Source organism: Talpa europaea, assembly GCF_964194135.1.
Source record: "Talpa europaea genome assembly, chromosome: 11".
Taxonomy (NCBI): Eukaryota; Metazoa; Chordata; class Mammalia; order Eulipotyphla; family Talpidae; genus Talpa; species Talpa europaea.
Genome location: NC_140078.1, coordinates 81496252 through 81568340, shown reverse-complemented (window position 1 = coordinate 81568340; position 72089 = coordinate 81496252). Strand labels below are relative to the sequence as shown.

General features: G+C 40.5%; 2 protein-coding genes across 3 annotated transcripts in view; both read right to left on the bottom strand.

Moving 5' to 3' along the window:
* The window catches only part of CMTM6 (CKLF like MARVEL transmembrane domain containing 6), a gene marked incomplete at both ends in the record, with an annotated part of 13504 nt that extends 9974 nt beyond the window's left edge, over nt 1-3530 (bottom strand). Inside the window, one exon of the mRNA XM_084247808.1 lies at nt 3393-3530. Coding sequence (XP_084103934.1) covers nt 3393-3530 — 138 coding nt within the window. The remainder of the gene's footprint in view (nt 1-3392) is intronic.
* A 9305-nt stretch (nt 3531-12835) lies between these two features.
* On the bottom strand, nt 12836-41099 carry DYNC1LI1 (dynein cytoplasmic 1 light intermediate chain 1; the record flags this gene model as incomplete). 2 transcript variants are annotated; one of them, XM_084248288.1, is made up of 13 exons in its annotated part: nt 12836-12948; nt 14043-14198; nt 15022-15142; nt 15891-15935; nt 16054-16113; nt 17959-18070; nt 18590-18725; nt 19200-19293; nt 20803-20972; nt 23498-23728; nt 24410-24526; nt 40671-40744; nt 40954-41099. In XM_084248288.1, the coding sequence occupies 13 exons, from the start codon at nt 41097-41099 to the stop codon at nt 12836-12838; spliced, it is 1575 nt and encodes a 524-aa protein (XP_084104414.1). The 2 variants fall into 2 exon arrangements, with proteins under 2 accessions (XP_084104414.1, XP_084104415.1); XM_084248289.1 differs by lacking the exons at nt 23498-23728; nt 24410-24526.
* Between the last annotated feature and the right edge of the window lie 30990 nt (nt 41100-72089).

Genomic DNA, 72089 nt, shown 5'->3' with positions numbered 1-72089 from the left:
CTGAAGAACACCACATGCAGGAATAGGAGGGAAAAGAACAACCAGAAACCAGCACCAGACAAGCAAGCCTTAGGAAGTGAATACTTCTTGGGGAAACTCCTTAAAAAGCAAGTAAACGTATTCCAAATGGTTAATCAACCGATAATCATGAGGAGTATGAGGGGGGATAGCACACGGCTTATTTTAATCGTATTTTTCACATGACTTTCTTTGGTAAGCAGATACTTTTTGTTATTAATGAAAGAAAAAACATGAAAGTTAGTGGATGGAAGATTATCAAGAAATGAGTAGTCACCAGCGTTAAATAACAAAGTGATCAAGGAGAGGAAAGTAGAAGGTCACTGAACTGGGTAAGAAGATAAAATGGTGAATGTCACCATAAATGAAAAGATTTTATTATTAATTTCCAGTAAATAATTTTGCTTTCATGAAGTCATCACACTCAAATATTGCTTACTGATTTTTAAGTACCTAACTACTCTGCACCCAGTACAGCGCCTTCTAATGACATAAAATTTTACCCAAATATAACTAAGGGAATTACCCAGCTTTCACAGTTAGGAGGGCCCTTGGAGAGTGTATGGCCTCCCACCCTCATGTTCACAGACCATGCACTTCATCTCTGACCAGGGAAATCCCAAGTAAGCCAGATACTGACAAAACCCCACATCTCCTGCCTCTCCTATACATGTTTCCCCCCATAAAACACTGTTTATGAAGATTATTTTACAGCTCTGTTTGTGCAGGTTTTCCCTGTAAGAACCAGTTTTTGAGGTTACCACCCTAGTTTTGTGCATTTCCCTTTCTGCTGTTAAATCACACATTAAAACCAATTTGCTGGGGTTAACATATTTGGGAAATGCTAGGGACTAAAAGATGGTCTGTCTTACAGTTCTGGTGACTTGGTGATTTAAACATTCAGATAATGACTACCCTGTGTCTCTCCATTTCAGTTTCACTACCTTTTCTGAAACTTCAGTTTGCCTTAAAATTAACAGTCACTGTATTAAAACTATTTTGCCATAATTTGTCTTTAACAGTCTACTAAAAGAACCTTTATAAAAAGAACTTTCTTGTGTTTGTCATTAATTATAAGGCTACAGATACAAAACATAATGATTTATGAATTTATTAACTTGCTATTAAAAGCTATGGGTAAGGCTCAAGTAAACAAAGCTGTCAGCCTGAAAGTTAAGCTAGGTATCCCTTACCTTAGGCAAACATTTACTCTCACAAAGGTTCAGCAATATAATTTGCTGACAGTATGCAGCTTCCTCAAGGGAAAAACAGAACACTTCACTTAGCACACACATACAAATTTTCACATTTAAATAATGAAAAGAGCACCAATAAACATTGTTTCTAAGTGATTTGTTTCTTGGCACTTAAAAAAGCAACATTATTTATAATTTAATAAATTTAAATCACTGGTGAATTCTAAATCAAGCTGTCTTGAAGAGTCATTATAATCACAGTAATATGCAGCCATCAGGACATTCAACAGGGACCATAAATACAATGTGCGTTTGCTGGTGGGGTGAGAACATCATTTACCATTTCTGAGTAGGAAGGAAAAATAAAGGCAACTGAAAACAGGAGATTTAATGGGCAGCAGGCCAATCCTGACATCTTTTGAGCAGCAAGAACACTTTAGATGAGTATTAGTTCCTTTGTTATAAACTTTTCTATTCATTACTCTAAATACAGCTGATATCTAGAAGTCCTGAGCCCATAAAAGGAAACATTCTAGATAGAAGGAAGGGTTTATGCAAAGGAACAATGACAGGAGGGAGTCACTGATCCCTGGTGAAAACCTCAAGGTTGTGAATGTGGAATTACCCACAAGAAGGCTGGAGAGATGGACAGAGCCAGACCCTCATGAGCCACTCTGTCCTCTGCCTCCAAGTGATTTCTCATTTATTCCCTGATAGGATCACTTTGGTCACTAAAGGTAGTGCCAGTTTTCTGACTGCTATTTTTCTATTTAATAAAAGTAGGTCATCTGAATTCTAAGAATATAAATTCTGGTTTTCTGAGTTCTAAGAATATAAGTTCTTCTCAAGGAAACCAATTAGCTATTTTTACTTGGGATGGTGAAGGAAAAAAAATGAATCAATACATAAACATGATTGCTCCTTTTGCAGAAAATGTTCATCGTTGGTTAAGACGACATAGGAGCTCGATGTGTGTGTAAACTGAAGTAACATTTAAATTCAAGGATATTTCAATATTTTCATTGTCAGTTCACTTAACTGCCTAAGGTAAACTGAAACTCAATGAGATGGAAGAGATGCATGAGTTGGTTCTGCTACCTGCACATAAACCAAAAAGCTGTCCTTTTGATTTTTACTTCGTACAAATACATACTGCACATTCAGACACCATTTTCTTCCAGTCAATATAAAACTTTGGGGAGACAATGCATTGAACACACACACATCAGTGTCATGTGTGGCAGAAGACTGCCGATTAAAATTAAAGTGCTTCCAGGCATCATGCTCAGCGAAATAAGCCCGAAAGAAAAAGAAAAATACCAGATGGTCTCACTCATAGCAGCAATTTAGAAAACCTAAATAAGGGACCAGGAAAAAGGCTAATTATAATAAAGTAAAAATCAAAATCAACAAGCAACTATAAACCAGAGACACACAACAGGGCGGGGAGGAGGGAGTAGGATCAAAACAAGGGGGTTGGGGTGGGAATTGTATGGGGACTATAACCAAGATGAAAATGCATACATTGTGCAAAAATGAAAAATGATGTAAAAAATATATAAAATTGCTCAAAAAAAATAAATTGAATAATGGAGGCATTACAACTAGCATTAAAGATAAGAGTTATGCAATTATTAAATTGGGTTAATATAGTTCAGTTACTTTAAAAAAAAATTAAAGTGCTTCCATATGAGTTTGCACCAGGAAAACCGCAAGAACTAGAGAGATAAAAAGCATTTCATAGTCTAAATACAGGCACTTTGGGAGATAATGCGGAGAGACATCGGGGAGCAGAGGCCTGTGGCTGCAGAGGATGGGGAAAGAAAACTAAGCGGCACACTTGGGTTTGCTGCGACGCACTTCCTGAGCCCGCCTAAGGCGCCGGGTGCCTCGGGGTCGCCTTCTGGGGGCTCCCGGGGCGGCGAGGGGCATGTGGGTGAGGCATCCGCCCCACGGAAAGGGGGTGGGGTGGGGCGAGGAGAGGAACGCCCCCCTCTCCAGTCGCAAGAGAAGTAACCCGGGGTGTGGAAAGAGCAGCTTCCTCAACAACTAAGTGGAGGAGGAGCGTCCCGGCAGCCCCCAAGCCCGCAGGCAGGCCTCCCCATCAGCGCCCCCCATCAACACCCCCCATCTCCGACCCCCCATCACCGACCCCGCTTCCAACCCCAGCGGACTCACCAGCTGTAAGGGTTTGAACACTCGCTGAAACAGACTCAGCCGGCCCAGATAAAAGAACCTGGCGAGGCTCCTTCGGGGGCCCCTGTCGGGGTTCGGATCCGCCTCTGTGGTGTCACCGTACACCCGCCCGTTCTCCATCGCGCAGGGCCCGGGCAGGCGGCGGCTGATGAAGTGTCTGCGCCGATCTCACCGGCCCCGGAAGTCCCCCGCGCCCGGCACTTCCGGCCTCGCCCCCGCTTCCGCTGGACTCCGCCCCGCCTCCCGCTCGCCCCGCCTCCCGCTCGCCCCGCCTCCCGCTCGCCCCGCCTCCCGCTCGCCCCGCCTCCCGCTCGCCCCGCCTCCCGCTCGCCCCGCCCCCTCCTGCCCTAAGCCTTCCCCTACTGAAACCGCCCGAGAAAACCTGGGGAGAGGCTTTCGTCAAAGGTGAGCAATAAATTCAAATGTCATGAGAAGGATCGAAGCTCATTCTGAAACCAAGGGCTCAGCCTGAACAAATAAGGGAGGAGAAGAGATGAAGTTGGAGATGGAGACAGAGATTAAATAGTGTAGGGGTTTTGCAGGCCAAGGAAATAAATTGTATTTAGTTCTAAGTGTCATGGGCTGTCAAGAAAGACTCTCTTCTGCATCTCTCTAAATTCCTTTTCTGCTTGTTAAAATCATTTAATTCACTCGTCTCTTTCTTGCTCACCAGCTGCTGTAGTCCCATGTTAATTTTGTGGGGACTTAAGGAAACTCTTAGATGCGTGTAATTTTATTTTGGCAATTGAGTTACAAGTCGGGCACACATATTTTCACAGTATGCTGTAGGTGCTATCATTACATTTGTTAACTAAAATCCAGCCAAGTTAATTTTAAAGATCTAAGTGGCTTTATTAAATGAAATGATTCGTGAATTGGACAGCATTCTATCTAATAAGTAGAAAGAGACTGCAAAGAAGTTAATCAAAATGAAAGGTTTTAAAAGTCTGAAAGAGGGTGGCACAAGGTCATTAGCAAAAGAAAAGGATTCAGGCAAAGCTACCTTCTTTTAGGAAAAGGCAGAGGGGGTCTCGTGCAGATTCCTGCACAATTACTGACCTGGAAACTCATCCCAGATTGATTGATTTAAATTTTCACTTTTGGGAGAGGCCAAAACTGTCATGAGGTTAGGTTTTAAGTTTTGTTGGTCTCAGCAAAACCATTTCATTTTTGGACCTGTTGTTTTCTTTTTTATAATTCCATTTTGCAGATGAAGAAACTCAGGTCAAAAAATTGAATATCGGGCCTCCTGGTGCCTCAAGGGGTTACGCACAGCACTGTGAGGCTATCCGCAGCCTCTGCAGCATGAGTTCCATCACTGGCCAAGGAGCTACCCACATGGTGCAGCAGACCTCTCCTGACTCGCCCATTACTCCCCTCAGCAGTGTTTTTCAGTCTGCCTATTCTGTTCCCTACTCTGCCTCTGGTGAATTCTCTCACACATCCTCCCCCTACCTCTGGCTTGTACCCCAGTTCTTGTATGCATTAAAAAAAAAAAATCTTTAAAAAAAACAAACTGAATATCACATCCAAGGTCAAACAGTGAGGGGCAACAGAAACTCAGGGCTAGGCAATCTGATGCAACCTTGCAGCTAACCACTCACCCCACAAAATTTAGCATCAAAACCCATGGAGGTAGGGAGGGATCACTGCCGCCATCCTCTTGTACTCTTCTCTTCTTGTACACTAGCTTCTGGCTGCTGCATGGCCCCAGACCTCCCTTTCTTCTTCTAGTAACAAAACAATAGCTCCCCTTCAAATGAATAGAGACAAATAGATAACCACTGTGTAGGGGCTGTCTACCTCCAGTCAAAACTATCCTTCAGTCTTTGATTAAATGTATCTAAATGCCTTGCAGAGACCAAGCAACCACCAATGCCACACAGGAAAATGAAGTCACTTGTTTTCACCAGGACTACAAGGATTTATTGCCCTGTTATTCTTCAGTCACTGACATTGCAAAGCAGACACTATTGATGTTTGAAAGTCATCAAAAATATAAAATGGACTAATGAATACAGAGATAAAAGACTTGTGAATAAACAACTGCAGTAGCAAGTTAATGGTGTAGTATTTATATGTCTACTGTACAATTAGTTCAACTTTTCTGTATGTAATCTCCAGGTTATACTGGTGAGAAATCCATCCATATAGATGAACACTTTTTTATAATGTCATGGGCGTGAAAGTCATTAGTTAGGAGACAACATGACTTGTCTCCTAGGTGTGTCATAACTTCCTTTGTTTTCTGATTGGTTTGGGGTATCTTAGGATTTAAATACTAATATAACTCTTGGTTAAAGAAACGTGTGTGTTGCTTATGTTTCTTAATAAACTAAAAGACCAGGGGCCTCCCTGGTGGCACAAGGGGTTAAGACACAACCTATGAAGCTATCAGCAGCTACTGCAGCATGAGTTTGATCCCTGGCCGAGGAACAACCCATATGGCGCAGCAGACCTCTCCTATGTCGCTCACTGTTCCCCTCAGCGGTGTATTGCAGTAGATCCTCCTGTTCTGCTCCCCACTTTGTCTCTATCTGTCACCCACCCTCCACTTCTGGACTACACCCCAGCTTTTGTATGCATGAATAAAATAAATATTAAAAAAAATTCTTAGATTTGGATATGCAAAAGAGGACAGAGGGACACAAGAAAGGCAGAGGCGCCCAGGAAGGAAGGCAAATGGAATGGAGGAAAAGGAAACTTGGTCAAATTGTAGAGAACAGACTAAGGAAGGTGGGTTGGGAACAATGGGTAAAGGTGATCCAAAGATAACGTCTTCCGGGTATAAGATTAATAAATACTAGGGGGTAAATGTTTAGCATTTAATGTATAGACTGTATTTCGTACCACTGTTCTGCATATTTGAAAGTTGCTAAGAGAGTCCATCTTAAATTCATTGTGGTGATCATGTCACAATATATACATATGTCATATATTATGCTGTGCACCTAAATTAAACTGGAGGTGGGTGCGGAATGGCTAAAGAACTAGAACTTCCCCTTACTATTAAGCAATAAGGAACTGCCAGAGGGTTTTTAGCAGAGGCGTGAAATAACAAGAACTCTTCCTTGGGGATTTTTACTGCTGCCTCATAGACTAGACTGATTATAAAGAATCTCATAGGCGTTTTGTAAAAGTACAGAAAAGGGAATAGGGGCTTAAACTCTGGAATTCATCATGGGAAAAGAATACAGAATAAGGTTCTGAGAATTTCTGAAAGGTGAAACCATTGAGATTTGGAGACTGATTTGTTTGAAGAGTAAGGAAGGAATTGGGATAGGTGCTGGGGTTCAAACCCATGTAACAAGGAAATTGAAGGAGATTTATGACAGAGACAGGGAATATAAGAGGAATTTGCTTTTGTTGGTATCAAAATATACATTTCAAAAAATTAAAAAGATGACACTTAGACAAGTCATCAATCTTCCATTATTAACAGCCAATTTTACAGACTCTGGGCCCAACTTCATAATAAATAATAAGTCACCTTCCTGTGACAACTGATCACCCTCAGAAGGGTTTGGTGGAGGGTGTTCCATTCCAATGGTTGGCAAACTTTTTCTGTGAAGACCAGATAGTAAATATTTAGGCAATGAGGTCCCTACAATTTCTGTCATAACTACCCAGTTCACTTTTGTTGTTGTAGAGCGAAAGCAGTGATAAATGATAAGTAAATGAATGCCATAATGCAGCCATGTTCCAGTAAAACCTTGTAAAAATAGGCATTTGGACCTCCCTGGTGGCACAAAGGGTTAAGTCTCATCACTATGAAGGTATCTGCAGCCACTGCAGCAAAAGTTCAATCCCCTGCCAGGGAGTTACCCACATGGCACAGCAGACCTCTCTTCTCTTCCCCCGCTGCTCCCCTCGGCAGTATATTTTGGTCAATCTGCCTGTTCTGCTCCCCACTCTGTCTCTGGTGAATGCCTTCACCCTCCTGCACCGCTGGCCTACACCCCAGCTCTTGTACGCATAAATAAGATAAATCTTTAAAAAAATAAAAACAGGCATTTGACCGGAATTGACCTGTAGACCCTAGATTGCCCATCTCTAGTTCAGTAATTCTCAGATTTGAGTGATCATCAGAATCACCAGAAGGCTTGTTAAACCACAGATTTCTGGGTCTCACCCCCACAGTTCCTGACTTAGTAGATCTTGGATAGAACCAGAGGATTTGCATTTTGAACAAGTTCCCAGGCAATGCTGATGCTGCCTGGTCGGGGACCACATTTGAAGAACCAATGCTGTAGTGTGAGATATAGCAGAAAGGACATTCAGTGAATCTTTGGCCATATTTCCAAGTTTTTGGATTTGTCTTAACAAATGGAAAATGAAGAATACAGGTTAGGACATAATGAGTTTGCAGTGCCAGAAGAAATTGAGTGGAGTTCTTGGTAAATAATTTCAAATGTAGATCTGGAACACTGGAGATGAAGTATTTGGGAGATTCTCAATGCACTGATAAAAGCTATACAGATATTAAAGGGATAAACTTATAGAAAGAAGAAGGTTTAGGCTAGAACTTTGGAGGGCCTGGGAGAGAACCTGAAGAGCAGCCAGAGAAATAAAGGAGTATACAGAGCAAGAAGAGAACACAGCAAGTAGTCTAATGAAAACCAAAGAAAAAGTCTTTAGTTTTCCTTTCCAACATTTCCGGACACCTCCGTGTGGACAGAGGTGACAGATGAGCAAGGAAAGTTTGGATCAGAGATCTTTAGTGATGACAGCTTATCAAATTTCCTCTCCCAGCATAAACAGAGGATAAGCAAATAGCACAATCGCCATATTTCTTTTACACCAGCAGGGGGCTGCAATGGCAAAGAAATGCTAATAATGTCTTTTTTTTTTTTTTTTTTTTTTATCCATTGCTGTACTTGGAATGGAGCTAATAATGTCTTTTGTTCTAGGGTTTCTGTACTTGGAGACAGGAGTTCATTCCTCTGATAATTTGGGGAGAGCTGGGTTCCTTAACTTTCTTGCTCTCCTAGGTAATCCTTTTTTCATTTAGGACAGTTTGATTACTTGGTGAGAGAAGTGAGGGAAAAGGTGGAAACTTCTAGGTGCTTTGGGAAGAGAGGGTGGAGGTCAGTTTGGGATTTGGAATATAGGTAGTCACTGTCTCACCGGGCAAGCCTTAACACAAAGAGTTGGATCATATTGATTGACACTAAAGATTACAGAAAACAATCTTAAAGTTTTTTCCTCATTGTTGATTAAATATTATTTCTTGAAAATATGGAATATTAACATAGGTTCTAGAAGTAAAAATACATAAAAAGATACAGTTAGAAAAGTGTCACTTAGTCTTTAACCCTTCCATCTCATTACCACCCAGGCACCCTCTGTGGGTAGCAAATTTTGTTCCATGTATTTCTGATTCTCTTTCCTGTGTTTCTTCAGTGGAAAGAGTCAGATACCATCCTAGAAGTTGCTCCATAACAGTTCACAGTAATCAGCTGCCTCTGTTGTTTAAAAAAAATAATTGCATTGTGTGATTTTTATATAGTTGAATTTAAAATTTTCTTTTATTGCATATAGATCAAATTAAAGTTAGAAAGCCTTTCCCCATTCAGGGTCTCCCTAGAGATGCAGGGGTTTAAGTCTCAGTGTTATCAAGCTATTGCCAGCCACTGTGGCATGAGCTTAATCCCTGGCCAGGCAGCTAACCCACATTGCCTGGCAGACTGCTTCTCTCTTGCCTGCTGCTCCCCTCAGCATTGTATTTCAGTAGATTTGCCTATTCTGCTCCCCACTTTGTCTCTGGTGAATCTTCTCATCGCTGGCCTACACCCCAGTTCTTATATACCTAAATAAAAATAATTAAAAAAAAAAAAAAGCCTTTCCCCATTCAGATACAAAGGAATTTGACCCATGTAAATGGACACTCTTAGTACTTCTGTAGACTTTCATATTTAACATTTGGGTGAGATACATTTGGGATTTTCTTAGGACAGACATCAAATGTGGACCCAATTTTATCTTTACAGGTAAACAGCAATTGATTTAATACATGTATTTTTTCTCAATCAAATGTTTATAAATAAGTAAATGATAATTGGAGGACAAGAATAGAAAAACTGGAAATCCCCATCAATAATGAGCAGCACAATAGAATTCATTTTAATACTTGTAACTCATGGTTTGCTAGCTTTTGTGACAAATAATAAAATTCTTAATAGGAATATAACCTTTGAGAATGTAATATTTTTCAGTTATTTAAATTCTATATCCCTAAATCTTTTAGGAAAAAATTTTATTTGGACGTGTTCAGAAAATGCATGAGATTTGGAGACTATGACGAACTCATGATATCCTTTTAACCTTGCCAATCAGACTTCAGAATAGTGGCTATCACAAGAGACCTTTCAGTGTACACTTTGCTACATGTTTCCCGTCTTCAGGCTATCATGCTATGTACAGCGATGTGCTGCAGTTATTGCTATTGGTGTAACCAAACTTCAGGAACTGAAAAGGAGTATTTATATTTTCACAAATCATGAATCCTGGGTAAAAGTGCAACCTGAACTATGTGCTACTGAAAAGCGTGGCCAAAATTTTCCGGCTCTGGACTCAGGGTCAGTGATCTCCTTCAATGTGCCCGCTGAGAGGGACCATCCCTTAGGTATGTCCCAGAAGGGGCCCCAGGGCAGCCAACATGAAAGAATTACTGATCTACCCAGTGAGCGGACACTTTAAAATTTACTACTATTCATAGTAGTAGTAAAATGTACTGAAAAATCCTATCAATTTAAAATTTGCATTTCTCCTTCCCTTTTCTTCCATGTTCATGATGGTGATAGCCAGCGTCAGTGTCCAGAAAATAGTGTTTTTAGCATTTAACCAAAATTTACAATGTGAGGGTTGAGGGGGGAGGACTTAGCTAGTCAGATAAACAAGGCTGAAACGAGGGACAGGGCAGAATGGTAGGTGAGGACTTGATACACAGAGGGTGGTGAGAGGAGCTGGGTTGGAGCAGCAGGTAGGGATGGCACACGGAGGGTGGACAAGTTGGGGACTGACAGTTTGAAACAGAGCAGAAAGGGTGAGTAGCACTGGGGGATAGCACAAAGTGGGGGTGAGGGAGGTGCTACAGAGTGGAGAGAGTTGGATGAGGGGGATGGAGGTGATGAGGGGGATGGAGCTCATGGGATAAAAGAACTGGGTTCAGAGAATCAAGTTGGAGAGGGGCTGGATAAAGGCCAAAGACAAGCAGTTGGAGCACCTGGTGATTACCATTCTGGAGGATAGCAGGTATAAAGATATATGTGGGTCTGGAACCAGATGAGGATCATGGGGTACAGGATGGGGTCACACAATGAGGGACTGAGAGACATGGGATTTAATGAGGGTGAATGGTGTATGGGGAAAGGACTATGAAAAGGGTGAGAGATGGAAAAGGCCCCTTTTGAAGGGGGTGAGGGCAGAAAGGGAATAAAATCATGAGAATGCTAGAAAGTAGGAAAATAAAACTGAGAAAGGGGAGTCAGAGAGATTAGTAGGTATGTGTTCAGTGAGACGTTCAAATCAAAGGAGACTGGGAGAGAAGATGCAGATGTAAAGGTGCAGGGGAAAATTTCTTCACCCTTCTGGGTTCTTCTGAGGCTGTTAGACAAATTAACATCACACAGGTTAGTAGAAAAAGACCCAATTTAATAATGTGTATGGAGAATTTACATAGCTGTAAATCCTAAAGGAAATGGGGCAAACCAAGGGTTTAAACTCTGTGCCGAGGGGCCTTGGATGTTAGGGACAGAGGGTGTTTCTTACAAGGGAAATGACTTCATACGACAAAACCTTGCCTTTGGATGGTTGCCTTTTTTGTTTATTGTGGTAAGATTGGCTTACAACACAATGTTTTAGGGTATAGGTCCACACCTCCGCAAATGTATCATCATGCCATGCCCACCACCAAAATTTTAATAATCCTCTCCCACCATCCACTAGCACCCTCCTCGTTGCTCCCTCTCCCACTTTCTGATAGCCTTAGCTCTGCAGATTTCATGGGTTTGTTTGTTCTTTGTTTGCCCTGTCCTGAGAGTTTTCTGTGATAAAAAGTTTGTTTCTGGAGACATCCCTAAATCCAGGTAATCGGCATTCTTTAAATAATGCTGTTTCTCAACCTCAAAGGACCTTCGTTCCACATAACAAGGTTATATGTATTAGAAGAGGCCTCCTTTGCACACCTTGGAAAAAGCCTATCTGACCTTTATCGGGAGACCAATCCTACATAGACACAAAGAAAACGAGCGAGATGGGAGGACAGAAAGGGGCTGAAATAGATATCAGGACATTAGCCACTCCCAGAGGAAAACCAAGAAGTTGAACTTCAATAGAAAAGATCCAATTATTACAGTAGCTATGAGTTAGTGCATGTGCCAAGTTTTTAAATTTGCTTCTTTCCATTAAATTATGATAAATGGTTGTATTTTTATCTACTAGGAATGCTGACATAAATTCCACAATTTGAGACATGTTTTCCAATTTAAGGAAACTTGCAGTGAACCTACTGTTGTTGTCTCTAAGAACAGAATGCTTAATAATCCCAGTAAGTCAAAATACTAGTAAGTTATATTCACTATTTGATAAATACAAATTTAAAAATAGAATGCAACAAGTTATTTGAACCTGAATGCAGAGAATAAATACTTTATTAACTGATTACAGTTGAAAGTCACGAACAAAAAAGGGGTATATTAAGGCAGAGCCATATATATATATATATAGACATAGATATATATATATATAGACAAATCCAAAGACCGGTACCTTTTTACATTTTAATAACCTCTGCATTTTTCTTTTACACATTTAGGCAGTGTGCTTCCTTCTCATTTAAAGAAACAAATCTTGGTCAATATTCGAAATCATATTTTGATGACAATGGGATCATGGATTGAGACAGCTGACTAGTATATCAAATACTATCTGACAGTTTTCTCAGCATATTCAATGTACAGTGGTATATTTATGTTGGTATGGAAAAATCGGACGATCATTTTTTTCCTTTTCCAGCAAAACTAACATGCGATTTTTTAAATGATTGTATAATCTTAAGTCTGGACTTCAAGTCAATCAAATGCCCAAAGCACATTATTGTCTGCCCTTCCCCAAACCTTCCAACATGTTTTAAATTGCCTTTAGAATATGATCACATGGATGCATTTCAGATCTATAAATTACGTGATTTTCAAAATCCAAAATTACTCCTTATGCAAAGTGGCAATGCAAATAGCAACCCTACATGGTGTAGAATTCTCTTCTGTATTGCTCTCTTTTATAAAAATGGGCAACCACACACACAAGACATAAATTTAGTCCATCTGAAAAAAGCACTCCAGCTCCCTATTCCACTTTTGAAGGAAAAAGCAGAGGCAAGTTTACATTATCCCAGAAAACTGAATAAATGGCTTTATTTGGTATCTTCAAGAAGCTTCTCCTTCCGTAGGAGATGTAGGTGTGGTAGGAGAAACTGTAACTGGTTTTCGTGCAATTCTGTCTAGTTCTGCATGAACATCTGATAGGACAGGCTTCTGGCCTAGATTAAAGGAAAACAAACAAGATACAGATATAAGTCAAAGTGTTTTTTTCACCAATCATTCTCATTTAAAACTGCAAACAGTTTCATTAACTTTACATAGCATACTAAATTTTATAGCATACTAAGTTATATGACCATCATCATCGATTTTAAGTCTGTTGAAAAAGCAGTTATATAAGCAAGAAAAAAAAGACTATCAAGAAAGTGAAAAGACAACACAAAACAGAATATGTAAAGAAAACTTTAAAACTCAAGAATAAAAAGACAATTCAATTTAAAAATGGACAAGTGATTTGATAGACATTTCTCCAAAGAGATATACAAGTGGTCAAAAATCATGAAAAGATTCTCAACAACATCAGCTATTAGGGATATACCAAATCAAAACCACAACAAGGTAACACTTCACAGCCACTAGGATGGCTCTAATCAAAATGCTGGAAAGAATGTGAAGAAATTGGGACCCTTATACTCTGTTGTTGGGAATGTAAAATAGTGCAGCATTCTGAAAACACTAGCATTCTTCAAAAACTTAAATACAGAGTTAGCATATGACTTACCAATTCCTCTTCTAGTATGTACCCAAGAGAATTGAAAATGTATGTCCCCATAAAAACAAATGTTCATAGCAAATGTTCATAATAGCCAAAAAGATGAAATAATCTAAATGTCTATCTATAGAAAAATAAAGAAAATATGGCATATCCATGCAATGGCATTTTACTCAGCAACAAGGGAAAATGAAGTGTTGACAGATGCTACAATGTGAATAAACCTTGAAAACACTGTTAAAAAAAGATATACATTGTATGATTCCATTTATATGAACTCTGCAGAAAGGCAAATCGAGAGACAGAAGCAAGTCAATGGTTGCCTGGGATTAGGGGTTGTGGGAGAAGAAAGAAGTAGGTTCAAGGTTTTTTGGGAAGGAGACAAAAATGTCTTAAAATTAGATTACATGATGGTTTGCACAACTCTGTAAATATACTAAAACTATTGAATTGTACATTTTAAGTGCGTGAACTTCACGGTATGTAAATTATCTCTCAATAAAACTGTTTAAAAAAAAAAAAAGCTTCAAGTAACTATACCTGACTTTTTGGCGGACGGTGGTAAACCACTGCTTCCACTTGCAGCGCCAGCTCCAGGGCTGCCACTACCAACACCAGGGCCTCCTGGAGAGCCAGTCTTTTTACTCAGCAAACTATTGAAGAAATTTGCCAGGACACCTTCACTTGTAGCTCCAGCTATTCGACAAAAAACATAAAACTTTCACTCAAAACATTAATTTTTTCATAAATTATTACTGCAGTAATCACACAGGAAGAATGAACAATAGACTTAAAATTTAAGAGCTGTATGTTGCAAACTCAAGTCTAGTTTGTTCTTCTGAGATGGGGTAACATCTGTAATTTACTTATATATAAAACAAAATGAGTAACCTTTAAGGATGTAAGATAATTACTTATTTTTTTTAAAGATTTAGTTTATTTATTTATGCATTTAAAAAAAAAAAAAAAAAAGAACTAAGGTGTAGGCCAGAGGTGCAGAGGGTGAGAGAATTCACCAGAGAGAGTTGGGAGTAGAACAGGCAGATCTACTGAAATACACTGATGAGGAGAGCAGTGGGTGAAACAGGAGAGGTCCATGTGGGTCAGATCCCTGGCCAGGGATTGAACTCATTCCTCAGTGACTGGTGATAGCTTGACAGCAGTGAGACTTAACCCCTATGCCACCAGGAAGCCTTGCATAGTTATTTTTAAATAACTGCAGATAACCTGAAAAAATGTAAATATCTTCAATTACCTACATAGGAGAATTATTAAATATGACAAACTTTCATAAACCTTACATGAATTGTAATGATATATCAAGACGATACAGTAAAATGGTTGATAGTCTGATTATGAGACTGTATCTACAAAGAAGCTATTCTATAAAGAATAGCTATCTATAAGAAGCTATTCTATAAAAATGAAAATAACTATGGTAAAAGATGAAACTCTAGGGTATATTTCTTCTATCACAGTATGTACTGTGTTGCTTTTTCCAAGAAAGAGAGAAAAATACCTTTCATGTTTGGATCAATTTTTTTTGACCCAGCAGGGATGGGTGAGACACTGGCAACATTGGATGACACAGATCTGTTTGGTGTACGAGGGGAACCTCCTGGGACTCTTGGTGAGGCATCCTATGTAAAAATGGGAAAGGCATAATTACAAAAACCTGAAACCTTCACAAAAATTATAAAAAGAAAATTACTTTGTAACTATTCCCCATCTGTTCCACTGGTACTTTGATACTACAAGCCATTAATAACAAATATTTAGCAATCGTATCCCCATTATTATAAAATACCAGCGGTCCATCATGTTTCAGGGCACTAAATTTCCCTTCAATGGAAAAAGAACATGTTGAATAATGAAGCGTGGTTAAGAGTATAAGCCTACTAATGGGCTATGGTGGAGGACTATGGGGTGCTTCGATGGTTGGAATGTTACGGTGACCACACTTGAGGGGGTAAATCCTACACTGTCAAAATACTAACAAGAATGCAAAACAATGGTACTTCAATCAAAAGAGTATAAGCATGTATCCTACTAGCTGTACAATCTTAGGTAAAACTCATTACTCTCTAAGGTCTCCATGTCCCCACTTGCAAAATAAGGCCAATAAAAGTACCTGTTTCATGGGACTGTTGTAAGGATTTATAAAGTAAAATATAAAAAATGGTTCAGTTGTGTTTTGACAAACAACAAAACAGGTCTTTAGGATTTAAAATATTATATAAAGGGAGTATTTCCTATAAAATCTCACAAATTTCAGAAGAATTCTGAATTCAAGTTTTACCAAGGACACCCATATGAGACATGCATATGATTAAGAAAAAACAATATGCACAGCATTCTAATAATTTTGTCAAAACCTGTAATACTGACCACAGGCCTTCCAGCTGCAGTTGGTGGTTGCTTAGATAAAAGGGTCTAGAAAAATACAAAAGAATCCTAGGTTAGAGACTCATAGCATGTTTATATTTTTGAAGAATATGTATAAACAGTTTATCTATTAACCATACTAACTCAGCTTGATATAATGTCATACCTGTAGCTTCATAAGAAACACTTGGTCATCTTCTGCCACAATTTCCTTCTCATGTACAAACTGAAATGAGCAATGCATAAATGAGCAGGTTTAATATACTAAAACCATTAAAAACATATTCTCTGGACAAGGTTAATTTTTTTAACCATTCAGGAATCTGAACAATATCTATGCTATATTTACACAGGTGAGCTACCCAATAACTACTTTCATTAATATAAATGTTCTATCTCTGGGCTGTCCAATGTGGCAGTTACTATCCATCTGTGGGTACTGACCTCTTGAAATATGGCTAGTGTAACTGAGGAACTGAATTTTTAATTGATTTAGTTTTACTTAATTTACTTCTAAAAGTCTATGTAACCAGCAGCTACTACTTTAGACATCACAACCCTAGGGCCACAGGCACAATAATATGCTTATAAATCTGAGTTAAGGTGTTTCAAAAGGATAACATCCCAATTGAGTGCAAAGCAACTTGGCCCTGGTTTCCCTGAAATAAAAACACAATGGCTCTTTTATCAGTTAGTTAGGAAAAAGGAGGTGTAAACTCCTGCAAATTCCTGCTTCCTATATTTTTATACAAAGCATGCCCCTAGTCTGTTTTCCACCCAGGAACTATGTTTTTAAAAGATTAAGTCAGTCACGAAACTCCTCTGCTCAAACTCTCCCTCCAATCTTTCCCCAACTCACTCAGAATGAAATCCAAAGTTCTGACTACAGACCCGACTGATGAGGCCCCATAAGAGATCTTAACGCGGTGTTTCCTCTCTTCCCATTCCAGCCCTCCTCAGGACTCTTTTCCAGCCACGCTGGTAGCCTCACCCATTTCAGTCTCAGGGTATGCAAGTTTCTGTTCACTCTGCCTTCAATCTTCTCCCCTCTTAGCAGAGACATACCCTAGGCATTCCTAAAACAATACCCCTTCACAGGTCCAGTCCTCTCATCAACCCTCACCCTGCTTTATTTCCTTAGCACTTATCACCACATGTATTGATTTACTATTGCATCACACTATTTAACACCTAAACAATCCCTGATTCGGTGCTCACTAAATATTACTGAATGAGTAAAAGACAACTTAAAGCACAATTCTATTGGTATAAGAATGAATAGGGGAAAACTGTTGGTTTCTTTCTTTGATGTTTGCATTTTACAAATCCAAACCAAATACCACGCCAAATGATTTCTCATTGGACATTACTTTCTGTTTGTGGGAAATTTCCAATTACCCACAAACAGAAGACAGATGCTCAGTGTAAATTTTTGGATTCTTAAGTAGGAATGTTATTATATATTAAATCAAAATCATTTTTTCCTTGAACATGTCCTAATTAAAAGGTAATTGAGAAGTACCATGTGAAAACATTCATTATTACAAACCTGCAGAAACATCTATAATATCTAACTACAGAAGATAATATACTGCTTAAATCTGAAAGAAGACCACCTTCTAGAACATGATTTTATAGTCATGAGAATAACATGTTATAGTTAAGATTAAAACAATAAAGGAAACTGGACGCTCCTGTATAGCTGGGGACTAGAGGGGAAAACTACGGAGGAGATGCAAGATCTGCCTCAGGTCTTATGCTCTAGATCGAAAAGTTCACTTTACCTACTAAAACTATTCAAGATCCATATTCACTCATGCCAATCTACAATTTGCATTAGAGTAAGAGATCCGCACTAAAATTTGCTAATGTAAATATGCCAAAGGCTAAGTAATGATTCAGTAACTAAATAGCTACTTTATAATTGACAAAACAGCTCTTTATTTTGAACTTACAAACCCTTTGACAGAAAAGGACCTCCTTATCTTTTTGCCCACAAACTCAAAATTATGTACTCAACCCTCTCCTTTAAAAGCCTAACACTGAGATGACATACTAATAAAACTGTTACCTTTCGGACAGGTGGCTTAGTTATAATGTCTTCAAAATTATCGTCTGCTTTTAATGATTGAAAATTTTCATGTAATATTCCTATTTTCTTATCATTATCCCACCCTGCTGGACTGGAAAGAAACACACATAATAAATTCTGAAGCATTTATATAGTCATTCATTCAATCCATAATCACATTACAGGGAACATTTTTATGAGGAGTTAAATGTGACCAAATGTGGAAAACTAATCAGCTTTTTTACTATAATTTTCAAATTATGGCTTACTAATTTCTGCTTAAAATGATTATCAGTCTTCTTCTGATTTACAAAATGGGGGGGAAGGAGGATGGGTAATTCCCAATTTTATTAAGATAACTTTTGGAAAGCATATCTAGATTACACATTGGGTTCTTATTTATTGTAGATGAACTGATATATACATTGCACTGATAGGTTAGCTATAAAAGCAAGGCCACTTGGTCAATTTAAAAGGCAACGATAAATAGAACAAGATAGGTTATAAATTAAAAAAATCTAAGAACAGATTCCTACCTCCTCATCATGGAAAGATCACGTTAAAACCAAAAATGGCCATCAAACAACAGCAACAATACATCATAAAATAATATATTTAAGAGTATACTTACATAAATACTGCATCTTTTTCTACAACAACAGCAGGAATTTTATAGGGAAATCCATATAGTTTTTGAACGATGTATTTATATACCAAATCTATATTTTTGTTCTCTTTTACTGATGTGTAAATAAGTGCTGCACCATCTAAATAATACCATTAAAGAAATTTTTGGACAAATTCCAAGAACAGGTAGCATAAAATCCTCTACTCTGTTTAACATTTATATCAACTTGCATATTTTCAAATAATTTCTAAAGATATATCATACAGTAATCAAAAATTTCAAAAGTATAAAATGCTAAAAGGCTAAATGCAAATATAATTTTACATAATTTATTTAACAAAGGCAGACAAATCTCATCAAGCCAAGAAGGTAAATTTCATAATGCCAACACTATTACCACTTCTATATTGAAAGTACATAAAGAAGCAATTGTTGACTTTACCTTCTCAAACCCAAGATATAAATGATTTGGGAATGAAATGAAATTTCCAACCAGAGACAGGAGGAAAAAAGTTTTTGGAATTTCTAAAGTCCACCAATTTAATTCTTTTACTTTAAAAAGAAATATAAATACATAAGGTGTGTTGCACCAATCAATGTATTAAAAGGATACACTGTAAACAAAACTTGCGGATATGTGACTGAATAAAATCAAAATGTTCATCTCTGTAGTCATGTTCTTTCTCCAAAACACTAATCGCATCACACTGTTGAATTAAAATAAATTTAAAAACAATACAACATTAATAAACAATGAAATATAATGACCTAAACAGTTCAATTTTGGGTGGGGGAACAATGCAAAACTACCATTCTGAATAGTGACTGGACATCAGGATCAAGAACATCAATGACTCCTCTTTAGAGAGCTAATGTTAAGACTCCAGACTTTCAGTTGGAAGTCTTAAGACTAATGAATAATTTTATTTCTTTAAAGGCTCTGATTTCTGTCATATTGAATATAGTAAGAACACCACCACAGAGAAATTTTAGTAAATAAAGGGACATAGAATAACAGGTCAGTCTTACAATGAGTGGTTATAGAACAAAGCTTTTAAGACGTAAAATCTAGTCTACTTTAAACATTCTTTATATACAGGAGACTCCCTTCATTTCTGGTGTGGTACTATGAATCTATGGACTCATTTGATACTCATTTGGGTCCCACTAGTTTACAAGGGACAAATTACAAATTTAACTTTTTCCTTTGGAAAATAGCAGTTTTTAATGAAGAAAGTTGTGTAAAACAGAATTATCTGCCAATAAACAGTTTTTTGCTAGAAAAATCAAATCAAAATCAAATCAAATCAAAAACAAAGTACACATGAAAGGATTCTATCGTGGAGTTTACAAGGAGTTTTACAAAAAAGGTATAAGAACAACAAAACACAATCACCATCTGAGAAGCAAACAACTGACTAACTTAATCATTTAAATGCTATCCTTATTTTGTTAATAATTTTTGTTTAAAGTAAAACTTAAGCTAGATTTAAAATTTATCATTTTCATTCCAAAGATATATAAATTCCATACCTTCCTTCAACTATATATGCAAATTTTACATTACAAAAAAATATCAAAAGCATTATTACATATGTTCTCATTTTCTTAACTAGTCCATGACTTAACAATAGCGAAGACATAACTTCTTCATTCCAAATGGGGAGATGATTTCTTAATACTGTAAATTATTTTTAAAGGAAGTATGATTTTATTATAAAGTATATATAGTGAGAGAACTAAATTAACAGAATTTCCATAATTCTATCAGAACATCTTTGATAAATAAAAAGCCTTTGATAACTGCATATCAACTGTATACAAGGAGTACTGGTAGGTGTTTAAAAGTCTGTTTTATTTACATAATATTCTCATATTAGGCAATTAGGACATCAGATTTAAATGTGGAAAAATATTAAAATTATCATCTTACCTATAATTATTTCTACTAAACTGACTGAACAATGAAGTCTAACTAAAATTAGAAAAATGAAACCCAATCACGAATAGAATGTTTGAAATATTTTTTCAAAGAAACCATGACTTAGACGACAAAACCAATATGTGAATATCTTTCAGTATTTTAAACTATTATTTGTTTTTAAGAAAGATTATCTAAGGAAACTAATATGTCAACTCCAAAAGGAGCCTGGAAAACAAAACAATTGTTCATACTCATTAACATTAGTAGTGGACTCTCTAGGAAGCAAACTAACCTTTGTGCAAACTACTAGTACTGGAATGCCCAAGTTATGTGTAAGTGTATCCGCACCCAAAGGTAAAACCACACTGTCCTCTTTGTCTTCCTGAGACACTGTATTTCTTCTTTGAGGAGAAGCTGGGAAATCTTCTCCCGGTTCTACATATTCTTGGAAGTCTCTAATCACTGGAAATCAAAGGTAAATTAATACATAGCTTAGAAATTGCTTCATTTCATAGGTAGCCTTTTCTGCTATGATCTATTTTACTTAAGTTTCTATTTCGTCTTGTTTAAGAAACAAAAAGGGTTTGAGAAATCTCTGGAACCACGCTAGTTATTAGGAGGCAGAGTATAGCTATAAACTGTTCCAAAGTGGGGTTCATTATAGGCCTGGTTCAATTTTGTGCAAATTACTTTGGGCAAGACACAATACAGTAGTGTATCTCTATCTTCACTAATTCACAGAAAGCACTGAAATAATAACAGAAAAAAATACATGTATGTGGGAAGGGATTCCTCTATTTAAAAGACAGTAGGCAGTTCCTAGATGACTTTCTAATATTAACTTCCTTTTTAAAAAAAAGATTTATTTATTTATGCATGCAAGAAGCAGGGTATAGGCCAGAGGTGGGGGGAAGGGGAGAGGATTCATCAGAGACAGAGTGGGGAGCAGAACAGGCTGATCTACTGAAATACACTACTGAGGGGAACAGCAGGTGAGACAGAAGTGTGCTGCACTGCCTGGACCAGCTCCCTGGCCTGGGATCTGAACTCATGCTGCACTGTCTGGTTATAGCTTTAGAATGCTGAGACTTTAATCCCTGCGCCACCAGGGAGGCCCTAACTTTCTTTCTTTAAACTTTTTAATTAAGTCTTTTTCATCTAGGGGCAACACTGATAAATTTTCTTTAAAGATTTATTTTTTATTTATATAATAGCTGGGGTACAGGCCAGAGGTGCGGGAAGGTGAGAGGATTCACCAGAGACAGAGCGGGAAGCAGAACAGGCAGACAGATGCACTGCTGAGGGGAGCAGCGGGCGCGACAGGAGAGGTCTGCTGCGTCATGTGGGATTCTCCCTCTGGCCAGGAATCCAACCAGCACTGCAGAGGCTGCAGACAGCTTCACAGCGCTATGCTCAACCCATTGCACCACCGGGGAGGCCCAATACTGATAAATTTTTTAACTCATTTACAAGATTGTCAAATACTTAAAAAAAAAAGTTAAAGGGAATGTATCAAGAGCTTTAACTATGTATATACTGACTCTGGAATCACCCTTCCAGGAATGTTCCAGGTAACAATCAGGGATGCACACACAGTGACTTCCATATGAGCGTGCTTTTCATGTTTAAAAGCAAAACATATCTGGAAGCAAATTATCTACAGTATAGGATTAAAATATCATATGAGGGAATACTATACCGATCCATAAAATGTTGTTTTCAAAGAATGTTGTAGGAAAATAATAACATTAAAAGAAAAAAAGAGGAAAAGCCTAGAAATATAAAAGAATTGGGGAAAATAACATTAAGAAATCTTTTCAATTTTTAAAAATAAAGAATGTATACTATTCATAAAACTAGAAAATGTTAGTTTTTAAGCAAAGGAATTATAAGCTAGACCCTCTTTGGGATAGGACTCATTTGCCACAAAACTGTCCTAAAATTACATGGAGTCCAGAAAGAGGGAATCTTTAACAGATGAATGTGGTTCCTCCAGGAACACAGGGGCATGCAAATACCCTTAGCAGCTTGGTAGCTAAAACTCTTCAGATCTGAAGCTGAAATCTAACAGAGTTTTTGATTTTAGCATGCATCAGGTTTTCTGATTCAGTAGTCTGGGGTAGGGCCTAAGATGTGTATTTCTGGCAAACTGCCAACTGTATTGAGACTGATGTTGTGGTCCTGGGAACCACACATTGAGGACCACCTTTCTAGTATAAATTTAGAGGGGGCAGGGGAAGGCCCATAGGCAATGGCCAAAGGGGAAAGAAGGGTACATAATAAAAGCACTTAAATATCTCTTTATTTCAATGATTTAGGACATACTTTCTCTTAAATTTTATTATTTCCTTGTACATAAATGCAGTATGCTGTTCATTTCCCCCTAAAAGTTATTATCAGCCAACAATAACTAAGAAAAACAGCATTACATCACTATATTTCCTTAAGCAAGGTATAACACTGGCAGATGAAGAGTGCTCCGTGAAATCAAGAACTGTGGCAACTGGCTTACGACCTGTTGAAAATTACCCATATCGTTTTCATAATCTCCATGAAAATTTCCAATATACATGAGCATGTGAAAAAAATCATCAAATCAGTTTAACATCTTTATATTTGTATTATCTTTTTTGGACATAATTGATTTTGATGAGGTTAATAAGATCGCTCCACTTATCAAGAAATACAACTGCTGAAAATGAGCAGCTGAATAAAGATTCAGTTTTTTTTTTGCCCTGAAAAATTACTATCCACAAGGAACACATACACTCTTTTGGCAAAGAAAAAAAAAAAGTACCTCTAGTAAAGATTCTGCCATATTCTAAATGTTTCCAATTAAAATCTACATTAAAACTTAGCACCACATTCAAGTTGAATTTCACCAATTTCTTTAAAGCTTACACACAGTCAGAAATTCCTAACAATTATGATAGTCAGCTAAGAAATTTTGTATCTGAAATCTATACCGGTATTTCTAGATTACTCACACTTTTGTTCCATTTCCTTCATTTCTTCAGGAGGGATTTTCAATTTGTCAATATGTTCTCTAACAACACTTGCCCATTTCTGTAAAGAATCCAAAGCAGTCCAAGGCTTTGACATGTCAACAACCAGCATAACCAGAGTGTCCTTCAGAGAAATGGCATCCAGTGAAAACTTAAGGAGACCTTTGTGATACAGGTCTCCATCTAGGATCCATACATTACATCTTGTTTGATCTACAACAGACAAGGGAAGGCTTACCAAGGCAACAGAATTAAGTTATTTTACCATCCCACTAACAACACTGTGGTAATTTAGACCATCTCCATAGGAGATCTCTCTCAGCTTTGACAAAATGGAACCATTTGGGTTGCATTTACCAATTTAGTAAAGGTTTAATGAATATTTCTGAAAATGACTTAGCTGCCAACACAAAACACCAATATCCTTTACTTAACATCTTTTAATTTCAACAACAGACTGAATAACATGTTCTATTCTTACATCACCAGATAGAATCATGCATATGTCAAGATATTATATATGAAAATGAGAAACAAGTGATCTATGGAAGGAAAAAAATGGCTAATCAACTGAGAAAAACTGGAAGGTAAATGATATTTTTATCCCCAACATGAGGTAAAAAGGGAGTCAGCAAAATAATCATAAGATACTATGATCCTACTATCTGAGTGAAAATGAAATTGAAATTCAGATTCTTCAAGGATGGGAAGAAAATTAAAGTCTGCAAATCAGAATACCCTAATATGTCAAAAGTGTACCTAGACATAACTACTTACTAACTGGCATAACAGAGTAGAAGCCCTAATTTAAAAAAAGACACACTAAGAAAAGTCAAAGGCTAATAAGTGCAGCAGTTACATTTCAGAAAATTTGTTAAAATAAATGACACTCACCATCCCTGTCTTCATCATGAACATTTAAGTACAAGTATTCCAATCCTCTTCCTTTCTTGTACTCCTCTATTCCCTGAATTTTTCTTATTAAGCTTGTTTTTCCAGCTCCATCTTCACCTGTTAAAAAGGACAAATTTTTTAAATTTTAACATGCTCATTATTTAAGGATGCTTTTCAGTGGTAAGTGAAAAACCCAATCAGAAATAGCTTCAATCAAAAAGGTAATCTGAGAGGAGAAAACTAGGTAACTATACAGCTTAACCTCCTATATTCCCTCTTCGAGTGTCTTTGCTCCTCCTGTTAAATTTCCTGTTAGGCTATTTCAAATGGCTTCTTCTGGATCTATTTTTCAGAATATCTACTATCTTGTCACCCCAGTATAATAAACAAGAAATAACTCTGTTGGCTTTCAGTATGAAGGTGAAGACTCTTAACTGGTCCTCTCTGAGTCATGTGCCCACCCACAAGTCACTCAATGGAAGACAGATCTAAACTGACCCAAACAGCAAATTACAACTACAGCCCCACCCAAACCATGAAGTCCTAAGACCTATGTAGTAAGAGAGGGGGTAGGAGTTGAGGGTAGTGAGTTGGGCAAGAACGAGCGTACAAGGAACATAAAGATGACAAAAAATAAAACAGACTTGAAAAAATATTTACAGCAAGAAATCATGTGATTCAAACTTGGTACAAGCTTTTAAAAAGTTTAAAACTAGGTGGGCCTCCCCGGTAGCGCAGCGGTTGAGCGCTGGGTTGCGAAGCTGCCCGCAACCTCTGCAGCGCCGGTTCGATCCCCGGCTGCTCCCCGGCCACCGGCGAGGGTCCCACATGGCGCGCAGACCTCTCCTGCCGCCCGCTGCTCCCCTCAGCAGTGTACTTCGGTCCTTCTGCCTGCTCTACTCTCCGCTCTGGCTCTGGTGAATTCTCTCACCCTCCGGCGCTTCTGACTGTACTCAGTGCTTGTATAAATTAATAAATAAACCTTAAAAAAAAAAAGAAGCTTTATTTAAAAAAAAAAAAAAAGTTTAAAACTAGGCTAGCTGTTTGATATTTTGGTGAGTTTTTTTTTTTTGTTGTGAATTTAAATACCACATGATATCTGTTTCATGGACTTTAGAAATGTCATGTAAATTAATATTTATGAAGATTTCTTGGCTCCACAGACTGACTCCAGGAAATTCAGGAGCTCTCTGAAATTTTAAAATTTGTTTTCATTTTCACGTTAAGCTTTAAAAAAACTATATACAAATAGATCTTCTGAATGACAATCTTTATAGCTGAGTGATGCTATACGATTAAGTGATAAGGGGACTCCCTGGTGGCACAGGGGGTTAAAATACAACCTATGAGGCTATCTGTGGCCTCTGCATCAGGAGTTAGATCCCTGGCCAGCTGGGGAGCTGCCCACATGGTTCGGCGGGCCTCTCCTGACTCATCCGCTGCTCTCTTCAGCAGTGTATTTCAGTCAATTCACTTGTCCTGTTACCCACTCTGTCTCTGGTGAATCCTCAAACCACCCCCCCCCCACATACCTCTGGCCTGTGCCCCAGTTCTTGTATGCATAATAAAAGAAATCTTTAAAAGAAAAAAATAAGATTAAGTGATAAGTTTATTTCAACTTATTTTTTAATGTTTCAAAATGACTTAAAAGTTTCTGAATAAAATATAATTTCAAGCATAAACAAAAGAATAAAAACCATGGTATCACTTAGAAATAATCATTGATAATTTGGTTATCTCTGGTGGTGATATGAGTAATTTTTTAAAATAGCAAGTATGTGTCTTCCTTTTAGTTTAATTCTAATTTTAAAGGGTTGAGTTAGTAAGATCAGAACAGATTTTGAGGCCAAATTCATAACATCAAAAATATTGTGAATCTTAACTACATATATTCATAATTTTAAGTTCTTGCAACCATCACTAGAGCACTGCAATTTCATTTTTCTAAGGACTAACACAGGTGGACAGGATCTCCTCCACTTATGAGACCAGCGCTTACTCCTCCGCAATGAATGTTATCCATCATTCATTTCACTAGACCAATGGTTCTCAAACATGTATCAGACTTACCTGGAAAGTTGGCTAAAACACACATTGCTGGGTCTCACCGCCTGAGTTTCTGATTCAGTAAGTCTGGGTGGAGTCCAAGAATCTGCATTTCTACCAAGTTCCCAGTATCTTGACTTGCTGATTTAGTGACAATACTGAGAACCACTGCATTCACTACACTATACCAACAGAAATACAAAGATCCCTATGTCAGAGTTGCTGTGCTCTATGAGCTCATAAGTTGGAGAGGGAAAACAAACAGGAGACAATTTCAAGGTACCATCATTAGGACTACTCTAGGGATCTGCAGCAAACTAGGAAGTCAGTCCTCAGAGAACATTCAGGTTTTGGCAGGAAGTCAGAGGGCTTTGCAGAGAAGGTAACACTTTAACCAAATCTTGTAGCATTAATGAATTATGGAGAGTTTAGTCATTCCAGGAAGTAAAGGTAGCATGTACAGAGAGGCCTAGAAGCAAACAAGTGTCCTTCTAAAGGACAAATAACTTGAATGCATGAGATTTAGGATGTCAGGGTGTTAAGGAGAAAGAAGTCAGGAGATGAGAACAAATAGGGGTGACAGATCATGAAGGGCATCTTTTTGCCAGGTTGAGATGGTTAGACTTTATCCTGACGTATTGTAATAGGAAGACAATGGCAGCTAAGGTATTTTAGAACACCTAAACACTTTGGCAAATGTGTGAAGATGACTAATAAGGGCTGAGTTTAGGAGTAAGAAAACAAGATAAAAGCCTACTGACGAACTAGCAAAAACTGAAGTAGGCCCAAACTAATGATGTGAGTGGGGACTGTGCCCAAAGGCTAGCTTGGGTGGGAGCTGGCAGAGATGAGCAGACATGGAAGTCAGACAAGATTATCTCCCCTGCCATTGCTTCAGCAGCACCACCCTTTCCTACAATGTCACTTACCTTTGAAGTGTTTGATCCGAAGTCTCTCTTATAGGCTTCTCTTCCATCCCACCCAAACTTCCATCCCACCCAAACTTTGTGTTCCCCAGCATTCTACTCTTCTCTACATGTAATTCCAGGAGAATGTCCAGACATGACTTCAATAATAATTATCACCTATAGTGTGTGCGTGTACGCACACCCACCAACAGATTTCCTTCCAGCCTCACCTCTCCTGCCTATAGGTAATCACTGCAATAATGTTCCACAATTATTCATCTCTCAAAACACACAAAAGCAGTATCATTATCTTGCCGCCCCTCCCCCTAAAACTCAAATTACTTATCATTAGTTAACATAAGATTCCAACCTCAGCCCTTTTGTATCTGCTGTTCCTGCTACTCTCTTAAGAAATGTGTAAGTAGCCTAAGCTTCTTCCCATTTTCCTTAAATATTACCTCCTCAGACTGTCCCTGACCACCTCATTTAAAATCTCTACCTTCAGGGTCTCCCTAATGGCGCAAGGGGTTAAGACGCAACCTATGAAGCTATCCGCAGCCTCTGCAGCACAAGTTCGATCCCCCAGCCAGGGAGCAACCCACATGGCACAGCAGACCTCTCCTGACTTGCCTGCTGCTCCCCTCAGCAGTGTATTTCAGTAGACCTGCCTGTTCCCCACTCTGTCTCTGGTGGATTCTCTCCCCCCCCATACCTCTGGCCTGTACCCCAGCTCTTGTGTGCATAAATAATCTTTAAAAAATAATAATAAAATAAAATCTCTACCTACAACACTTATTATTATTGTTTTACTTTTCTCCATTGTATTTACATATATAATATGTATTTTATTTAGCTCTCCCTACCCCCCAAAAATGTCTCTGTGGCTCACTACTGTATCCCCAGTACCTATAAAGTGTCTGTGGACTAAAGTGTCTGTTAACTCTGCCCCTTTCATAACAAGACATATATTCCCAGGCCTCCTACATAACAGCCACTGACAGACGTTATCTCAAACAACAACAAGTAAGTGCCAAAACATTAGTATGAATTTCACAAATGCCTGAATGGGTACAAATTTTGCCCCCTTACTCACTTTGGGAATATTTTAAAAACCAGTTGTATATTAAGGGGTTTAAAATGCAAAAGCCTAAGAAGTCAGTACAGAAAAAAGATGAAATTTTAACTTGTGGCTTCCCTGGTGTCCTAGGGGTTAAGTCTCAGCACTACCACCCCTATCATCTAAGTTCGATCCCCTGCAAGGGAGCTGACCCACATATGGTGCAGCAGACCTCTCCTGCCTGCCCACTGTTTCCCTTAGCAGTGTATTTCAGTAGATCTGCCTGTTCTGCTCCCCACTATCTCTAGTGAGTCCTCTCACCTCCCACACCACTGGCCTACACTCCAGTTCTTCTACACAAAAATTAATAAAACCTTAAAAACAAAAAATTCAAATTGTTTACCCATGGTAAAAATTAAAGGACTGTAATTCACCTTCCTTTGCTCATATCCTAGTCAAACAGAACCATCAGTGGCCTCCACCTCCATCTCTAGAAGCAGCAGTAGCAGCAAAGGTTTACGGAGTGCCTACTGGGTACGTTTAACCAACACTAATTCTTACACAACCAAATCTGTAAGGGCAGAAGATGATTATCTCCTGTTTGGCAGATGAGGATAGTGGGGCTTAGAATTGCTCAAGTATCTTATCCAAAGTCTCATAGGCAGGAAATGACAGAGCCCAGATGTGAATTCATATGGCTTTAACTTCAGAGCATACTCTTTCCAATATTCATCAGTGCTGCTATCTTCAGAGGCCAAAAAATTCTCTTTATTATTTTTGTTAATATGACTCACAAAAGAAAAAGGTATTTCTATTTCCAGGCGTCATGGTTATTTTCAGAAGAAGAAAAATAATGTAGTGCGTTCTTCTCCTAGGAAACCCACAGAGAATGGGTGGGTATGGCCCCATTTTATAGCTGTAAGGACTGGGAAAAAGTCTGTTTACTCTCCTGGTAATTCTTCTCTCCTGGAATTTTATTTTATTTTTTTAAAGATTTATTTATTTATGCATACAAGAGCTGGGGTACAGGCCAGAGGCGGGGAGGGGGGGACGCTGAGAGGATTCACCAGAGACAGATTGACTGAAATACACTGCTGAGGGGAGCAGCGGGCGAGACAGGAGAGGTCTGCTGTGCCATGTGGGTTGCTCCCTGGCTGGCCGGGAATAGAACTCTTGCTGCAGTGGCTGCAGATAGCTTCATAGGTGGTATCTTAACCCTTGCGCTGCCAGGGAGGCCCTCTCCTGGAATTGTAAATGATGATAGCTTTGCCTTTTAACATTGAGCAAATTGTGAATCCATTTTAAGATAAGAGTATATTGTTAAATGAATGTACTAAGTATGGAAGCTTCAGATTCTTTTCCTATTCTGACTTTTGATAACAAATTAGCAGTTTTCACAATGAGAGCACAGAACATTTCATAAACACATCACAGGCTATAAAATAAAATCCTCTCTGCTTATAGATGAGGAAACTGAGGACAGGTCATAGTTACAGGTTGCTGGGGGTATGGCAACAGTTAAGCTTCCTGGGGCCATCCAAGCCAAACCAGCTCAAGGGTACAACACCACTGCTCTCAAGAGAAAAATGGAAGCAAGAAAAAGTATCTCTTACTCCCAATGATACTTTAACACCTAACAGTGCTTGTTTCGCTCAGAGACAATTCTCAAGATGTTTGAAAGAGCACTTTCCTTATTAAAACCAATCTTCCTGGAAACAAAATATCAACAACTCTAATCTCTTCTACTTTAAAGAACATTTGGAAGTTAGTTAGTTGAAGATTGAACATTCTTTTTTTTTTTAAAGGTAGCCTCTACTCAAATTTATTTATTTTTAAATTTATTTATTTATTTATGCAAGCACTGGGTATACAGTCAGAAGCGCGGGAGGGTGAGAGAATTCACCAGAGCCAGAGCAGGAACAAAACAGACAGACTGACGAAATACACTGCTGAGGGGAGCAGCGGGCGAGACAGGAGAGGTCTGTTGTGCCATGTGGAGCCCTCACCGGTGGCCAGGGATTGAACTGGCACTGCAGAGGCTGTGAGCAGCTTCACAGCCCAGTGCTCAACCGCTTTTCCACCAGGGGAGGCCCAGAACATTCATATTTTACTCATATTTGTAAACCTATTTCTTCTTAAGTTTTTTTTTTTTTTAAGATTTATTTATTTATTTATACATGCACTGGGTACAGTCAGAAGCACGGGAGGGTGAGAGAATTCACCAGAGCCAGAGCAGGGAGCAGAGCAGGCAGAAGGACCGAAGTACACTGCTGAGGGGAGCAGCGGGAGGCAGGAGAGGTCTGCGTGCCATGTGGGACCCTCCATGTGGGCCGGGGAGCAGCCGGGGATCGAACCAGCGCTGCAGAGGCTGCGGGCAGCTTCGCAACCCAGTGCTCAACCGCTGCGCCACTGGGGAGGCCCCTATTTCTTCTTAAGTTTTAAGCCTCAATTATAATCACCATTTTCTACAGTTTTCAGTTTCCCAACACCCAAAAAGAATGCTATCATTCGCCTTGCTGTGAAATGTGGATCTTTGAAAATAGATCTAAAATGGTAATGGTTAATGAAGAAACACATTCTATACACAAAATCTTATTTGTTACCTGCTAGTAACAGGAATCTTATCTGAGATATTTGCAAGGAAGCAAGCTTGTCTTAGGGTTATACACATCTTCCAATCACGCTCTTGTTAGACTCCCCGCCTCCCCCTTACGTCTTGAGGTGTGGCTTCTCCCAGTTTCTTCTCACTATAAAAACACACCACTCAGGGCCTCCCCGGTGGCGCAGCAGTTGAGCGCTGGGTTGTGAGGCTGCCCGCGGCCTCTGCAGCGCCGGTTCAATCCCCGGCTGCTCCCCGGCCACCGGAGGAGGGTCCCACATGGCGCGCAGACCTCTCCTGCCGCCGCTGCTCCCCTCAGCAGTGTACTTCGGTCCTTCTGCCTGCTCTGCTCCCCGCTCTGGCTCTGGTGAATTCTCTCACCCTCCTGCGCTTCTGACTGTACCCAGTGCTTGTATAAATAAATAAATATTAAAAAAAAAAAAAAGCAGAAAGATAAAAGAAAAAAAAAAAACACACCACTCAAAAGTGAACATTTACTAAATTCACACCCCCCCCACTCCACTTCATTCTTCATCCAACAGCTGAGTGATCTATCTGAAACAATCTCATTGTGCCATTCTACCCCTTAAGATCCTTCTGAGGATTCTAGTTCATGATATGCACACTGAAGTATATGGAGGGAATTATATCTGTATCTACAATTAATCCGAAATGCATCAATAACCAAGAGTCGCACAGTGAGACACTCATGTGATACAGTAACTACAGTGAAATCTTAATAGTAGAATTTAGGTCTGGGTATGTGAGCATCAACTGTAAAATTCCTTTAACTTTTACTTGTTTGGGATTTTCATAAGATGTCAGAAAAAAACCTTCAGTGTCTCCTTGCTGATCTTGCATATAAAAGCAAAGTGCAAAGGCCAAAATTCCCTACAAAGCCCTCATAGCTTTCTGGCCCATTTCTCCTCTCCCCAAGTTCCACCACCTATAAGCCAGTCTCCAGTCACTCACAACTTCTTCCAGTGCAGCACAGAAGCCTTGAGCCCAACTCTAAATGTTCATACATGCAAATAAGTTCTTTCTGAGATACAGTATTCTCCCCATTCCCTCACCAGACCAGGGAGAATCATTTTCTTCTGGTTTCAATTTAGTTTCTGCTAGGAAGCTTTCTTTGACTCCAGACTGGTTAAACATCCTTTGTACTCCCAATAGCACCTTACTGCAGTATACCAGCTTATCTGTGTTTCCTTCAGCACATTCTAAGTGTGTCAAGTCTGTCCTCTACAGTCAACATTAATTAGACAGGTTCTCTTAACAGCAAGCAGGATCTAAAGTCCTTGCTTTTAAGATGTATACAAACAAGATATTAACTTTTTTTATAAAATATTTATTTATGCAACAAGAACTGGGGTACAGGCCAGAGGTATGGATGGTGAGAGGATTCATCAGAGACAGAGTGGGGAACAGAACAGGCAGATTGACTGAAATACACTGCTGAGGGGAGCAGCAGGCGAGTCAGGAGAGATCTGCTGCGCCATGTGGGATGCTCCCTGGCCAGCCGGGGGATCGAACTCATGCTGCAGTGGCTGTGGATTGCTTCATAGGTTGCATCTTAACTCCTTGTGCCACCAGAGAGGCCCCGAAATTAACCTATTCTTAACATTGTACCTGCTTGCTCACCAAACCTGAAACCATAGAGTTTTAGTCTCTTCAGGCTGTTTTAACAAAAATATAGGCTAAGAGGCTTATAAACATTTATTTCTCATAGTTCTGAAGGCTGAAAGTCCGAGATCAAGACATCAGCAGACTAGGTGTCTAGGTGAGTTCTTGCTTCCTGTTTCATAGATAGCCATTTTCCTGCATGGCAGAAAGGGTGAAAGAGGTCCCTTTTATTAAGGTCCTAGCCCCGTTTATGAGGGCCTCACCCTCATGATCTATTTACCTACCAAAGACCCCACCACCTAATGCCATCACATTAGGGGTTGGGATTTCAAAATACAAATTTGGGGGTTACATAGCCAGTCTATAGTCCCTCTGCTATAAACAGAAGATGCTTTACTAACAATCTATCAATCACAACCACAATCTCTATTTTCATAACTATGCCTAATCTGTAATTGCTTCTACTAGGCCAGTACCAATCTATTAAAATAATTGACTACTCATCTCCACAAAACTCAAGAGGCTACCTCTCATCAATAATAAATCAATTAATAGCGTAAAGTCACAACATCTATTTCCTTCACAAAACTTAGGAACACTTTCTACTCATTGGACTGAGTTGTCAGTTGTTAGCTGCTTTGGCATAGCCAAGATGAATTTTATTTGAAAATAATAAGTCCATTACAAACCTTTTCTCTTTATTGTGCCATTAGAAGGATTTTAAAAAAAAAATCAGGATGCCTGATTTTATAAGACATTTAAAATCATCTTTAATGACAAAGCCATTCAAGAAACAAGTTAACTAGGACCTGTGTGGGTTCAACCAATGCTGAACTAATTCATCTACCAGCCATCTATCAACTGTTAAGAAAACCTTATCCTCAGTTCCCCAACCTTCAGCTGGTAGCGAAACAGACACACCAGCTGTATCGGTGCCAACCAAATAGTTAATGATTTGTAAACACACACTTAACACAGGTAACAAGATCCTGTTTAAACAGATGAAAGCCCTTCTATAAATGACCCTGTAAAGTGATGATAAAATTATTCTCTAAATATTTTATCTAAATTTGCATATTTATATTGGATTTTCTTATAAAGGCATTTTTTAAAAGATATTTATGCATACAAGAGATGGAGTGCAGGCCACATGCACGGGGTGAGTGGGTGGCTGTAGTGAGGATTCACCAGAAACAAAGTGGGGAGCAGAACAGGCAGATCTACTGAAATACACCGAAAGGGCATATTTTAAAGGTATTTTTAAAACAATCCAAACATTTCAATAGACTGTTACCATTCATTACTTCTTGATTAGTGACCCACTAGAAATCAAATTCCTTTATAAGATACTAGACAAATTAGTAGTGTCTTCAAAATAAAACAAAAAGATGAGTCATGCAAATGGGAGTCAAAGCAAAACACTTAAGTACACATAACACATTAATAACTATCTAGAATACCTCTAATGTCTGCCACTACCTGAAATGTTTTCCAAACATTACCGAGATAATCCTCACAATAATCCTAAAATGTAAACAGTATAAAAAGATTATAGAGAAGCAACTTGCTAAAAAAAGTCAGGATTTGAATCTAGAAGTGCTTTCAATAACTACAGACATTGCCACTGTTTCTGAAGCAGTTTCTAGTCCTTCCACCCAGCTCAAGGTAAAGAGGATGATTATAGGTAAAATTAAGCAGTAAGTACCCTGCCTCTCTCTTCTCTTCTGTTGTGGTAGAAGGTTGAAGTACTGTATTCTTCTGACTTTGTATATATCAGTGCAGAGCTTTGATTCACATTTCCACTCCTCTGTTGAAATATTAAGGTCTACAGCATGATAATCAGCATAAAGAATGCCAGCCAGCTATATTCCTTCTCTATCCAAATGAGATGTCAACATTGCAAAGCTGACCTTTTTACTTGGCTTTATATGATGTAAAATGAATCATCTATTCTATTTTATCTGAAAACTCTAATGACAAGAGCCATAAGGGGTCTTCATTGGAACTACTCTGGGCTCAGACCTTCTGCATGTCTTTCCAGAGGTTTTCTGAATGACCCAAGTCGGGTGGGGACTTTCAGACTGAGTAACCCTTCCCTTGATTCAAGGGGCAAGAGATGGGAGTAGCACCTGGTTTTAAGTAAAATTTATACATGGGTGTTTAAGACTACATTCTGTAGAGTGGAATGCTAGACTAACCCAGTTTTAAGTTCAAGCTCAGCTGTGTAACTAAGGGCTCAAAACCCTCTTCTGGGGCCTCCCTGGTGGCGCAAGGGGTTAAGCACCATACTTTGAAGCAATCTGCAGCCTCTGCAGCACGAGTTTGATCCCCAGCCGGCCAGGGAGCAACCCACATGGCACAGCAGACCTCTCCTGACTCGCCTGCTGCTCCCCTGAGCTGTGTACTTCGGTTAATCTGCCTGTTCTGTTCCCCACTCTGTCTCTGGTGAATCCTCTCACCCCCTACATCTCTGGCCTGTACCCCAGTTCTTGTATGCATAAATAAATCTTAAAAAAAAAAAAAAACCCTCCTCTGCAAAACAGTAAACATGCTATATAATAAAGCACTTAGCACAATACCTAAGTAACAGGCATAATGCATAATCCCATCCCAGTGGTTAACCAAAGTCCTACCTTTGGATATCATCTAGCAGTCTGCATTACAATAAAATGTAGAACTTATTCTTGACCATTTTCCTGACTCTCATAGACTGACCAGACATGAACTTAACCACTGAGTTTAATTCAATAAACATTTACCAAGGCCAATAAATGCTAATCCCAATGGTTATTAACAGTTCCTATGCTCAAAAAGGTCAAAGTCCACTAAAGCAATAGTTCTTAATCAAGAACTATGGTATATATTCCACAATTAAATTGTCTAAGTTAAGATGCCAATTTTTAACCTACCTACCTACCAGACTGGCACTAACTAAAATGAATAATCTTTAGGGTGGCGATGGTGCTAGCTAAACAGGTATTCTTAAATACTGATGGTGGGAATGTAAAATGGTATAGTTTTCTTAAAAACTGTTAGGCAATATATACAAAAATTTGAAAGATATAATCTTCTGACCCAGCAATTCAATTTATAGGAATTTTATCTCAAAGATAATACTGGTCAAGTGGAAAATGAGGTATAGAAATAATAATCTGGCTACCAATCAATCCATGGTCTCCCTTAGTAACAAAGTCCTATGCTGACCTTGGGTTTTCCTGACTCAAAGCTCCCTTCTGTTTCACATTTTCATAGTGCTTTTGCTGACATTATTAAGTGGGTTTCACACCAGTTGAATTACCAACCTACTGGCCTACATCTGTTTTTTTCTCCCAGCTGTTTTCTGCTTTGACTTTAGCATAGAGGGAAATACATGAACTTCTTTTAATACGTCTTAAACCTATATTCAAACTATACCTCTACCTGGAGTAACGATACTTTTATTTAAAAGTCATTATTCATCCAGCATTTATTTACTAACACCTATTATGTGCCAAACATCATATTTTATTAACCAGAAACCTCTATTAACTGGCACTGCTACTTACTGATAAAACCAATGCCCATAGTAACATAAAGCTAGCTTCAGCCTACAGGCCAAATCTGATCTGCTGTGTGTTTTATAAATTGGTTTTTAAACACTTTCATACCCATTCATTTATGTATTATATATGGCTGTTTTGAGACTACAAGGACAGAATAGAGTAGTTACAACAAAAAGCAAAAAAGTTCACAAAACCTGAATTATTAACTATCTATCCCTTTTTATTATAACATCAAATACCAAAATGCCATTTGATTCTCAAAACATACCAAATGGTACATTCTTAGTGGCAGTAACATATAATATGCAATAAATGAGTTAAGTTAATCCTTTGAAAATTACCAATCAAATATCACACATGTGGTTAACATTTTATTCCTTGCACCACATTCCCATAAACCAATCAACCCAGAAAACAGCATCCACATAACTTCAACTGATAAAATCTTTCTCCCAAAAGAGATAGTACCTTGATATTCTTTAATCCCAGCTTCTCATGATTAACAGTTTGGCTTAAAAATCATGTTATTTTCAAAATGAGCTCTCATATAGAAAACCATCTCATATAGAATAAAGTTCTCTGAACTTTATATCTTTAACTTTCTTACTTGTAATAATCCAACATAATAAAAGCTAGTTTCCTTCCTGAATAAGAAAGAAGACTGCTTCACATAAACTTCCTGATGATGCTCTGCATTTTGCAGGACTTTTTTGGCTGCACATTATCCTGAACCAGTACCTTCAAGGCAAAAACAATGCAGAGACTCCAGATGCGCTGAGGGACAGGACTACATATATACATCTTAGTAGAAAGTGAATTCAATTAATCTAAATCAATGAAATTTTTTTGCAATTAACAAATACATAGAGAACCAGACAAAGTCCTTAATAACTTTAAACATCTTACTTTTCCTACAAAGAAAGCTCTTTTCCATTAGGGAGGCAGTCCAGTACATAGGTTAAGAACACTGGCTTCTGAGTCTAGAAGCGCTTTAGAATCCTGTGTAAAACCCTATGGCAAGTTACTTTGCTCTCTGTTTCCAGATCTTATAGGGATAATCAAAGTATGTAAACAATCCTTAGATGGCAGATACATGTAACTTGCCCTATAAATGTAAGTTACTGTTGCTATTTTCTTTAGGGAATTTTCTTATCAAAACATAAGAAATCAAGATCCAGAGAAAGTGTACTTAAAAGCAGAGTTAAAGTATAATTTTCGGTAAAAACTGATTAAATATAAAGGATAAAGAGGAAAAAACCTCTTTAAAAGCACAATTTACATGTTAAACCCCACATAAATACATGTATAAGAAGCTTTGCTTTTAATATTCAAAACAAACTTTACTGAAGCTTTTTCTCAAAATCTTTAAAAAAAGATAATGGTTAAATACCAATACCATAGTGCTTCTGGATTTCACCAGGGATCAGCCTAGATAGATTGACTGCTTAAACACAAATGCCATGGGGCCTCCCAGGTGGCGCAGCGGTTGAGCACTGGGTTGCAAAGCTGCCCCGCAGCCTCTGCAGCACCGGTTCGTTCCCGGCTGCTCCCCGGCCACTGGAGGAGGGTCCCACATGGGGCGCAGACCTCTCCTGCCGCCCGCTGCTCCCCTCAGCAGTGTGCTTCGGTCCTTCTGCCTGCTCTGCTCCCCGCTCTGGCTCTGGTGAATTCTCTCGCCCTCCCGCGCTTCTGACTGTACCCAGTGCTTGTATAAATAAATAAATAAATGTTTAAAAAAAAAAACAAACAAAAAACACAAATGCCATGGCCACAGTGGTGTCCCTCTATAAGCTACATCCTAGAAGCCAACAAAGATATCCTAGAATCCACCAAGTAATTAGTAGTACTTCCACTCAAATATAGCCCTTTTATAAGTTATGCTGTCAGAATATCTGGCACTCTCTTCCTTGAAGGGAAAGTTGGAAAGACATGCCAGTCAGAACAAGGGGTGTTTATAGCTGAATGACCTTGGAAAACTCATTTTACAGGTCTCTAAAACTCATTATCTCATCTATAAATTAGTGCTAATACCTATCTCCCAGATTTTTTAGGGGGATGGGGGAGGCAAGCAGAGGAGGTAAACTAAGGTTTCTATGAAAATGTGTTGAGAATGGCTCATACAAATGCATGCATTGCTAGTTCTGACGCTTTTCTGCCACAGGCCTGGGAAGAGAGACCATGTACCAAGTCAAGGTTAAACAGTAGATTGTGTCCCAGAATAAGCTTTAGTCTAGGTTGTTTCTGGAAATGTTAAACCTTGTTATAGTCTCTGATGCTTTTTTAAAATATGGAATTCCAGAGATGATCATAATTCATGAAAGACATATTAGGATCAGGGCCTCCCCTGGTGGCGCAGCGGTTGAGCGCTGGGCTATGAAGCTGCCCGCAGCCTTTGCAGCGCCGGTTTGATCCCCGGCTGCCGGTGAGGGTCCCACATGGCATGCAGACCTCTCCTGCCGCCAGCTGCTCCCCTCAACAGTGTACATCGTCAGTCTGCCTGTTCTGTTCCCCACTCTGGCTCTGGTGAATTCTCTCACCCTTTCGCGCTTCTGACTGTACCCAGTGCTTGTATAAATAAATAAATCTTTAAAAAAAAAAAAAAGACATATTAGGATCAACCATCCCCCTGCCTTCTACTTCAAACTTAGAACAAAGAAAAACCACAATCCCTACCTATATATTTCTTCCTTCTACCAACACAGACTAAACACTGACATATGTGATGACAAAATTTCTTCAATATTTAGAGAGGTATTTTACAAAATTAATTCTATTTATGTAATCAATAAAAATCTGTATTTAGCTTCTTCCAAGGCTGAAAAGGACTCTGATGACAATTTCATAGTACTCAAAGAAAAACTTTAAATTTTAAGCTCAAATAATTTAAGTATGGATGGGGTGGAAAAGTCTGGGGCTCTTATCTTTACAATGGCAGTATTTGAAAAGAAGTCCTATTTCAATAAATCAAAATATAATGCACTTCAATAACATATTATATCTTAAGTCCATTTTAGTTTAGTAATTATTAGTAATTTAGTAATAGTAATTTGTTTGAATTAGTAAATTAAAAACATTTTCTGGAACTTTGTTTTTCAATTCTAATCTACAGCTGCCCTTTATGCAGACGCTAATTCAATTTTTAAAATAAGAGTTGTGATCTTAAAAAATAATTCTAATCCAGTTAAGAGAAATTCATCACAAAAGTCACTGAGCAAAACATCACTTTACAAACTTTCTCATTCCGCTTTTCCATAATCCTAGGAGGTAGGCATTATTTCTATAGTATCCATTTTAAAGATTAAGAAATGAAGGTTTGTCAATATCAATTTGTTTAAGATCATAGGGGTAATGCGTGTTAGGCCGTGATGGGATGAATGTTAATACGTAGAGGGTACTTTTAATCACATTTAAAAACTAGTTAAAATCTAAATTTTCAACTAGCTCCATATAACTTTAAAGAAAGTAAAGAATTACACATTCTGAATTGGCAGCAGTTGATAAAAAAAATCAGTAATTTGTTTCTGTCTATGCATTCCTAGATCCTGTCAAGCTGCATCTGTCTTCTTTGTTTCCTTTCTGTTGTTAGGTGAATGTAACCAAAAATGGTCTGAGGATGCCAATACCAACATTTTAAACTTGAATCATCTTCTTTCTAGCCAAACGTCAGTATCTCACATTTAAAGAATATGGAAGAAATTGCTCTTTGTAAATGACTCAGAGGCAAGCCTGCAAAAATGTGAACCTATAAATTGTTCTTCCTCACTATCCTCTATGCCCACCCCCAGCATCAGTAAAGAGACAAAATAACTTCCAGAGAACAGAGGAGATACAAAACAATTAAGAAAACTAAGAAATGTGACCACTTCTCTTTGTTACATCCATCTGGCTGAAGGGATTGAACAACCAAGGTGTTCTAGTCTACTCTTACCCTCTGCAAATTTCAGCTTTCTAAGTGACAGCTCAAAGCTGCAAACACGAACCCATGGTATCAGAAAAAGCTGAATTAAATAAGAACATTCATCGTGACTCCTAGATCTCAATTCTCTCTTCTCTGTCAATTACACAGAGTCAGCTATTAAATATTAATGGCATGCCATTTGCACTGGAGCTCTTTCGAAGAGCCTCCTGCTACCTCTTCTTGTTATGAAAGAAAACCCGTCCTTATTTTCCAGGGAAACCTTAAGTCAGTGAAGTGCCTCCCAAGGGTGATCGCATTCCGTCCTTCCCAGGGGAAGGTTGACAGGGCCCCCCCACACCCCACGACCAGCAGAGAAGGGGTTCGGGGGTGCCTGCAGGTCGGGGGGCAGGGCCCCCCCGCACCTCCTCCCCAGCTGTCAGCTGCAGGTCCGGCGGCGGGGCGGGGCGGGGCCGGGCGGGTCAGCCCGCACAAAGCGCACCGGCGGGCGGGTCGGGCCCCCGAGCCGGGCCGGGGCGGGGCGGGGCGGGGCGGGGCCGGGCGGACCGCAGCGAGGCAGGGGACACTCACCCAGCAGCAGCACGTTCTTCCCCGCGGGCAGCTTGGAGCGCGAGCGGGTGGACACCTCGCTGAGGATGCAGGACCTAACGGGGAGCAAGGCGCACGCTGAGGCGGGGGCGGGGGCCGGGGCGGGGGCGCGGCGCGGGGGGGCGGGCCAGCGCTCTCGCGCCCGGCGGGGGCTGCCAAGAACGCGGCGGCCTGGGCCCGGCGCCGAGCCCCGGCGGGCCCGGGATCCCGGGGCGTCCGCAGGGCCGAGCGCCCGCGGGGGTCCGGGGAGGGGTGGGGTCGTTACCAGAGGTTCTGCCCGTCCTCGTCGTCGCCCGCGGGGGCGCCGCCGTTGCCCGATGCGAGCTCGTTGGCCAAAGGGCCGCCCGCGTAAGTCGAGGCTAAGCCCGGCGGAGAGGACCCGAAGGAGCCGACTCGCCCCACGGCCGCCATCTTGGACGGGAATCACGCCACTCCCGGCAAAGCTGAATGAGCGAGGAGCGCCGGCGGCTGCAGCGGCGGCGGGAACCCGGATATGGGGCGCTCGGCGCACGGGAGCAGGGCGGGGCCTGCGGGGGCGGAGCCCCGGGCCCTGTGCGTACCGACGGAGGGAACGAGGACCGACTGCGCGTGCGCCACGGGCCGGCGGGCGCGGAGGGCATGCGCATGCGCGGGCCCCAGTGCCACAGAGCTCCGTGCATCCCCAGGTCCTCCGAGCTCGCTGTGCTGAGGCGCTGCCCGCCGCCACACCCGTAGCCCTGGGCTGCTGCCGAGCGGGTTGGGGTGTGTCAGATGAACAGTGCTCCCTCCCTCTCTTCTGTTGGGTCTACCGATTCCGCAGCTGGCGCGGAATTCCTGCACTGTCATTGCCGACGCACCCACCAGTCAGGCTGAGTTCGGGGGGCCCTCGTCTACACCCGCGCTCCACGGGCGCCGACGTAGACGTGGATCACCCAGCCGCAGGAGAGGCAGTTGTGCAGCGGGGTCTGGAGTGTTATGTGGCCTGGGATTTCTGGACTCTCTCTCTCTTTTTTTTTTTTTTTTTAATATTTATTTACGTATGCAAGAGCTGGGGTACAGGCCAGAGATGTGGGGGATGAGAGAATCCACCAGAGACAGAGCGGGGAGCAGAACAGGCAGACTGACTGAAATACACTGCTGAGGGGAGCAGCGGGAGAGACAGGAGAGGGAGAGGTCTGCTGCGCCATGCGGTTTCTCCCTGGCTGGGGATCGAACTCGTGGTGCAGAGGCTGCAGATTGCTTCATAGTGCGGTGCTTAACCCCTTGCGCCACCAGGGAGGCCCCGATTTCTGGACTTTCTCTGCTTTTTCAGGTGGCGGCGTGTCCCCCCAACCTCAGTCCCACCTCAGAAGCATGTCAAGCTGCAGCAGCAGCGTGACAAAGTGATGACTGAACCGGCTGTAAAAGCCTCGATGTCTTGTAAGAGATGCTCCGCGTGAGATTTGAAAAGACTCACTACATAAGTCAGCCATCCTTTCAGTCAGCACTTACTGGGAATACACAGATGGAAAAGAAATAACCCAAAGTAGCCCCCAAACAACTCTCCTTTTGTCAGAGCTTTCCTGCTTAAATATATTAAAATGTCTTAGCTCCAGATCCAAGAGCTGATGGTTTTAAGGCGCTAGCCTTGGTACACCTTGTAAGCGCAGTTGCTTTAAATAGTCTGGCCTTTGTACACTATCGCTGTCGTTTCATATTTGAAGATCACTTGCTAATATATGATTTGACCAGTGCTGTCAGGCTAGGGAGAAAATCCACAGCTAAAGACAGCTGAAGACTGTATGTGCTCTACGTAAGTACTGCAGTTTTGGAGGCTGGCAAATCTGAATTCTGACCCAGCTTTATCAGCTTTCTGGCTGTGTAACCTTAGGCAATTTCTTTAACCTCTGAGTGTGTTTCCTGTGTAAAATAGAGATAAACGCACCTAGAGTTGTTATAAAGATAACATGGGATGATTCATGTAAAATGTCTTAGAACAGTCACTAACAAGTGCTCAACACACATTTATTATTGATGATTGCTTTTTTCCCTTTACCTTTCAAACCACTTAGACCTGACCAATCCCTGGAATTGATGGGCCTAATAAACCCCTGCAACTAAAACTCATCTTTTGTTTCTTCCTTTGTGTGGTTCGGGAAGGAACTTATTTTGGGGTTCCAGACTTTCAGTGGTGCCAAGCAGGATGGGAACTTCAGGGGAACCTGGGTCTTTAAGTTGCTGCTGTGAAGGAGCACTGTAAACTGCCCTTGGTTCCTCTGAGAGTTAATTCACTGTCTGTATGTCACTCCCTCAGTCCTCTTCTCCTCAGAACAGTTTTTCTTCAATTTTGTTTATATACAGAGTTGTCGGTTCCAAATCACACTTATTTAGTCTGGGAAGTATTAATTTCAAAATAGTGTCAGACTTATAATGCCCTGTGACTTCTAGATGCTCAACTACCTACTTATATTGAGATGACAGTTATATTTCTTGTTTTATAATATACCTACCCAGTATTGTTCCAAGAGTGACATTTATGAATGTTGAGAGTGGTCATTTATGAATGCCTACTATGTGCCAAGCATTCTGTGTTTTGATTTCTACTCCTCACATTTTGTAAGGAAATAGCAAAATTATTAAGTAACTTACCCTAGGTCACATAGGTCAGAAGTGGATGAACCAAGATTTTTGTTTTTCCACACTGCCTAATGGCCTAGGTCAAATCATGTTACAGTAAATGTCCTGGCAACTTCGGTTTCTGTTATGTTAAATACCTTCTGTGGAAATTACTCTATAGCAAAAATAGAGAACCTATACATTTTATAGGAAGTCTATAAAAGAAAAGAATTCAGCAGTCCCTTGGAATTTTTGTTACATAAATGCTGTTTATGGTTGAACCATTTCCTATTACTTTTCTTTCTTTTTTTTTTTTAAGAATCTTTTTTTTTAATGTAGATTGAATGATTGACTTTATTGTTTTTATTTATTTATTTGTTTGTTTGTTTGTTTTGTTTATACAAGCACTGGGTACAGTCAGAAGCGCGGGAGGGTGAGAGAATTCACCAGAGCCAGAGCAGGGAGCAGAGCAGGCAGAAGGACCGAAGCACACTGCTGAGGGGAGCAGCGGGTGGCAGGAGAGGTCTGCGCACCATGCGGGACCCTCCTCCAGTGGCCGGGGAGCAGCTGGGTATTGAACTGTTGCTGCAGAGGCCGCAGGCAGCTTCGCAACCCAGCACTCAACCGCTGCGCCACCGGGGAGGCCCTTACTTTTCTTTCTTGGCCAACTTTTTGTTACATCTATAATTAACAACAGTCTTGGTTTTTTCTTTAGTTTTCTAATTCCTTAATTCCAATTCAGTCTCAAATTCTTTTTTTTTTTATAGAGGCATGTTTTATTTGTTTGTTTGTTTGCTTGTTTTGTTTATACATGCACTGGGTACAGTCAGAAGTGCGGGAGGGTGAGAGAATTCACCAGAGCCAGAGCGGGGAGCAGAACAGGCAGAAGGACCGAAGTACACTGCTGAGGGGAGCAGCGGGCGGCAGGAGAGGTCTGCACGCCATGCGGGACCCTCCTCCAGTGGCCGGGGAGCAGCCAGGGATCGAACTGGCGCCGCAGAGGCCGCGGCAGCTTCGCAACCCAGCGCTCAACCGCTGCGCCACCGGGGAGGCCCAGTCTCAAATTCTTTAAAAAAAAAAAAAAAGATTTATTTATTTATGCATACAAGAGCTGGGGTATTTATTCATACAAGAGCCGGGGGTGAGATGATCCACCAGAGACAGAGTGGGGAACAGAACAGGCAGACTGACCGAAATACACTGCTGAGGGGAGCAGCGGGCGCGACAGGAGAGGTCTGCTGCGCCCTGGCTGGTCTGGGATCGAACTCGTGCTACAGAGGCTGTGGATTTCTTCATAGTGCGGTACTTAAACCCTTGTGCCACCAGGGAGACCTCAGTCTCAAATTCTTTACCCAGTTGTATAAAACTCCTCTTGGGTAGTCTAACAGTTTCATCTTGAATACTTCTTTAAGAATTTTCTAATCTACTCCAACTTGAATTGGTTGTTCTCTGTACATAGCTAATACATAGCGGTCATCCTGGTGTCTCCTTTTACCATTGTTCTGGGGATTCCCTTTGTCTCATTCCTGTGTCATCTTTCACTTCTTATTTTAGTGGAGAACTTCCTCCAATAGTTTTCTGAAAAAAGTTGTATGAATACATTTTTGGAACCCCATGTTTCCAATCAACGTCTGGCTAAGAAAAAAATAGCATTATTAAGGAGATGCTAGATAAAAGCTTTATGAAGAAACTATTTACAAAGTTGTGAACAGTATTAAGAGATTGAGCTAGCAAGAGCAGGAGGCTTTAGCCCTAAAAGAAAAAGAGGAAGACATGTTTACTAGAATCCAGAGAGAGGTATAGCTATAGGAAAGGGGTGCCCAAAGAGATCTGTGACTTTCTTTTTCTACCCTCTGGTATCCACCCACTGTCTCACATTGACCAAAACCAACCAGAAGCCAAAGGGCAGGAGAATTCAAGTGAAGCAATCAGCAGGTTTACCTCCCTCACACAGAGAAGGGTAGCAAAGGGTGGAGATTGGATCTGGAGGAATAGAAGATAACCAGCACACCTTATCCATTTGAAAAATGCATCCTCAAGTTAATGATAATTTGGCTGGATATAGAATTTGTAAGTTACAAGTTATTTCTCTTAGGTTTTAAATGGCCTTGACCCCTTGTCTACTAGCTTCTAGTGTTGCCATTGAGAAATCTGCAGCCATTCTGGTTCCTAATGCTTTGTTATATGTTTGTTTGTTTTCCGCCTTGCAGGCCTTTATAAATCTCACAGATTTTTACTAACACATCTACCCCCATTCCAGATTCTGCACCAATTATGATAGAAGAATACTCTTACACTGAAGTTATGCACTAGATTCCATCTCCTCAACTCAAGGATATTGCTCCAAAAAGCCACACACACACCCGCCCCCTTTGTCTACATAATAATTTCTCCACCACTACTGGATCAGTTTCAAAATTTAGCATGCAAAATACCACTAATTCTCTCTTAAGAAAAAAAGACAAGAAATTTCTCTGTTCCTTCACCAGTTTCTGTTACATCTCTTTCTTCCCTATAATAGCCAAATCTTTTAAAGTTATCTTTATTTGCTGTCTTCAAACCTCTTCCCACTTGCTTTATAACCCACCTCAATCAGGCTTTTTACCCTATAACTCCAAAGAAACTGCTCTTCTTGTTGTCAGTGACCTCCTTCTTGCTAAATCCAGTAGTAAATTCACCATTCATTTCTTTCTTGACCTATCAGCAGCACCTAAGACAGTTGATCTCTCCTGGATATCCTTCTTCACATGGTTTCCAAGTCACCATATTCCCTCTCTCCCTTTTTTTTCCTCCCTGCCTCACTAGCTACTCCTTCTCAGGCTCTTTCCACATTTCCTCATTTTTCTGACCACTTACTGTTAGGGGACTCCTGAGCTCAGTCTTTCTTCCTCTTCTCTATTTATGTTTGCTCCCTTGTGATCTCATCCAACCTCATAACTTTAAATTGCATCTGGAACCTCCCTGCTGGCGCAAGGGGTTAAGCACCACACTACGAAGCGATCTGCAGCCTCTGAAGCACAAGTTCTATCCCCGGCCAGCCAGGGAACAACCCACATGGTGCAGCAGATGTCCCCTGAGTCGCCCGCTGCTCCCCTCAGCAGTGTATTTCAGTTGATCTGCCTGTTCTGTTCCCCATTCTGTCTTTGGTGAATCCTCTTACCCTGGCATCTCTGGCCTGAACCCCAGCACTTGTATGCATAAATAAATAAATCTTCTAAAAAAATAAGTAGCAGGGCCTCCACCGGTGGCGCAGCGGTTGAGCGCTGGGTTGGGAAGCTGCCCGCAGCCTCTGCAACGCCGGTTCGATCCCCAGCTGCTCCCTGGCCACCAGAGGAGGGTCCAGCATGGCGCGCAGACCTCTCCTGCCACCGACTGTTTGGTCCTTCTGCCTGCTCTGCTCCCCGCTCTGGCTCTGGTGAATTCTCTCACCCTCCCGCGCTTCTGACTACCCAGTGCTTATATAAATAAATAAATCTTAAAAAAAAAAAAAAGTTTAAATAAATAAATAAATAAATAAGTTGCATCTGTATGATAAAGACTCCAAAATTTATGTCTCCAGACCGGATCTCTACCTGGAACACCACATTAATACATCCAACTGCCTCTTTCACATCTCCACTTTGGATGTTTAATGGCCTGTCACATGCTGCAAACTTCTGACCTTACCCCGCGAAAGCTTTCTATGCACCACTTTTCCTACTTCAGCCTGACTTTAGTCAAAAACCAGATTCATTCCTGACTTCTCTTTCCTATCTGGAATCAAATCCATTAGGAATCCTGTTATCTCTACCTTCAAAATAAGCCACAATCCAACTTTTTTCATTGGTCTACTGATAGCAATTTGGTGTAGGCTATTATCTCTTGCCTGAATTACTGTAAAAGGCACGTCAACATGGCAACTAGAGGAATCCCTTTTTTTTTTAAAGATTTATTTATGCATGCAAAAACTGGGGTGTAGGCCAGAGGTGGGGTGGAGGTTAGAGGATTCACCAGAGACAGAGAGGGGAGCAGAGCAGGAAGATCCACTGAAATACACTGCTGATGGGGAGCGGTGGGCGAGAGAGGAGAAGTCTGCTGCACCACATGGGTTGCTCCCTGGACGGCCAGGGATCCAACGCGTGCTGCAGTGGCTAGCGATAGCTTGATAGCACTGTGTCTTAGCCCCTGCCCCACCAGGGAGGCCCCAGACCACTTCTTTCTCCTGGATGCCTCCTACTGTGTTTGAAAACCAGGACATGACAGCACCGCTCAAACTACTTCCCGTTATACCAATGCCTAAGGCTGCTACTGATAAATGTCAGATAAGTCTTGCTTTACCCTCTGGGTCAAATGCTTGAAATCACAGTTAATATAAATACCAGCTGACCAAAAGAAACAAGGAAAGGAACAAAGAGATGACTAGACCCTTAAAATTTGATTCTAAGCAACTCAAATAATAAAATTGTGTTGGAAAGGACTTTAGAGTTTAAGTAGTCCTCTCCCCTACAGAATAGATGGATTTTTTTTTTCCTATAACGCCCCTGACATTTGAGACAAAGGGTTATGTTAGAACTGGCACAGTCCTTACTTGCAACTATTCCCAACAAGAGATCCAGGGACCCAATTAGAGGGAAAACAGACACCCAATATGGCTTATTTTTGCTTTCCTTTAAGTTCTGTTTATCTCATTCAAAGTATCACCATAGAATGAATGAAATGATGAATATCTAATTCATTTTCCATTCATTAATCCCTCTAATTACAGACCTAACCTCTCTTCTACTACCCACTTAGGATTTGTACCATGTGATCCTCCACAGAATTTTATATCTCACACAAAGGAAGAGGTGGGGAAATACCTGACAGGAGAAGGTAGAAGTAGACTTTCTCAATTTTTTTTTCCTTCATAGAAAACACTAGAAAGAGTGTTTTATTTATAGGTCTAAAGTAAAATCTCTCCCCCACCCCTCCTTTCTGAAAAAGAGATACTTGTGTGTGCATTTTGGACTGGGAGTGTTATTCTTCATCTAGGTGTTTTCTCTACTTACACATTTTTTTTTAAAGATTTATTTATTTATTTATACAAGCACTGGGTACAGTCAGAAGCACGGGAGGGTGAGAGAATTCACCAGAGCCAGAGCGGGGAGCAGAGCAGGCAGAATGACGAAGTACACTGCTGAGGGGAGCAGCGGGCAGCAGGAGAGGTCTGCGCACAATGTGGGACCCTCCTCCAGTGGCCGGGGAGCAGCCGGGGGAGCAGCCGGGGGAGCAGCCGGGGAGCAGCCGGGGGAGCAGCCGGGGGAGCAGCCGGGGGAGCAGCCGGGGGAGCAGCCGGGGAGCAGCCAGGGATCGAACTGGTGCTGCAGAGGCTGCAGGCAGCTTCGCAACCCAGCGCTCAACCGCTGCACCACCAGGGAGGCCCTGTCATTGTTGTTTTAATCTGTTCTTTACCTCTGACAAAAGAAAAAGGTTCACTGAATAATGTATTGTTAGCTGGATATTACATCTATTTTTGAAAGGATCTTATTTCCTTGTAATCAAATACTCTGAAGTTCAAGTCCATTACCTTTAAAAAAAAAAAATGGTGATTTTATTGCCATTGGCTTCTTAGATTTCCAGTGTTACAATCTGCCACCCTCTTTACTTTGTAAAGGAGAAAACATCTAGTAACTGATTTATAGATTGAGATCTGCCAACACTAGGCCATAAAGGTCCCTAGTTTTTCTGCTTTGTAGTATCCACATGGAAAAAAATATGAAATTCCCTGATATTTTTAGAAACAAGCTGTCTTTGGTAGCTGCAGGTGATATTATATTCATAACAATTTAGTCTACTTTAGTTTAGAGCTAATTATGGTTTCTTATTGCTTTTACTAAAAGCCTAGAATTATAACCTGTTATATTCTGCACCAACAAAAACATTATGTATGTTTCTTTATCCCTGAATGGGAATGAGGAGGAAAGAATTACCCAGTAGAAAATTTCTTATAAGCAAAATGAATCAGTTATTTTACACCATATCAGATAAAGAGTTGTTTATTTGAAGATATTTAAGGAGTGTCATAAACTCCTAACATTTTTACTATTAGGAAACAGAGTTGCCTAGTAAGGTAAAAGTGAAAATTGAGAAGCAGAATGTCCTTTCTGATCCTTCCTCAGTGAATCTCAGGATGGTTTTTGAAGAGTCAGCCTCATCTTGTATTTCAGTTCACCTTTGTAACTGAGGAATAGCCAGATAGCCTGCTAAAATTTTTCCTCTGGTATATTTCTATGTGGCTACACCGACTATAGTGTAAGAATAATATTGGCCATATGCTCTTAGATCATTCATTTTAATTACTGTAAAGAATTTTATGTGAATAAGCCAGTTTTTTTAATCCCTTCTCAGAGGAACACTTAAGTTGTTCTATTAGATAAGTTTTGTTAAACTTATCACTGTACCCTATAGTTTTTTAAAATAGACTAAATGGCACCTTTGTAAATAGATATTGATTTATTATTTGCTTATTATGTTATTACTAGTTATTAATGTAATAATAATGAAAATTAAGTGATGTGATTGTTGGTTGTTAGTATGCAATTGATGTTTGTATATTGATCTGTGTATACCAATTTTGTTTAACTATTTTATTTATTCCAATAACTTATCTATAAGTAGATTTTCTTGTGGGATAATGGTAATCTGGTTACGGTAGATCAAATGCTCCTTAAGATTTTTTACTATAGGGGACCTCCCTAATGGCGCTAGGGGTTAAGACTTAGCACTATGAAGCAATCTGCCACCACTGCAGCAAGAGTTCAATTCCCAGGCAGGGAACTAACCCACATGGCGCAGCAGACCTCTCCTGCCTCACCCACTGCTCCCCTCAGCAGTGTATTTCAGTGGATCCACCTGTTTTGCTCCCCACTCTGTATCTGGTGAGTCCTCTCACCACCCCTATCTCTGGCCTGCATCCCAGCTCTTACATGCATAAATAAATAAATCTTAAAAAAAAAACATTTTTTTACTGTAGAAGATAAATTTGGATTTACTAGAACTATAGGGAAAGCTGTAGCTGAAAGCTGGAGAAACAGATGGCTTGGTGGGACTACTCCTCTTAAGAGAAACAACCAGACCTAGAGGACTGTCCAGCATGGGCTCTGTGAATACAGGGTGTAAATGTTTTTGAAAGAGCTATGACATGAATTGGTTGGGGCCTCAGGAGATGGCGGGTGGCTGCATAACCTATGATATGACCCCCTCCTATGTATCTTCACATGTCTTTAGTACAAACAGGATGCTTGGTCTCACTGATATTTTTGTAGGAATCACTAAGGAGGTGGAGTTTTATATCCAGACAAGATGTAGAAACTGTAGAACTGAAACTGTTTTATAACTGCTGGAGCCAAAAAGCATGAGGAAGCGGAATCCGAAATCCTGGAGAGGTACTGGAGCTGCCCAGCTTTGAGAAGGAGAATTTAAGCTAAGTTTTCTAAGCTTTTAAGGGTAGAAAAGCCCCTAAGTGATATTTGGGTTTTCTTTGATAGCCTTCTGATTTGTAGTTTCCATATGGTAGTGCATGCTGTCAAAGACAGAATTTATTGATTTTGTTCCCAAAATATCTCCTTTCAAAATTTGGGTTTGCTTATTCTTTGGGCTTCCTTGAAATTAGAGTGTTTGAGACCTTTAAATTATCTTTCAGTGACTAGTCATAAGGACGAGATTCCATAATTGAATTCATTTCCTCAGGGCCCTCTACACATATAATGAATTAGGGCCTTATGCTATCTGAGGGACTACTAAACTAATAATGGATAACAGTTTAATGTCAGTGTAGATTAGTTGATCCATTTAGTCCTCTGTCTAGGATAATACAGTGGGGGCAGAACTTAGAGTTAAGGTCAGACTCCCTGGGTTGATTCCTCACTCTGCCACTTACTAAGTCTATGGTATTACTTCTTCATCTATAAGGTGGTGTTAGTGAGTGCTTTCTTAGAACAGTTCCTGCCTCATAGAAAGTGCTATTTGTTGTTATCATTAATTTTTATTATCATCAGAGAAAAAGGAATAAAGGGAATGACCAAAAGGACTGTTCATTTTTTTAAAAAGATTTATTTATACAAGAACCGGGGTACAGGCCAGGTATGTGGGAGGGTGAGAGGATTCACCAGAGACAGAGTGGGGAGCAGAACAGGCAGATGTACTGAAATACACTGCTGAGGGGAGCAGCGGGTGAGGCAGGAGAGGTCTGCTGCGCCATGTGGTTTTCTCCCCGGCCAGGAATCGAACCAGCGCTGTAGAGTCTGTGGACAGCTTCAGAGGGCTGCACTCAACCCGCTGTGCCATGGGGGAGATCCAAGGACTGCTCATTTAAAGGGAAAAATGAGATGGAGAAAATCTACCCTCCGTGTATACCTGAAACCAATCAGGGGCAGTGGTGGAGGGAAGGAACATCTAGGATGATAACGGGGACTTTAAAGGAGAGGTGCTTAATAGAAATGCTTAATCTTTTGCAGTTTTATATGGAATAATGTCTTGCTGCCAATGTTAACCTGCATAGTGGAACTGTGGTACATATAAATATGCAAATTTTACAGTGTGAGTGAAGAGGATGCCACTTCCCTAGTATATCCTCACCACAAATCCTCTGAACCCCTGCATAGTATTTGAAGAAGTATGGCAGGGCAGCAGGAAGTGGAATAACCTTACCACTTCCCAGCTGTGTGTCTTTAGGCACATTACTTAACCTCCCTGAACCTCAGTTTCATGATCTCTAGATGGATGGATTGAATTCCTTCTCTACAAAATGCAATGAATATAGGTCATAAAACTAAATTTGATGCCAGATTATGAAGGGAAAACCAGTAGCCCTCTTTGCTCTCTGTGACAGACCCCGGGAGACTTTGGGACTTGACGCCTATGCTCTCTCCCCATTCGCACAGTGCTGAGGGCTCCATGGCATGAACTGCTAGCTGTCTATCCAATATCCGCTCTTCTCTTCTTCCTCAGCAACAAGACTGCAACTTTGACTCAGGGTCAATGTGTCAGTTAAAATATGTAATCTCTCGATCTCCCTTACAATTTGGGACAGGTCATGTGACCTATTTCTGACCAATGGAATTTGGACAGACTTCTACTGAGGGGAGTTTCAACAATATTATTATTTTTTAAAAGATTATTTATACAAGAACTGGTATACAGTTCAGAGGTGCGGGAGGGTGAGAGAATTCACCAGAGACATAGTGGGGAGCAAAACAGGCAGAAGGACCAAAGACACTGCTGAGGGGAGCAGCGGGCCAGACAGGAGAGGTCTCTGATCCAGGAATCCTGTTTCCTCCATCAGGATCCATAAAGCAGTAACAGTCATTATCTATGTCAATGGTTGACTCTAGTAGGTGTATGGTTAACTCTAGGTCTGTGACCAATTCTAGGTGAGTGGTCAGTTCCTAGTTATATTGGGAAAAGACAGTCAAGGTAAACAAGGTAGAGAAGATGTGAGTCTTCCAGAGTATAGGAGGCTCATCAAATAAGCAGGAAGGAAGGAAGGCTCTGCGTGTGATCCAGATTTTCTAACCCTTTCTTAATGTTTCCCACTCTGTACCTCTTTCTTTCCCTTCTTGCAGAAATCCTCAAATGTCCTAGCACATTACCTTGAAAGCCATCACAAAATAGCAATTTGCTTTGCCATGTCAAAGGCAGTACCAAGTCATTGCATAATCCCCACTAACATTCAAAGTTCCTGAGCAGCTGCTCTGGAGGTGGATGAAAATAACCCACCATTTCAGTTTTTATAACCCGTTGAGGAGTGAGAATGTTATTTTTAGGGCACTATAATTTTAAAAGCTCTTGGTGGCCTGTGGGGAAATGCCTTTAATGTTTTAGTGAAATAAAGTATGTTCTGTCTTTTCTTTTGCAGTCAGTGTCCAGAATGAGTTATGACTTTGTAGGGACAGAATGAAATTCACTGTTTATTGGCACTGAAGTTTTTAAAAAGTGCTATACATGTCCAACTTAAAGAGTTTCAAACCATGTTTTATGGCCTATGCAGTAGATAAAACATATTATTGTATTCAGTTAATGAATTTAATATCCCATCTCAGCTTTGGAGGGATCAAGGTGATGTCCTTTGTTCCAAATGCCCCAGAAGATTTTCAGGTAAACAAAGACTGAGGTTATCTTAGTTTGGATTCCCCAAAAGCCAACCCCAAAGCAAGGATTTTGATGCAAGTTAGCTTATTCAGGACATCGGCAGTAGGTCTGAGAGAAGGAAAGGGTGGAAAGCCGGTGGAGCAGGTGCTAATCAGTAGATTTCTGTTGTGGGCAACTGGGGCTTACTCCTGCTGAGTACTCCCTGAGAGTCTGCTGGAACACACCTCAAAACTGTCCCACTAAGGGGTGAGAGAGTTGGGGTATGTATATACCAATTCCCACCCCTCAATGATGGAGGGTTGTTTCTGGAGCACTGTCTCATTTGTCTGACCTGCTGTCAAGTAGATCCAGCAACCTCTAGCCTCAAGGTCAGAGAATGTCCTGAAACACAGAGGCATAGAAAGTCTTCCAGGTAGATAAAGTGCATATAAATGAGGTCACTGACAGCATCTATTACAAGTGTCAAAGTCAGAATAAATGCTCAAGTGTTCCTCATTAAAATATACAGTACAGTCCACTGAAAGACCATTTTTGTCTAACAAGATCTGTTTGCCTTTAAGAAACAGAAAATGCATCTGTGGCTATTGACAGTGGAGCAAAAGCAAATTGCAATTGAAGGCTTCACCATTTGCAATTCCCTCCCCCTTCTCCAACTGTTCCCAGAGCAAATGAGGTCATCCTTAGCACAAGTCTGGACAGAAGCTGACACTGGTTGACTTGCAGTTGAAAACTGAGACAGCAGCATTTGCAAGACACTAGCAAGAACAGGGTTCAGACCCCATCATCATTGTCTAGACAATGCAGACAACAATGTTAAGTACCTGTGATGGGGGGCCTCCCCAGTGGCGCAGCTGTTGAGCGCTGGGTTGCGAAGCTGCCCGCAGTCTCTGCAGCACCAGTTCGATCCCTGGCCACCAAGTGAGGGTCCCACATGGCGCGCAGACCTCTCCTGCCGCCCGCTGCTCCCCTCAGCAGTGTACTTCGGTCCTTCTGTCTACTCTGCTCCCCGCTCTGGCTCTGGTGAATTCTCTCACCCTCCCGTGCTTCTGACTGTACCCAGTGCTTGTATAAATAAATAAATCTTTAAAAAAAAGAAAAAAGTACCTGTGATGGCCATGACCACTAAATCCAATGAGTAAAGGATGTCCAGCAGGATGCCTGCTAATCCTATTTTAGAGCTCAGTGCAGACAAACAGGAAGGCCCAAGTATGTATTCTTCTACTTCTAAAAAGAACAAAAGCCTCCTTTTGTTTATTTAAAAAAACACAAAGTTCTGGTAGTTGTAGAAAGCCAGAAAATAGAATGGAGAAAAATAAGCTGTAGTTCCATTTTCTGAGCTTTGATAAATATATAAAGAAAATAGATAAATTTATAAATGTATGAGTAAATGTCTGATCTTTCATAATATAATCATACATTAGAACCAGTTGGGAAGCCTTCTGCCATATGGTTTGTATCTTGTATTTCACATAGCATTTTATGGCTATGTAATTCTGTGTATCATTGAAAATTCTTCAAAATATTCTGTCATCTGAATCATGACTAACCTGCCATTAGTCGTTTGTCCATTCTCCTATGAATTTGTGGTGAGCACCTTTGTCCTGACCACTTGACCTCCAGGTATTTCATCATTATGTGGGATACCAGACGTTTGGGATTACAGAGTCAAAAGAGAATGGAGGCCAAAAGTGTAGGGAGAAAACTAAGAGGCCGCATCCTATCAGCAGTCCCTGTAGACATCTGAGACATACAGAGATTATTCTCCTTGGCAGTGGAGTTGTAGGTCAGGCCTGGTGGCATACACGATCAGAGTCTTCGAACTGATCTCCTCCCACATTCTCTGTTTTTCTTCAGATAAGGAAACTGAGTCTCAAGGAGATTAAGCCAACTTGCAATTTCTGGCAATTATCTACTATTTCTCCTGACAGACATGTATAAGCTGTTGATGAACCTTTCTGAAAGCTGCATAAAATGACCAGACTTGGCCAGGCCATCAGGCTCCAGACTTGGGCTTATTTTAGAAATTAAATTACATCATGACACAGAAGACAGAATGGCCAACGACTGGCTACCCAGCCAAATGGGAGGCTTTGTTTTTCTGGCACTCAGGAGGCTGAAAGGGCACCTCCTTCCTCATCAGCTGACTCCACATATTAAGCTACAGTGTCTCCACCTACATTTGGAAGAAACACAAGTTTTGGTGGAGTGCAAAGTTAAGCCAGAAGAAAACACAGTCCATTGAGTCAGGTTGAATCAGTGAAAACTACACTGGGAAGAGCAAAGCACTTTTGTGAAGCCAATGGGCAGCCGATTCTATACTCATTTGCTGAACGGAAACTAGGAGTCTAGGTATGATGTATTTGCAGACATTGTCCGGGTGCTGCTCACATTCCCTCAGCACACACCATTCCCAGATATGCCAACCGCTTGCTACTGTAAGCACCTGAGGCCTTTCTTTAGCAGCAGACGTCTTGCTCAGACCATTCTGGACAGGCAGGTTCGAAGTACAGAAAGAGATCTAGGCAACCCTCAGCCAATGACCAAAGGTAGCTAGTACTTAAATGTCCCTGTTTCCTTGCCTCTTGGACATTTTTTTTCCCCCATTTTATCTTTTTATTTTTTTTTAAATTATTTTTATATTCCCCCATACAATTGCAAACCCCCCATTCAGACCCCAATCCCTCCCCTCCCGCCCCCCACCCCCCAAAAAGTGTCTCTGGTTCATAGTTTTTTGTTGATTTTGATTTTCACTTTCTTATAGTTATTCATTTTCCTGGTCCCTTATTTAAGGTTTCTAGATTCCTGCTATGAGTGAGACCATCTGGTATTTTTCTTTTTCTTTTTGGCTTATTTCGCTGAGCATGATCCCTTCCAGCGCCATCCATGTTGCTGCAAATTGTTTATCTTTTTTGTGTTTATCTTTTTTGAATGCTGAGTAATATTCCATGGTGTATATGTACCACATCTTCTTGATCCAGTCATCTATTTTTTGGGCATTTGGGCTGTTTCCAAAGCTTAGCTATTGTAAACAGTGCTGCTATAAACATAGGAGTGCAGGTGTTCTTTGGAATTGATGTTTCTGTGTCCTTTGGATAAATACCTGGGAGTGGAATTGCTGGATCATATGGAAGCTCTATGTTTAGTAGGTCCAGAAATCTCCACACAGCTCTCCATAGTGGTTGCACCAGTTTGCTCTCCCACCAACAGTGTAGAAGAGTTCCTTTTTCTCCACAACCTCTCCAACATTTGCTGTTGCTAGTTTTTTTAATATGTGCCATTCTCACTGGTGTAAGATGGTATCTCATGGTAGTTTTGATTTGCATTTCCCTGATGACAAGTGATGTTGAACATTTTTTCATATGCCTGTTGGCCATTTGCATTTCCTCTTCAGAGAAGTTTCTTTTTAGCTCTTCTGCCCATTTTTTGACTGGATTATTTTCTTTGTTGTTGCTGAGTCTCATCAGCTCTTTGCAGATTTTTGTGATCAGTCCTTTATCATTAGTGTTGGGTGCAAAAATGTTCTCCCAGTTGGTGGGGTTTCTCTTTGTTTTTGTTATTGTCTCTTTTGCTGTGCAGAAGCTCTTTAATTTGATGTAGTCCCAGCTGTTGATCTTTGCCTTCACTATCACTGCTTTGGGTGATGTGTCTGTAAAGATGTCTTTGATATGCAAATCACGTAGTGTTTCGCCTATATTTCCTTCTATGTATTTTATGGTTTCAGGTCTTATGTCTAGTTCTTTAATCCATTTTGAGTTGATTTTTGTGTATGGTGTGAGGTAGTGGTCAAGCTTCATTCTTTTGCATGTAGCAACCCAGTTTTCCCAGCACCATTTATTGAACAAACTTTCTTTGCTCCATTGCATAGTCTTTGCTCCTTTGTCCAAGATTAGTTGACCATAAATCTGTGGGTTTATTTCTGGATTTTCTATTCGATTCCATTGGTCTATATGTCTGTTGTTGTTCCAATACCATGCAGTTTTGATGATTATGGCTTTGTAGTATATTTTGAAGTCTGGGAGTGTGATGCCTCCATTTCCTTTTTTTTTCAGTAGAGCTTTGGCTATTCAGGGTTTTTTGTGATTCCATATGAATTTTTTTTTTTTTTAAGATAGCTAAACGGTACATAATTTATTTTTTTTTTAAATTTATTCATTTGCTTATTTATTTATTTATTTATTTATACAAACACTGGGTACAGTCAGAAGCGTGGGAGGGTGAGAGAATTCACCAGAGCCAGAGCCGGGAGCAGAGCAGGCAGAAGGACCGAAGCACACTGCTGAGGGGAGCAGCGGGCGGCAGGAGAGGTCTGCGCGCCATGCGGGACCCTCCTCCGGTGGCCGGAGAGCGGCTGGGGAGCAGCCGGGGATCGAACCGGCGCTGCAGAGGCTGCGGGCAGCTTCACAACCCAGCGCTCAACCGCTGCGCCACCAGGGAGGCCCTCCATATGAATTTCATCAATAATTGTTCTATTTCTTTGAAGAATGACATTGAAATTTTGATTGGAATAGCATTGAATCTGTATATTGCTTTTGGTACGATGGCCATTTTAATAATGTTTATTCTTCCAATCCATGAGCAGGGGATGTCTCTCCATTTCTTTGTGTCTTCTTCTATTTCTTTTAACAGTGTTTTATAGTTTTCTTTGTATAGGTCCTTTACCTCTTTTGTTAGATTTATTCCCAAATATTTGATTTTTTTTGTTTCGATAATAAAAGGGATTTTTTTTTTTATTTCTTCTTCTTCAGATTTATTGTTTGTATATAGGAAGGCTACTGACTTTTGCGTGTTGATTTTGTATCCTGCACTTTACTGAATTGATTTATGAGTTGAATTAGTTTTTCTGTGGAGTTTTTGGGGTTCTCTATGTATATTATCATATCATCTGCAAATAGTGATAGTTTGACTTCTTCTTTTCCTATTTGGATTCCTTGTATGTCTTTCTCTTGTCTTATTGCTCTGGCTAGGACTTCCAGTATTATATTGAAAAGCAGTGGTGAGAGTGGATATCCTTGTCTTGTTCCAGATCTTAATGGAATTGCTTTCAGCTGTTCACCATTGAGAATGATACTGGCTGTTGGCTTGTCATAGATGGCCTTTATGATGTTGAGGTATGTTTCTTGTATCCCAAGAATTTCAAGGGCTTTTATCATGAATGGGTGTTGCACTTTGTCGAAAGCTTTCTCAGCATCTATTGATATTATCATATGGTTTTTATATTTCTTTTTGTTGATGTGTTGGATAACGTTGATTGATTTTCGGATGTTAAACCATCCTTGTGTTTGGATAGGACATATTTGATCTAGATCTCTCTTAGAAGTTTCCAGCAGGAATGGGTCCCAGATGCTCACAGCAGTAATCTACTCATTTATACATTCTGTGTTGGCTCACTTTCTTCCCTGTCTTACTTTCCATCTCCTGGCATCAATCCCAACTCAAATCTTTGTGTCGACTCTGCTTTTGGGGGAACCTAACATAAACCTAACCTAAGGCAATGTACCCCTTCCTACAATGTAGGAAACACTGATATGAGAAACTTCAGTTAGTGCAGTAGGCACAAATTAATGCAGATGTTAGAATCAGCATGCAAGGTCATAAAAAACTGTAACCCCTGTTTTTAAGTATGAGAAGGGAAGATTGAACATATTAAGAGACATGAAAGAGGGAGCCTCCCTGGTGGCGCACTGCAGCACTAGTTCAATCCCCAGCCAGGAAGTCACCCACATGGCACAGCAGACCTCTCCATACTCGCCTGCTGCTCCCCTCAGCAGTGTATTTCAGTCAATCCGCCTGTTCTGTTCCCCACTCTGTCTCTGGTGAATCCTCTCACCCCCCACACACACACCTCTGGCCTGTACCCCAGTTCTTGTATGCATAAATAAACAAAATCTTTAAAAAGAAGACATGAACAATAATTTAAACTCCTAGGTATTATGCTCAGTGATATATGTCAGATGGAAGATCAAGAATGTATGACTTCGGGCCTCCCCGCTGGCGCAGCAGTTGAGCGCTGGGTTGCGAAGCTGCCCGCGGCCTCTGCGGCACCGGTTCGATCCCCGGCTGCTCCCCGGCCACAGGAGAAGGGTCCCACATGGTGCGCAGACCTCTCCTGCTGCCCGCTGCTCCCCTCAGCAGTGTACTTCGGTCCTTCTGCCTGCTCTGCTCCCTGCTCTGGCTCTGGTGAATTCTCTCACCCTCCCACGCTTCTGACTGTACCCAGTGCTTGTATAAATAAATAAATAAATAAAAATTAATCTTAAAAAAAAAAAAAGAATGTATGACTTCTCTCATATATTATACATATATAAAGAAACGAAATGATTTACTTAAATAAAACATAAACAAACTTGTAGACTATAAGAACAAAATAGTCATTGACAGGGGGAAGGGGGAGAAATAGGGAAATGAGAAGACATGGTTTACTGTATTTTGATCAACGGAAACTTGAATTCAGGTGGTAAACATAAGGTAGCATATGAAGAAGTAGATTTTAAAGACTGTACTACTAAAACATGATATTATTAACCAAAATTCAGTAAAATAAAGCTCCTCTCAAAAAAAAAAAGAAGAAAAGAAAGATATTTAAACTTCTAGAGGAACTTCAGAGATGCAACAGAGGGCTGCAACCCAACATAAATACAAGTGATAGCTGTAGTGGAGGAGACTCCTGAACTGATAGAAGCCAAATTATAATAGTTAGCATTAGGTTCAGATATGTTCAACAGGGGAAACTTAGCAGTAGCTTAAACAATAAGCACTTCTCTCATGTAGAAGAGATCTGGAGGTAGTATAAAGCTGAAAGGGGACTCGCGATTCAGTCTCCTCTTGCAACCCTACTAACCTTTTGTAGAGCTTTCCTCTTCAAAGTCATCTTGTGTTCCAAGGTGGTAACTAGAGCGCCAGGCGTTGCATCCACATTCCAGACAATAGGAGGAAGGAAGAGCAGAATAAAAAGAAGGGGCCCTTCCTGAGTAGATCAATTCTGTTTAAGCAGTTTATCTGAAATCTCACAAAACTCTTCTGCTTCGATCCCACTGTCTAGGACTTCATGTTGTGGCCCCTAGCTGCTTGGGAGGCCCAGACATTTGCTGCCTTAGATGAATGCCTTGCATGTTTCATGCATTCTTTCCCCATCTCTCTTTCCCTATTGTTCAGAGACTTCATGAGCCCGTGACTATCTCTTTCTCCTCAACCACAGGTCAGCCCTGTGTACCTATTGCTATATAACAAACTACACACAATTTAGCGACTTAAAGCAACAGCCATTTTGATCATTTTCACAATTCTGTGGGTCAGGAAATTGAATAGGACACAGCCCCATCTTCTCTGTTCCACATATTGTCCACTGAGGCATAAAATCAATCCTGTCTGATGCTTCCTCTAGGATCACTCAAAAGACAGGGATGGTTATACCAGGATCATGTGTCAGAGTCCCAACTTACTTTGGCAGCTGGGTGCCTGCCTTCTCCATGAGGTCTCAAGCCTTTCCTTTTCCATGGGGTCTCTCCAGTGGGGTAGCCAGCCTTCTTGCATGGTAGCTCAGAGCTCTCAGCATCTTGGGCCTGGAACTTTTGGTGGCATTCTGTAGGCTAATGTAAGTCAAGAAGGGAACACACAGGACGAGTAAACCAGAAGGTGTGAGTTAAGAGGGCAATAGACTACCACCTTGTCACATGAATATGAATGCAAATCCTGACTCTTCGACTTGTCAGCTATATTGCTTTGGCCTAATTTTTTTAACTTGTCTGAGTCACTGTTTTCTTATCTATAAAGTAATTAGGATTTAGGGCCTCCCTGGTGGTGCAGATGGTTGAGCACAGCACTATGAAGCTCTCTGAAGCCTCTGCAGTTCAGGTTTGATCCTGGCCAGCTGGGGAGATACCCAAATGGCATGGCAGACCTCTCCTGTCTCGCCCGCTGCTCCCCTCAGGAGAGTGTATTTCAGTTAATCTGCCTGTTTTATTCCCCGCTCTGCCTCTGGTGAATCCTCTTACCCTCCCACATATCTGGCCTGTACCCCGGTTCTTGAATGCATAAATAAAATAAATAAATTTTAAAAAAAAGAAAGAAATTGAACATTCATTCATTCTAATTGGAAAACAAAAAATCACAATAAAATATTTTTTTAAAAAAGTAATTTTCCTCCCAGGCAGAATCACTCTGGGCATTAATAAGGTAAACAAGTATCACGCTGCCCACAGTCACTGTCTGGGGTTTCAGAGGAGGGACTTGAGCATTAGAAAGATGTGCAAACTGTAATCCTGATAGAACCCTGAGAACATGAACTCCTGGCAACCGTAGAAATCTTTGGGAAAATTCAGGCTTCCGAAGAACCAGAAGTTGGTTCTGGTGTTTTATTTTATATTATTTTATTTTTTTATTTTACTTTATCTTATTTTTTTTTAAAGCTCATCTACTTTTTTATTTATTTATTTTTATAGAGGCATATTTTTACTTATTTATTTATTTGTTTGTTTGTTTGTTTTGTTTATACAAGCACTGGGTACAGTCAGAAGCACGGGAGGGTGAGAGAATTCACCAGAGCCAGAGCAGGGAGCAGAGCAGGCAGAAGGACCGAAGTACACTGCTGAGGGGAGCAGCGGGCAGCAGGAGAGGTCTGCGCACCATGTGGGACCCTCCTCTGGTGGCCGGGGAGCAGCCGGGGATCGAACCGGCGTCGCAGAGGCCGCGGGCAGCTTCGCAACCCAGCGCTCAACCGCTGCGCCACCGGGGAGGCCCTACTTTATCTTATTTTTAAAGATTTGTTTATTTATGCATACAGGAACTGGGGTACAGGCCAGAGGTGCAGGGGGTGAGAAGATTCACCAGAGACAGAATGGGGAACAGAATAGGCAGTTTGGCTGAAATACACTGCTGAGGGAGCAGCAGGCAAGTCAGCAGAGGTCTGCTGCACCATGTGGGTGGCTCCCTGGCTGGGGCTCGAACTGGTGCTGCAGTGGCTGCGGATTGCTTCATAGGTTGCATCTTAACCCCTTGCCCCACCAGGGAGGCCCCCGGTTCTGGTATTTCAAATTTCAAAAGCAGGTGATGCCAATGAAAAAATAGATATTATCGTATGGTTTCAGAGTGACGACTTTCTTTTCTATTTTTTCATCATGAATTTCTTCTATTTACCTATCTCTTGGCTCTATTTTGAGTTTACTTTTTCTCTTCTTATCTCTTGTACTGACTGATTTCCTTTGCCTGGTAACCTTGTTCTAGCCAAAAACCTGAGCCTCTTCCCATGGTCATCCACCTTTCCCGCTAGAAGTGAAATCCCTCAACCCCAAACCCCATAACTGGTCACCACCCTACTGTAGAAACAAAGCTGACACCCTTCTGGAGGCCTCTAGAACAATGCCCTTTCTCCCACCTAGTCAGTTGCGTTACTAGGCCCCTCCCCAAGAACCCTGTGAGTCTCCCTTGAATTGAAGGAATTTGTAAGTAAATGGTCTTCAACCCTATAAGAATCTTCTTCCTGCAATTGCCTGGTAATCTTCTTAGGTGTCAATATTTAGAGTTATGTTGTACTACCCAGGTGCCTGTGAATGCAGCTATTCACAGCCTCATCAGCAAACCCTTTTGAAATGCTTTCTTTGCTTCTACCCCCCCTGCTTGTTTGACGGAGATTTCCATTCTGTCAAGAGGTCTGTAGGAGTGACTCTGTTTCTCAGAGCTGCTCTCTGCCCCAGGATAACTAGCACTGATTAAAGGCCTATAATAAGGGTACCAGTGAGGATGGTGATCAGTTTTCCTTAAACATTAGAGGGCAGTTCTGGTTCGGTGGGTGTAGGGTGGAACCTGAATTTCTGCACATCTAAGATACAGGAGATGCTGCTGCCACCTCTGATCCGAGGACCACACTTTAAGCAGTAAGGAAGGTGAGACGCAGACTATGCATCTCTGACACATAGCAAACAACTCGTTTTCCAGGCATCTCCTACAGCAAAGAACCTAGTGCTTGGGTTTAGACAGAGCCTGTTCTAATCTTTGCCCTCTACCCACTGGCTGGGCTTGGGCAAGTCCTTTAACTTCCCTGGGCTCAGTTTCCTCATTTATAAAACAGGGATAAGGGATAATATCTGCTTTACTGAATTGTTCAAAAGATTTTCTGACACAGTGTATATGACGGCCTGGCAGAGTGCCAGGCACCTTTAACCCTCAAAGATTGGTATCATGTCCACTATTGTAAGGATGAAATCAAGAGAACTAGGAGTCTCCCTGGTGGTGCAAGGGGTTAAGCATCAAATACATCAATACCATAAAGCTATGGGCAGCCACTACAACAAGAGTTCAATCCCCAGCCAAGGAGCTGAACCACATGGTGCAGCAGACCTCTCCTGTCTCGCCTGCTGCTCCCCTCTGCAGTGTATTTCTTTTTTTTTTTTTTTTTTTACTACAGAGGTACTTGGCATTTATTATCTGATTTTACTCTTTTTTTATTTATTTAAATTTTATTTTTATATTCCCCATACAATTACAACCCCCTTATTTTGACCCCAACCCCTCCTTTCCAACCCCCACCCCTCATAGAGTGTCTCTGGTTCATAGTTGTTTGTTGATTTTGATATTTTCTTTCTTATAGTTATTCTTTTTCTTGGTCCCTTATTTAAGTTTTCTAGATTCCTGCTATGAGTGAGACCATCCGGTATTTTTCTTTTTCTTTCTGGCTTATTTCGCTGAGCATGATCCCTTCCAGTGCCATCCATGTTGCTGCAAATTGCATGTGTTTATCTTTTTTGAATGCTGAATAATATTCCATGGTGTATATGTACCACATCTTCTTGATCCAGTCATCTATTTTTGGGCATTTGGGCTGTTTCCAAAGCTTAGCTATTGTAAATAGTGCTGCTATAAACATAGGGGTGCAGGTGCCCTTTGGAATTGATGTTTCTGTGTCCTTTGGGTAAATACCTAGGAGTGGAATTGCTGGATCATATGGAAGCTCTATGTTTAGTAGGTCCAGAAATCTCCACACAGCTCTCCATAGTGGTTGGACCAGTTTGCACTCCCACCAACAGTGCAGGAGAGTTCCTTTTTCTCCACACCCTCGCCAACATTTGTTGTTGCTATTTTTTTTAATATGTGCCATTCTCACTGGTGTAAGATGGTATCTCATGGTAGTTTTGATTTGCATTTCCCTGATGACAAGTGATGTTGAACATTTTTTCATATGTCTGTTGGCCATTTGCATTTCCCCTTCAGAGAAGTTTCTTTTTAGCTCTTCTGCCCATTTTTTGACTGGATTATTTTCTTTGTTGTTGCTGAGTCTCATCAGCTCTTTGCAGATTTTTGTGATCAGTCCTTTATCATTAGTGTTGGGTGCAAAAATGTTCTCCCAGTTGGTGGGGTTTCTCTTTGTTTTTGTTATTGTCTCTTTTGCTGTGCAGAAGCTCTTTAATTTGATGTAGTCCCAGCTGTTTATCTTCGCCTTCACTATCACTTCAGCAGTGTATTTCATTAGCTCTGCCTGTTCTGCTCCCCACTCTGTCTCTGGTGAATCCTCTCACCGCCCCTGCCCCGTACCTCTGGCCTACACCCCAGCTCTTGTATGTATTAATAAATAAAATAAATCTTTAAAAAAAAAAGAAACAAAAAAAAGAAAAAAATCAAGAGAACTAAGCAAGAAGCCATTGTCCTCAGCTTTTACATACTGAAAGTTTTGTTTTCACAGGTTCAGAGTAGTAAGCACTGTTAATGGGTGTTTCTCTGCTTTGATGGGTACACTTGAGACACCTTAGGGCAAAATGAGGTAATGCGTTGGAATCTTGAAGAGGCCTCTTTCTCATTAGCTGTCACACCCTCAGATATTAAGGTGTCTTTCATAGACTGTTTCTATTATTAAGGTCATGTGCTACCTTTGTCATGGATCCTTCTCAAATCATAGAAAATGAAAACATTCCACAGTTATGGGGTGTTCAAGTCTACTTTCTTTAGACCCAGGTACCCCATTCCTAAGCCTCTTGCTTTCCCAGACTTCCCAGTTAAGCATGAATTCCTGCAATCCTTTAAGGGATTTATTCCATTGCTTGAACTTTCAAATTATATAAAATTAACTATAGAGCCCTCTGCTGACAAGCAGGAGAGAGAACTCTTTTTCCTCCAGGATTTCTACCTGTTTTGACTGTTGCAATTTACACCCACGTGTTGTCTAAATTTTACTGATGATTCAACAGAAACCACCACCAGCAAAACCAGTTGTTTAGTCTCTGAGAACACCCTTCTGCTGGTCTGATTTTCCATAATGATGACAACAACCTTATTTCTGGAATTGAAATCCAGCTTTCTCTTTCAAGGTGCTTGAAAGAAGAATTGTAGCAACAGCATCTAGGGTTCATTAACTTATACCCCCACATTTATGTCTCCTTACTGGAAGTTTGGTTCATTTTAGCAGCACAAAAGGAGTAGATCGTAATCAGTTCATTCATTTTCTCTTCATTTAGGCAAAATTTCTAAACTGCAATTACTACAGTTTTTCATTTAAGAGATCAACATTGGATAGTGGGGAGGTAGAGACAAGAGTTGTTAAGAAGGAAATACAGTAAATGGGCTAAGGCTGAATTGTGACTTGGGGAAATCAGGGATGATGCCCAAATGGTTTACTTCACTAACTGTGAATGTGTTCACCAATCTAACATGTATTTCAGAGCCTTTCTAAATTCAAGGTATGATTTTTTTTTTACCTTGAAGCTATTTAGCACTAATTAGTATATTAAATGTTTTACATTTAGAAAACAAAGATACACCATGAGATAATTTGTTGGGAGGAATTTAATTACTTGGGAGGAAAATTAGATGAAGAAAAAATATGAACAAAAGGAAGAGTTGTTTAAATTTGTTTTTCCTCAGAGACCACACATACGGAAGCAATGTTGATAAAAATTGAAACAGGGAAAGAAAAGGGAAAACAGTTTTACTGGCTCTTGGAGTCCCTTTATCTCATTTGTGTGCTCCCAGAGGGTCCTCCAACTTCTAATTTTTTATAAACATTCAGTATTAAACTTGGTAAAGAGTTTAAGTGCTAATTGTTAGTGCCAATTAATGTTTGGCTTGTTTTCTTTAAGCTGTACGTGTTTATACTGGCACTAGAGGAGCATCTAGTTGGCATGTAATGGAAGAAGCTTCTGAATTGGGACAGAGTTTGCACTGGAGTAATGACCCCCAAGTTTCCTTCCAACATCTACATTCAATAACAGCATAGGCTCTAGAATGCCCTGGATTTTTTTTCCCTTCTTCAATCACTTTTTTTTTTAATTGAAGTACCATTGTGTTACAATGTTACATAAATTTCAGGAGTGCATCATTAAAAATGAACATCTGTATATACTATATTAAGTTCACCACTAAAAGTGCAATTCATATAATTTGGTCTTGGTTGCCTTTTTTTTAATCCCATAGCCCTTGGCATTCCAGTTCAGAGTGTAGCCTTAGGTATTGTGGAATCTTCTTGGGTCCTTTATTTTGGGACCTCTAACTTTAATATTAATAATACCTTTTCATGAAAGAAAGTGGCCAAATGTCTATTGTATTATTGAGTACAAGCTCTAAGTCTTTACCTAGTGTTCCCTGGAATTGTGATTTAATGTGACTGGTCGGCCCAGAACTCAGTGAAGCATGTGCTTCTACTAGTAAGAATGCCAAGTAAATTAAGCAGTTTGCTATTGTCATCCTAATCCATCCTTCGTTCACTAATTTCTGTGTGGATTGTTTTCAATAGAGAAAGAGTTCATAGACAACAATGTTAGAATAGGTATTAACTCTCTTATTTTTATTATTTTTAGTGTGTATTTATGATACAGCAATTACAAAATATATAATAAAGAGAAAAATGTTAGCACTTAACATAGAAGATTATTTTTTAAAAGATTTATTTATTTATGTATGCGAGAACTGGGGTACAGGTCAGGAGTGCAGGGGGTGAGAGGATTCACCAGAGACAGAGCGGGGAGCAGAACAGGCAGATTGACTGAAATACACTGCTGAGGGGAGCAGTGGGTGAGACAGGAGAGGTCTGCTGCGCCATGTAGGTCAGCTCCCTGGCCAGCAGGGATCCAACTTGTGCTGCAGTGGCTGCAGGTTGCTTTATGGTGCTGACACTTAATCCCTTGTGCCACCTGAGGGAGGTTCTCAGGAGCCAGTTATTAATGAAATGATTAGACAATCAATTATAACATTGAGTTGTGACAAGTGCCTACCAAGGAAAACTATAAAGTGCTATGAGATCCTGTAACAGTGTATCTGACCAGGAGGTGAGGAGGCCAATGTTTTCCAAATGAAATTTTTTTTTAAAGATTTTTTTTAAAAAGATTTGTTTATTTATTTATACAAGCACTGGGTACAGTCAGAAGCGCAGGAGGGTGAGAGAATTCACCAGAGCCAGAACGGGGAGCAGAACCGAGGTACACTGCTGAGGGCAGCAGCAGGTCCTGCAGGAGAGGTCTGCGCACCATGCGGGACCCTCGCCTGGCAGCCAGGGATCGAACCGGGCTGAACCGCTGCGCCACCAGGGAGGCCCCCAAATAAAATTTTGAGCTGAAAGTCAAAGGAAACTCAGGAATGAAGTAATCAAGAGGAGCAAGAGGAAGTAAAGCATATTTCAGGAAGAAAAACAGGATGTACAAAGGTCCTGTGATTAAGAAAATTACACCTGTAAGAGAGACTGAAGGGCAGAGTTGATAAGAGCCAGGGCAGCATAGGGAAAGACAGGCCAAGAGATAGAGGCCAAACCATGAAAAGTCTTACAAAATATAGCAAATATTTTTGTGTCTGTCTGAAGAGCAATAGTGTGACATATTGGTGCTCAGCATCCATTGCACCAACCAGTGTGCCTTTCCAAAATTTCTAAGAGTTAAAAACTGTATCTTCCAAAAACCTCTGTAAATGGGGTGATAGTTGCTATCTAGGTTCAGCCAATCATATTCACATATTCACTTCCAATCAGATTTGGAAGGTGGAGATGAGGTAAAGTCACTCTTCAACTGTTTCTGCAGTTTATGGTAAGGAGCATGATCAGGTTAGGAGGTGTTCTGGTTGTCTAGAAGATCAATGTTCTAAGAGACTTGGGGCTTTTGCCTGTGTGTGTTGCAGCGGAGGGAGGATTGTCTTTGTCTTTGCAGATCTAGGAGGTGCAGTGTTACTCTGGAACCTGTAAGCATAGCAGTGACAATGTCCTCATCCCTGGATCACATCTAAGGTATTAAGTTATGTGTCCCTCAGTTGCAGTAGCAGCTCCCTCTTTCCCCACTTTGTGGAGAATTAATAACTCTCAATCTGCAATAATACCCCAGGTGTTTTTTTTTAATTTTTCATGACCAAAGGGTTTTAGAAAACACAGACTAGTTGTCTTATTTATTATTGAATGAAAGACAACCTAATTCAAGTTTATGGCCTTAATTTCCCCACTTCTCAATCTGTCTTTGCACCTACATCATAGGTGCAAGATGCTCTTCTGGTTCTCAAAAAGATGTTTATTGGGGCAGCAAATATTTATTGAGTGCCTAATCCATGCTGGATAATATTAAGGTATTGGGAGCTGTGAACAAGACAAATAGTGCTCATTCTAGATGTTAATGTAGGATATTAGTGAGAATCTTTTGGTTACAAGAAACAGATAAATACTCTTGCAAATATAATCACAAATGAGTATTTACTGGAAAACTATTACTAGGAATATTAAATATCCAAGCACTAGAAATGGCAGGTATTCTGAACCAGGTATTTATAGACCTTCCCCTTAGGGTGATGATGCCATTATGGAGACTCAGCCCCAACAAGTCCCAACTGCTATGTCCCTCAGTTTAAGTTTCAAGTTTTGAGGGAGAGAATCTGATTGGTCTAGCTTAGACTGAATGACATCTGGCATTAAAGCTGGCTTGAAGGTCATTTCTAACAGGAACAGTGGCTTGCTGACTATACTCTTCTGGTGTGTAGACACTACTGGGTGTAGACACTCCAAAGCACAGCCTCTTGGAGCCCATTAGGCTGTACCTTTTTCATGCCTGGTCACGCAGACTTAATTCCCCTGACGTGTTTCTCCTACATTCCCTTTCTGTTTAGTTAATTTCCACTGTTTGCAGCCAAGAACCCAAACTGCTAAAATATGACAAGCTCACACTATAAATCATGTATTTTTAATGTCAAAAAACCTTAGATAGTGGACCACTTATAATGGCAGACAGTAGATCCTATTTTCACTCCTGTATCATTGGACATGTTGACATGTCTCCATCTCTGGAGGGTAAATACCTTGAAGGGTGGGGCCATGACATGTCCACTAGCATAGTCTCATGTCTGGCAGAGGCTCTTGTAGAAATTAGGCTGTCCACATCATATAGACAAAAAGAAAATGAGCACGCATTTTTTCCTAAAACTGTATTCTGAGATTTTATAATACTAAATAGATAACAGTATTAGTAGGAGGATTTTTTTCCCCAAATACTGATGAAAACACTCTTCCATGTTCATGTTTCTTTGTACAGGTCTTTGTTCAATAATAGTTTCTTTGCCTGTGTGCAGTGACCTCATTTTTAGGCATAAGGCTGAGATCCCCATGACTGTTATTTTAGGTAATGTTTATGTGCAACTTCTCCTTTTGTTTCTTGTGGATAAAATATCTTAATAACTACAGGATCAGAAACTGAAGGAGCTAACAATCAATACCTCGGTCTTTTATGCATCCCACTCTCAGCAGGATTTAACAAAATAGTCCAAACAGATGCAACCTATTTGCTTTGAAGACACATAAGAGAGGCAATGTGAAAGAAAAAACCGTGAAACATGTGCGCCAAGTAAGAGACAGGTTTCTGCTTACACTTTTAAAAAACCATAAAAGATGAAATCCTTTTTATCCCTGAATCTCTTTTTTTTTTAAGATTTATTTATTTATGCATACAAGAGCTGGGGCACAGGTCAGAGATGACTGAAATACACTGCCGAGGGGAGCATCGGGCGAGACAGGAGAGGTCTGCTACACCATGTGGTTTGCTCCCTGGCCGGCCAGGGATCGAACTGGTGCTGCAGAGGCTGCGGATTGCTTCATAATGCGATGCTTAACCCCTTGAGCCACCAGGGAGGCACCTATCCTTGGATCTCTTGAATGAGAAATTCAGGTGAACTTATTATCTTATGAAATCAAAATGTAGCATCCTTGGAGAGACAGACAGTTGCCTGGTAACTCAAGCTAAAGGGCTGTCTTTAGATTCCTTTGGAATCGTGTGTCTATTTTGGTTTTTCTATTGAGCTTATTTCCTTCCTAACAATCAAAAAACTGAACAATTTGGGAAGAGAAATTCCACATATAAGAAAAATGCTTTTCCTCTGGAAGATATTTTTATTAGGAAGTACAGGTATCTTTACGCAGTTGAGTTGCTCTATTTTCAGGATTGTTGTATGAACATGTAAGAAGAGGAAAAAAATGCACCAACACATAGAAAAAGAAAGAGCCATCTAAGAGGTTTTAGGTTGAGATGTATGTTTTGAGGCTAAAAGCCAGACAGCAGCTTTCTAAGAGAAGAAACTAATTTGGCATCCACATAAGATCAAAGTATAATTAATCCAGCTGAGAGATGCTTTGTAAACTCCTACCTGCTCTTCATGGAAACAAAGAGAGCTGTCTGGGCAAGCTCGTTGTCACAGTCACAAGCCAGGCGTTTGCCCTCTGAATTAACAATCCCATCCTCCTATTGTTTTTAATTCTGCACTTAGAAAAAAGAAAAATAACATCAATTTTTTTTTTTTTTTTGGTTATTAAGAACCTAGGGCCTCCCTGATGGCACAGTGGTTGAGCGCTGGGCTGCGAAGCTGCTCGCAGCCTCTGCAGCACCAGTTCAATCCCTGGCAGCCGGGCGAGGGTCCCACATGGTGTGCAGACCTCTCCTGCCGCCCGCTGCTCCCCTCAGCAGTGTATTTCGTCAGTCTGCCTGTTCTGTTCCCTGCTCTGACTCTGGTGAATTCTCTCACCCTCCAGTGCTTCTGACTGTACCCAGTGCTTGTATAAATTAAAAAAAAAAAAAAAAAAAAACACACACACACAGAGAAATTACTGAAAGAATTTACAGTATTCATGAAAGTCTAGCCAAGTGGTTTAGACATAGGAAAGAGCCATGCTTTGGAAGCTAAGAGACAGAAACCACAAAAAGGTCAAAAAGGGGAAAAGGTGAGCAGGAGCCCATCATGAGGCAAATAAACTTCAACGTCATTTTGTCTTTGTATTACTCATTCAAGATTCATAATCCCAGAAGAGAACATCAAATTGCCTGAGTTTAGGTCACATGCCTGGTCCTGCAGCACCAAAGCAGTCAGAAGAAGGTCTAATGATAGGAGCTTCCAGAAACCCTTTCTGCTTCAATGATGCAAGAGTCAGCTATCTAGAATTATAGTCATATCAGTACTGTCCACTATGATGTGGGGGTAGAAAGGAGATTATTTCCCAAACAAATTTGGGTGCTGCTAAGAAGCCAAAAAATGTGCAATTTCCACTATTCTCTCAGGTTGGGTTCCCAGAAACAGAGACTGAAACAGAATCATTCCAATACAAGAGACATATTGAAGGCTGTACTTTCAGGAGAAACCTGTGAGAAAGTAAGGGCAGCAGGACAGAGCAGAGGAAGAAGCTAGACAAAGGTGGTTTCATTTGAAGCCTAATTTCATCTTGATCCCATAGTTCTGGGGTATGAATGACACCATGGAGTTGTTCCCTCTGAGGTGAGGGAGCTCAGCTTTTGT